General features: G+C 42.2%; 2 protein-coding genes and 1 pseudogene across 6 annotated transcripts; 1 reads left to right on the plus strand and 2 right to left on the minus strand.

The window, feature by feature from the left end:
- The first annotated feature begins 13,190 nt into the window (after nt 1-13,190).
- On the plus strand, nt 13,191-16,393 carry LOC123066107 (U-box domain-containing protein 4-like; annotated as a pseudogene).
- A 9,981-nt stretch (nt 16,394-26,374) lies between these two features.
- On the minus strand, nt 26,375-29,979 carry LOC123071839 (mediator of RNA polymerase II transcription subunit 10b). 5 transcript variants are annotated; one of them, XR_006434546.1, is made up of 7 exons: nt 29,684-29,978; nt 29,484-29,564; nt 29,286-29,388; nt 28,126-28,215; nt 27,432-27,597; nt 27,185-27,250; nt 26,375-26,753 (listed from the first exon to the last, which is right to left on the minus strand). XR_006434546.1 is itself a non-coding variant. In XM_044495421.1 (5 exons), exons 1-5 carry the CDS (start codon nt 29,917-29,919, stop codon nt 27,526-27,528), a joined length of 582 nt encoding a protein of 193 aa, XP_044351356.1. In that variant the 5' UTR covers nt 29,920-29,978; the 3' UTR covers nt 27,334-27,525. The 5 variants fall into 5 exon arrangements, 1 of the variants encoding a protein (XP_044351356.1); XR_006434545.1 differs by having other exon boundaries at nt 27,089-27,250; XR_006434544.1 differs by having other exon boundaries at nt 26,375-27,250.
- A 22,059-nt stretch (nt 29,980-52,038) lies between these two features.
- LOC123066108 (uncharacterized) lies at nt 52,039-54,542 on the minus strand. The gene is made up of 4 exons (XM_044489259.1): nt 53,558-54,542; nt 53,276-53,470; nt 52,922-53,201; nt 52,039-52,165 (listed from the first exon to the last, which is right to left on the minus strand). The coding sequence occupies exons 1-4, from the start codon at nt 54,428-54,430 to the stop codon at nt 52,128-52,130; spliced, it is 1,386 nt and encodes a 461-aa protein (XP_044345194.1). The 5' UTR covers nt 54,431-54,542; the 3' UTR covers nt 52,039-52,127.
- Between the last annotated feature and the right edge of the window lie 17,547 nt (nt 54,543-72,089).

Here is a 72,089-nt window from a genome sequence, read left to right on the forward strand (position 1 = left end):
GGTTGATTTTGATATAAAAATTGTCTTAATCCGACATCGTATACAACCTGTAGAGTCAAAACAAGGTCAGGGGCAGAAGCTGCAGAGTTACTTCAGAAAGACCGAATGGATGTCAGAAAATTTGTCACGAGACACCCGATGCACTCGGTGAGACCGTGTGGAATACAGAAGAGTACACAAGTTTGGTCACGTTCACTCGGTGAGACCGAACCAAACCACTCGGAGGCTCCGAAAAATCTCCAAAGATTTTTGGATAGAATTTTAGTTCTTTTATTGTACGGGAAGTCCAGCCGCCTCATAAATCGATGTGGGCATTGTTCATCTGCACCGGGAAGACATATGCCGGCATTGAAGAAATGTCTCTGTTGCAATGGCAGGAATTGAGACGAAAACTTTCGACGGTGGCGTCATCCACCATAAAAGTAGAGGCAATGGTCACCTCTCATGCTCGTCACCATGCACCCTCGACGTCGGGGGTGATGCACACAAAAATGTCACCGTGTACCCTCGACGCTGGGGTGATGCACCGTAGCTCACGTCGAAGGAGGCCCGGCCGAAAGCGCGGTACACAAACGGTCCTCCAGGTGCAGACAAACAATTTTTCGGATCAAAAATCCTAACTTTAACTCGGACAGGAATCTTTGGTAATTTTTCGGATCCATTCGGAGCCTCCGAGTGGTTTGGTTCGGTCTCACAGAGTGAGCGTGACCAAACTTGCGTACTCTTCTATATTCCACACGGTCTCACCGAGTGCACCATGTGTTCCGTGACAAATTTTCTGACATCCATTCGGTCTGTTCGAAGTAACTCTGTAGCTTCTGTCCCTGACCTTGTTTTGGCTTTATAGGTTGCATACGACCTCGGATTAAGACGATTTTTATATCAAAATCAACCGTTTCGACGAGACGAAGATTTTTCATGTTGATAACTTTTTCATTTGAGGCTATCTTAATTACTTTTTGTGGCTCTGACACTTTTCGGCCAACAGGAAGCCGAAAAGTGCTCTTCGGCCAACGGGAAGCCGAAGATACTATCTTCGGCCCAGCTGGGTAATCTTCAGCCAACGGGAGGCTGAAGAGCCCACTTCGGCCAACGGTAGGCCGAAAAGTCTCTCTTCGGCCAACAGAAGGCCGACGGGGTCATAGTTTCGATTTTTATGCATTAGGCCGTATAGTTTTCGAATTTGCTATAAAAATCATCATAGTTTTCGAAAAAAATCCACCACCCGAGGCGGTATGATAGACTGAACTTGACTAAGGGCATGTATAACGGTATCTAGTCAGCCGTCTGTAACACACGCTACGTGGGAAACAAAATGAGTGGGAGAGAGAGAAAGATAAAAATGGCCCGGGCTGTCCGTAGAAATAAAAACGGTCTATATCCTTGAAAAATTCTGGTTCCAGACGAACTTTTTAGCGTTGTACCAGTGCGTCGCTTATCGTGGGCAGTTAGATCGATCCCGTGCTCCAAAAATTGATTCCCTTTTTCCCGCGAGCCTCAAAACAGATCAGGTCCTACGCAAACACATGTCCACAAGGATATCATCTCAGTTGATTAATAACATAATTTACATGACGTTGAAGAGTTACGGACGGCCAAACAGTCACTCCATTGTAGCGTGCAGTCTACGCTATAATCTATAACTGACATGGACAAATGCTACCGACGGTGTCCGACTGAACCAATGCACATGCCCTAAGGGCATTTCTGACCGACCCTTTATGCGGTCATAGTATAATTTCGTTTTTTGCTCCTCTGTATCACACCTAGCCGATTCCTTATCCTGTTTACTGAAGTAAAAAGTTTAGTCCATCCCTTATCCCACGAGTATATTTGCTCTGGCTCGAGATGGTCGAGTAAAATTTCCTCTTCCTCTCTTCGCCTCCTCTTCTCCCCCTCCCCCGCCGCCGGCCGTCCCCCGCCCTCCCCATCTCCTCCCAATGGCCGGACGCGGTTGCCAAAGGTCCCCGCCGCGGATCCGCAGCGCGGATCCGGTTCGCGTATTTCCCGGAGCTCCCTCCACCACGGCCGCCGACGGGGACGTACCTCGACGTCCGGCGACGCTCATGGGGGACGTAGGTAGCGGAGATCGCCGTCCGGCAACGAGTGTTGTATTGCTGCTCACCGGTGATGCAATACAAATCAGTTGTTGCTAGCTCTAGGAGCGAACCTGGCCCAACTCTGCCAGGTAGGTTTTGTGATGCGTTAACAGTAGCAAAATGGCACTATGCCACATTCTGCAAAATGAAATTTTCTCCAAGGAAGTTCCTTCTTTGTGATTGCGCCAACTGTTTTTTCCAAGAGAAAAGAAGTGACATGTCTCTCTTGTCGATGGTCTATATCATCTCACTCAGGAGACGTACAGACGGATGAATGCAACCATGTGTCGTTGTTCAGAGTGGATGCTAGAGTGATGCACCCAGGAATTCAAGAGAAAATGGTGCTTTAAGTTTCTTGGGGGGAAATGCACAGTTTGCCATCTATGCGGAAACGACAAATTTGGAGCAACGTAATTCATATTAGCACATGTATTTATTTTTTCTGAAAGCACTTGAAAACATGGAAGAGTGTCAGTTAAGAAGATGGATCAACAACTCACTCAAGATGGATAATAATATAGTAAGATATCTCACATGCTTGCGGGATATGTGTTCAAGTCGTGGGTAATGAATGACATGCCAACCCTCCTCGTGCATATATAGATGGCAGCACAAGCGCCATCGTTCATTCACACACACACAACACTCGTCAAACTTTTGACGACATGTAAAATTTTCTAGATTAGCATGAGGTCTGTAGGTCGACACCGAAAACAAAAATGGACGAGAAACACATAGGACTGTGAGGTGTCAGGAAAAAATCATGTAGTTGCAGGAGTTTTCGTGGAGCTAGGAAGCTTGAAATTTTGGGGTGGTCCGTAAGAAGACATACCAGTCGTCATTATCCATCTACAGGAGACCCGAATGAAACAACTTAGCGAGCAAGTTGAGATCGAGGAGCACACTAATTGTGGTCATGTACTTTAAAAGAGATCAGAAGGAAGCTCTAAAGTTACTCTTACTTCATTTTGTTCTGTAGAAACTAGAACTAAAAAGTTTGCTCGATACAACTAATGCTACCTTGCCTATTTCCGTATTAGCTTCTTTCTTAGCATAATAAGTTTTTTTGGAAAAGGAGGATAACCCTCGGCCTCTGCATCAGCATGATGCATACATCCATATTATTAAAAACGAAATAAAGTGCAATCAAGTCTGTAATTCAGTACAACTCGCAAAAGGAGCAAAAAACAGTCTCAAAACTGAAACAAACAGCAAGCCACAACCGGCAAATCATAGGACTCGGTGACTAAACACCTATCCTATTAGTGGACCGTCATCCAAACCGGTTGAAGATATCCCGTGCTACCGTCTCCCGCTGGTTGCACCCAGTAACCAAAAGCTCCCTGCAGTCCGTATGAGTGAGTAACGACCACGTACGGATCCAAGCAGTAGCTCAGAAGATGGCCTGCAAAAAATTATAAAGTTTTTTCTATTAAAGATCGTATCATTTCTGCAGTTCCATATAGGCCAAAAGTAATGTGCATATTCCTATCCGAATACGTGCCGCAGTAATTGGCTCCACACCAGGAAGCCATGTCCCAAACAACATTGCAATGCTAGTAGGAGGGTTAATGTTAAAGGCTATATGAATCGAGTGCCATAGGATCTTGGCTAGGAGACAATCAAGGAAGAGATGTTGTATTGTCTCATTCTGGGCACAAAAATAACATCGAGGACTGCCGACCCATCTTCGCTTCAGAAGATTATCCTTAGTGAGAATCACTTCCTTGTGTACAAACCACATGAAAATCTTGATTCTCGGCGGCAATTTAATTTTCCATATATTGTTTGATCTCGGGATTGAGCCAGAATTAATTAAATCCAAGTACATAGTTTTCACCATAAACGCACCATTCTGAGTTAACTTCCATTGAAATACGTCTGGCTTGTCTGAAAGTTGAACATCCATCAACCTTCGCACCAAATGCAACCGGGAGGTCCAACGTTCCCCCACAAGGGATCTCCTGAATTGAATATTCAGCGGAGACGATTGTAATACTGTAGCAATATAAGCATCCTTACGTTGCACAATATTATATAACGTGGGATACTGAAGAGCTAAAGGCACCTCCCCTAGTCAAGTATCCTCCTAGAATCTGGTAGTTCTACCGTCTCCGACAATGAATTTCACTCTGCCAGGGGAGGCGAGTTGGTGCATTGCCAGGAAACCCGCTACGTTTGCTCGACACCGAAAGACCAATTACGGGACAAAACCTGACAACACAGATAGTTATACGGTAAACAAGCAACCTAACATCAAGGCATACCAACGCACAACAAAGGAGTTCCAGGCTACCAAGACAAAAGCGCACAACTCTCAAATGCGAATGAAACTATCTACCAAAATATTAGACGCGCATAAGCACATTAACAGCCAATCACATCCCAGAAGCACGGTCCAACCCCAGCGCAACAACTGGAGGTCCCAACTGTCGAGCAAGCATTGTAGCCTCCCTCATTAGCACTCGAACACCACCTTGGAACACATCCTTGTACACGCCCTTGAGCAGCCTTGCCCAATACATCATGAAAGAGCAAACGGTGAAGATTGCCTCTATAGGAGAAGACATAGTATGTTGTTCAAAGGTTATTTTGTTTCTCAGAGTCCAGATCCCCCGGAAAACAGCAGCCACAGACATCTTATAATATTTGTGCCCCCCAGGAAGAAAAGCATATAGCCAAGCAAAACTTTGCCACAAGTTTCTTGGACAACTTTCAGTACCTATCCCTCTACCAATAGTACCCCAGATAGATTTAGCAATCCCACAGCCAGAAAACAAGTGTTGAGCATCCTCGACAACATTGCAAAAAGAACACAGATGGTTACACCCAGCCATTTCCTGCTTTTTAGATTACCTCGAGTTAAATAGCATTTCTAAACAATAGCCACATACGGATTTTGATTTTATGAGGGATGGGACTTTTCCAGATCCACCCATATTATGAGCACCAACCAAAGGTTTTTCCAACAACTTGTAAATAGATTTAGTCGTAAACTTGCCCGATTTATTCAGGCTCTAGGACACACTTTTAGAAGAATTGTTCAATGTCAAAGCTCTAGCACGGAGCATGATCCTATTCAACTGATCAGCAAGGTCAAGTGTAAGTCGTCACCTAAAGCTCAGGGAGCAATTATCGCAACAAGCGGGCAACTATACATTCTTGGTTGTTACAAATATAAAAAAGAACATGGTATTCATCCTTCAGGATGCTTGAGCCCAGCCAGGGCTCAAACCAAAGCCTGAACAAATTACCACCGTTAAGGATCAGTTTCTGACCTTACATGTAGATAGGTTTTACCTTCAAGATAAATTTCCAACATGGAGAATCTAATAATCGAGCTTTGACTGTGGCAACAGTGTGATTACGAAAATGTTTAGCATGAGCAGTTTGCTGCCACAACCGGTCCTGGGTGTCCAACTTCCACCACCACTTTCTAAGGAGGCTACTGTTTTTTTATAGCCAAAACACCCAGGTCCCCCTTTAATTTTAGAATGACAAATCACATCCCATTTGACCATATGTATCCTTTTTTAAGCCTTCCAGCTTGCCAAAAGAAACTACGTCTAGGTTTCTCAAGCTTCTTCACGGTAGTTTTATTTAACAAGAACATAGACATGATAAACGAAGGGATACCAGACAAACTAGATTTTACTAGAATAAGCCTATCTCCAGATGAAGCTGCCCCCTTCCAGGCATCCACTCTTTTAAGTTTTAACCATCTTGCTCATAAGAAATTCCCACTCAATAATTTTTAAAGCAGCAAAGCTAACTGGCAGTCCAAGGTATTTTGTAAGAAAAGTGGAAACAACAAAACCAAAATGGTCAGAATAAAAACTAGCTACACCATTATCAGCACTCACCATAAAATTTTCACTTTTCAAGTAATTGATGTGAAGCCCCAACATCAGTTCGAAAAGACAAAGTAGCAACTTAAGATTGACAGCTTTTGCACAATCATGAGACAAACATCACCGTGTCATCAACATGTTGTAATACAATAACCCACTTATCAAACAAATCACGCACCATACCAACCACTAAGCCATTTTTTGTGCTTGCAAAACCATTTTGGTCAAGCATTCAGCAGCCATGTTAAAAAGAAAATGAGATAGGGGGTCCCTTGTCAGACCCCCTTAGCACTTTGGAAATAGGGGCCAACTTGATCATTAATCTTGATCGAAACTGTGCCATTGTAAATAAATTGTTTAATCCACAAATACCAATTATCATTAAAACCGTGAACCTTATGGCAAACAAGTAATAAATCCCAATTGACCTTATCGTAGATTTTTTAAATGTCTAGCTTAAGTACCTCCCCTCCTACTTCTTAACATATGCATGATGGATAATTCTTAGTAAAGGCATTTTTGTGGACTAAAGAACTTAGGGACAAAAGGGTAAATCCTAATATCTAGGTTTTGGTGATCCACTTATACATGCATCTAAGCAAGCAGATAGGCCTACATTGTTGAATGGACTTGGCTTCACAGCATCTGGACATCCAACTTTCCCCAAAAATTTCATCAAAGATATGCATACATCGCTCTTAATAAAATCCCAACAACATTGAAAGAATTCAATGGGAATATTATTTGGTACAGGGGCTCGATTGATATCCATAGAAAAAAGAGAGCATGTTTAATCTCTTCCTCAAAAAGGGCCTAGTAAGACCAGCATTATCATTAAGAGACATTTTTTAAGACTCATCCCACAAATCTGGGTCAATGGAAAACATATTGCCCGGAGCAGGAGCAAACACATCTTTGTAGTAATCAGTAACAAGTTTTATGATATTGTCAGTACCTTCCACTATCATCCCATTATTGTTAAGAGAATAAATGATATTTTCCTCATGTTACCATTGGCAACTCTATGATAAAAGGCAGTTTTATTATCACCTTTTAAAAGCCATCTCTCATTGGAATACTGCAGCCACTGAACCTCTTCCTCAACATATAGGTTCACATCTAAAGAGTCAATTCCTCCAAGCTTTTTAACACTAAAAGATCTTGGAGCTCACACCTCCTCTTCTTATGATGGCCAAAAATGTTACGCCCCCACCCTTTAAAGTATTTTTAAAATCTCTTGAGTTTGATATTCAAAATATCTATAAGATTTGAACTAGCAACTTTCCAACTCCAAATCTTCTAGATAGTACGAAGGAAGTTCTCATGCTTTTAACTAGGAAACATCAAATCTGAAGTCTCTTGGTTTCTTGTTACTAAGCCGAGTCCACAATCCAAAACTAAAGGGTTGTGATCAGAAAGATCTCTAACCAATTTAGTAACATGAACCATATGAAAAAGGTCCTCCTAGGAAGAAGACATAAGAACCCTATCCAACTTCTCTAAAGTGTGATCTTGGTAATTATTGGACCAAGTATACATTCTCCCCGCCACGTGCACCTCCCTAAGGTTGTGGGTATGGATAATATAATTGAATATATCAAAAACATGGGACAGAGCCACAGGCTTATTTTTCATATTACAAATCTAATTATATTAAAATCCCCACCTATCAAATAGGGACAAGACAAGCTACTAAAAAAAGAGTCCAATTCAACCAGGAATTCCATCTTTCACTCTTCATGTGAAGGACCATATACTACAATCAAAGCAATATCTCAATTGAGGATCATGTGGTGAAGATAAACCTTAATAAAACTCTTACCACATTCCACACTAGAAATATTAAAGGTAGAAACCTCTGTCCCACACAAATGTTGATTTTCCAACTGAAGAATCTAGTCCCAATGAAAAATTTACGAACGTACAACTTTCTAAAAAAGGCAGAGGATTATTTGCTTTTCATAGTTTCTTGTAGTCCAAAAAAGGCCAATTCAAGGGAATGAAAGAAAAACAAGAAATACAAGAGGCCATGCCTTTCTTCCCAACCCCTCCATAGTTCCAAATCAGACATTTCATTTTAATGTATCAGGCACTTTTCTCAGCATGCCAGTTCTGCTAGGAGGTAGTGTAGAACTGACATTAGATTTTTGACTTCTAGTCATAGGTCTAGAAACCAAACTCGGAGACAACAAAAATTTATCCCTAGAAGTTATCCTCTTATTTATTTTTCCACAACTATAAATGGATCCACCACTGATTCTTTAGTCCCATCCCAAGTTAAAAATAAATGTATCACCTCTCCATTAGATGCATTCTTTTTTAGTTTCTCACTAATAGAAGTGTAACTCTTTGTTCCTAAATTATTTCTAGAAGCTTCCACCTCTCTAATGATATTAATGGATTCAAAATCTTTATTAGGAATAATCACACCCATAAGAGAAGCTCGAGAATAATATCCTTGCAGAAAGCGCAAAGAAAGAATTAGAAGACTGAGATGGGATAGTCACTTCCAGATTCCTTCTCCTTGAGAGTTCAGAGGCCATTTCTTGAACCCCTCATCATTTTAGCAGCAACATTGTGTCCACCAACGTTACCAGGTTCAGTAACCCAATCAGATTCCCCTGGAGCATCATCAAGAGGAGTACTACTAGAAGGTTCAGCAGTATACACCTTACCTTTGCTCGTAACACCATCAAAAGAACTACAAACTTCAGTAACCGCATGAAGAGTCTGCCATTCAGTGTAGCTTAGATGCACTTTTGGTGGGTCCCAAGTTTAGGTTCACCTCATCAGCAATTCACACAAGAAACCATGCATTTTTAGGGGGGAGGGAACTTTTCTATACAACATTTTCATGCATTTTATGGCATAAATGAGTAGCGGGAGCAGATACATAGGTTCCACATCTGCATTAGCCAGAGATTGTAGCTTGTCTGGCAGCGCAGGGTCCATATGTCTCACAGGAAGAGCGGCACAAATCCCCACCATTATCTTGTCACCAATACCACAACTCCACTGGAATGAAACGCCACATTTGGCAACATTCTCTCTCGACATTTTCTCAATCAGAAGTTCATCCTCTCCACTGGCACAATCTTCAAAAGAAACCTCATCAACTATAGATAGAGGATTAATACATATCTGCATCCCTCTCACATTAACAGATTGAGAGCCCCCAATCATAGAACAATTAGCAGCAAAACTAGCAGGTGGAGTATTAGAATTCTCAGTTCTCATCCTTTTAGCAGAAGAATTCCTCTCTGACCAGTGGATATAGCCACTTTCTCTTTGTTAGGAGGTCCCACCACAATCTTCTCCACATAAAGAAGAAAACATAAAAATTATCACCTAAAAGCCCCTCAGCAGAAGGAGCAATCTTCTCCACATTAACACAACCCAGAAGAATTCAAGCATATTCAAGTTTGAACATTGTGGCATTATCTATTTCCAAGGTGACCCCACTAAAGAACCAACTTATGCAATGTTAGCAGGGCATCTTTTAGCAATTGGTATGTTTCTAACCCTAACCCATGCTTTCTGTAATGGAGCTTTAGCTCCCACGTTAGGAGTCCTGGGAGACAAATTCAGCACAACGCTACCATCCATCATTTCCATGTGTTTTCCATAGTAACTAGACTTCTCAACCTCGGAGTGATGAGCAAATCTAATAATGTACCAAGCAGGACTAATAGCACGAGCAGTACACCTCAGGTAGTATGAAAGAACCCATTGAACTCATCTTTAAGATTTTTAGCAGTAGTTTCCCCCTCCAACACAATAATAACCACATCGCTAGCATGTTCCTTAGACTGATTACCTCCCAACTAGCATGAGGAAAATAAAATAAAAACCTTGACGAGAACAACACGAGGATTGGACAATTTGGTGCCGTTAAGCACCTCGTGGATGTTGAGACGTGTGCAACTCGTATCATTTAATTGGACTTGTGTCAATCCTGTTATGTAATCGGCCTATGTCGAGAAATTTTGATTTCTTGATGATTTTCTCTTCACGTCAATACAAAAAAAACTGCGCCCGCATGGGCGACACGGGAGGTAACTCCGAACCTATTCGTCGGTCCTCTCCTCCCCTCCCCCCTTGTCGTTGCATGGTCGACGACAGCAACGGGTTCCTGCTCGTGGTTGTGTGGTGACCCCCCCCTCCTTTGAACGGGTTGTGTAGTTGTGGCGCTGGTGGCAAGTCCTATTGGTCGTCGGTGGCGCGGGGAGCTTTTGATGGCAGACACAGTCGATGGGGGCAAGGGGCACCCCAAGAATCGGCAGCGGACCTCTTGGACTTGTCATCGTCAAAGTCTGGAGGCCCTAGATCGAGCTCCCTAGTGGCCCAGGTCACCAACGGTGTCACTTGGGCGGGCTATTGGCGCTCTGCCAGTGGCCTGTCCATGCCCCATCCGGGCTCCCCCTTTGCTCATGGGTGGGTGTCGGTGCGGCCCTACCATAGCCCTGCTCCGTCTGTGTTGTAGTGCTCATGTTAGGGGTGGAAGGAGAGGCCTACTGCCCATCCTGATTGATGGTGTCATTCTCTGATGACAGTCTCACTTTATAAATAAAGTCACCCGATCCAACGATACAATGTCATATCAAGGGCTGTCAAATTCCCACAAGCAACTCCCAACACATGCTAAATGTGTGACTGATAGAGGCAAAGGTGTCCCGTCTTTCGATGAGATGATGGATTTCGCTTTGGTGGAAGTCGACTTTGACGATCCGACTACGAACGTGCGAGGATGTCGCGCCTTAGCAATCGCTAAACCAACTCCGAGAGGTTATTGACCACGCCGGAGCACGATCAACCTGACCACGAGGGTCTGTTTCCTGCGAGCAAACGAAGAATAAGCAAGAAACTGAGATTGCAATCTGTATATTGCAAATATAAGATGAAAGCTTTATTGATTAAGGTGGGGTTCTGTGACGCCTTTGTCTGGTCGTTGAACACAAACGAAGTACGCGAAGTTGCAGCTATGGCGAATTTTAATCTAAACAAAACCCAAAGTCTAAACGGTGCCCTAATGGCTGTATATATGGAGGAAGAGAGGGGGAATTTCGTGGCCCTTGGTGGAGGGGTCTGAAATCAACCCTATCTCTTGTTTCCCCACATACGGGAATATCCTATTTGCCGATCGTTGCGTCAAACTGCCGGCGCTTCGCACAGGCGAGCGACCGAGCAGCGACGCAACTGGCCGGCCCGTTTAACCGTTCCTGCACTCCCGGTTTTGGGAACCTTCTAGAGGTTCCCAGCTAGGTTTTTTCCGGTTTTGGGAACCTTCTAGAAGGTTCCTGAACCGGTTTTTTATTTTCCTTTCTTTTTCTATTTCTGTTTATTTTTATTTTTACTTTCTTTTTTTGTTTTTCAAGTTTATGTTTTCTCTCTCAAAATATGTTCATGCTTTTATAAAAATGTTCAAAATTTGAAAAATGTTCGTGTTTTCAAATTTTGTTCATAAACTCAAAAAATGTTCGGAATTTTCAAAAAATATTTCCTGTTAACAAAATTGTTCAGAATGTTTTTGCTCAAAATTTTGACAACTTTTAAAAAAATGTTCGTGATTTCAAAAATGTTTCCGTTTCAAAAATTGTTTGCAACTTTCCAAAAATGTTCATGAATTTCTGAACATATTTGTTTTATATTTTCTTCACGTATTCAACTTTTTTTCACGTATTCAAAAAATGTTCAATTTTCAAATTTGTTTGGAATTTTTAAAATTGTTTTTCGTTTCTAACTTTGGTCTAAAAATGTTCTTGTTTCCTTTTCGGTTTCTTTTTTCGTTTCTTTTTTATTTTTCAATTTTTTTGAAAAAAGTTCATGTTTCAAAAATTGTTCGTAACCTTAAAAAATTGTTCCTACTTTAAAAAACCTTCATTTTTAAAAAAAATGGCCGCATTTTCCAAAATTGTTCATAAATTCAAAGAATGTTCGTATTTTAAACAAAATGTTGTGGGATTTAAAAAATGTTCCCTTTCTAAAAAATGTTCCCTTTTAAAAAATGTTTGTATTTGCCTTTTTTTGGTTTTCTTTTCTATTTGGAATTTTCAATAACTGTGTTCACTAATTTGAAAAGAAATCTTGTTTTTGAAAATTTGTTCGCAAACTCAAAATATGTTCGAGGAATTTGAAAAAATGTTCTCATTTCTAAATTTTGCTTCATAAATTTGAAAATGTTTTGTAATTTCAAAAAAAGTTCCAGCCTTTTCAATTCTGCTCTCATACTCAAGAAATGTTCATGTTTTCTGAATTTTCTGAAAAAAAATGTATTTTGAACAAATTATTCATAATTTCGAAAAAAAATTGTTCATGATTTCAAAAAAATGTCCCTGATTTTTCGAAAATGTCATAGTTTTTCGGAAAATTGTTCCAAATTTGGAAAGTGTTTGTGTTTGCCAGAACATTCCATTTTTTGAAAAAAGAAACTACTTTTGAAATTTCTAAAGTAATTCGGATCTGCAAAGCGTGTCTAGTTCTTTATGTTTGATGCTAAGTTATGAGCACATACGAGTGCGAGGTGAGCTGGTAGGAACACATCATCTAGATCTCTCGATCCTGTGTTCAAATCCCCGTATCACAGTATTTTTTGAGCAATGGTCGTTCATCTTGATCGTCATCTTCATGGGCCGGCCCAGTCGGGGACGCTCCTGTGCGAAGCCGCAGCAACTTGACGCAGAGAGCGTCACATAGGAGTTCCCCCACATACGGACTTTAAAAATAGCCTATACTAATGTATTTCGAAATTACATGGGTCTGGTCCAATAAAAAGGTGACGCAACACCTATAATAGCCTCTGGACGAAATTTATGAAGTGGCATCTTGTATATTTCGTCCAAGGCTTCATGCACTCGTTATGGTGGCTTCAAAGACCTGAAATCATCACTCGTAACTCCGTTCTTGTTCCCCTTGCGCATGCCATCATCTCCATGTTTTTTCTTGCTCCAATGTTCATCCTTCTCCAAGTTAGGCCCTTCATTTGTAAGCAAAACAAATGTATCCAATTTAGGCAGCATCATATTCTCATGAACATTAGAATCATTACTAAGAAACGAAAGTACCTGGTAATTTAGTTGGTGCGTGAGCTCTAGTAATTAGTTCAGTATGTATAGCAGCAGGGGCTGTGTGTAACAATGGTATTGATGTCCTCATCAGTGACGGGGACTGATACTAGTTTACTTCTCAGTTCTTTTCTCTCAACAATTTCCTCCTGTAACTCCCATTCTGTTTCCCTCGAACTGCAAAACCCGCTTGTACACGGCGGGCTCCGGCGAGACGGCGACTGCTGGCCGACGTCGAGCGTGCGCTCCTCTTCGACTGCAAGGCGGCGCAGCTGAACTCAGCTTCCTCGCCGCGAAGGGTCGCAACCCATCTAGCGCGCGTGATGCCTTCTTCCTCCTCGTTCGCATCGGCGAAGGCGGAGGCGAGGAACTGGGCGGAGCTGCCGTTGGACGCGATCTCATCCATCCTCCATAAGCTCGACCACGTCGACATCCTGATGGGGCCCGGCCAAGCGTGCCGCTCCTGGCACGTCGCCGCCCGCGACGAGCCTGAGCTGTGGCGCCGCATCAGCATGCTTGGCCACGCCGATCTCTCCCGCAACCTCAACCTCCACGGGATGGCGCAGGCCGCCGTCCGCCGCAGCGCGGGGAGGTGTGAGGCGTTCTGGTGCGAGCACGCCGGCGGCCACGACTTCCTCCTCCGCCTCGCCGACCAGTGAGACCCCCCTAACCATCAATTTTAGGGGATTTCGTTTTGATTTGTTTCGCTTTCGCATTGGCTACACGTTATGTTTCTGTTCCAATTCCTTGATTTGTTTTGATTTTGTTTATTCACTGCGGAAAAGTTCTGTAGGCTTTTTGTTTGTGGGAATCATGCAATTTTGCTGAGCAATTGGTAGAAAGTACTGAGGAGAACAGCTTACAAAGACCACGAACGCAATCAAACAACAAATACGAAGTGCTGAGTCTAAACTAACAATAGAATTGGTCGTTTTCTTTAAATTTATGTACATTTCAGCAAGGGCAGTGACTGTTCTTAGTTTGATAAAGACAAAGTGCGCTAGAGAAAACTTATCCCTATGCAACGCATGCTCCGTACACTTTGTAAACTTACTACCTTCAGGTTCTCTGCAGCAATAGGAGGGATGACCCCTTTAAATTATGTATGTACCAATGTCCTATGATGCTACACAGTTATCTGAATTTATGAAATGTTCTATTCGGGCTATGCAAGTCTGCCAAAACATACATTCTAGCTACCTATTTTTTATTCAGTGTGCTTATGTCTTTTCTATAATACTTTTGTTGGGTATTAAGATCCAAGTGCTATATTTGCAGAGCACCATCTCTCAAGAGTCTTCGCCTCATTTCATGCTATAAATTTAGTGATGAAGCACTTATGGAGGCGATAGTGAAATTCCCTTTGCTTGAGGAGCTCGAGCTTGCATTGTGTTCAAATGTGGGTGAGAGTGGCGTGTTGGGGGTTGTTGGCAAAGCATGCCCACAACTGAAGAGCTTCAGACTGATTAAGGATGTGTTGTATGATTCTGAAGCTAGTGACTACGACAAGGATGATGAAGCCATGGGGATTGCAACCATGCGTGGGCTACGCTCTTTGCAGCTGTTTGGCAATGGCCTGACAAATAAAGGACTGACAACTATCCTGGATAATTGCTGCCACCTGGAGTTCCTTGACATTCGTCACTGCTTTAACGTCTACATGGACAACACCCTGCGCACAAAGTGTGCTAGGATAAGCACACTTTGGCTTATCCTGCCAAAATTGGGTGATGTCAGCATGAGAGAGCAATTTATTCGCCCACAAGCATCTGATAGGGGATTTCCCAGAATAATATCTTCCTCATCCATGGATTCTCGGGGTGATCTTTCTACCATTGAGAATCAGGTGTGCAAGCTAATCGATGATTTGAGAAGCGATTCCATAGAATGTCAAAGATCAGCGACATCAGAGATTCGCCTTCTAGCTAAGCACAACATGGAGAATAGGATTGTCATTGCAGATTGTGGGGCTATAAACTTGCTGGTTGGTCTTCTTCATTCACCGGATGCCAAGATCCAAGAAAATGCAGTGACATCCCTCCTCAATCTGTCCATGAGTGATAACAATAAGATTGCCATCGTGAATGCATATGCTATTGATCCTCTCATCCATGTCCTGGAAACAGGGAACCCTGAAGCTAAAGAGAATTCAGCAGCTACTTTGTTCAGTCTCTGTATTACTGAAGAAAACAAAGTGAGGGTTGGACAATCCGGTGCCATCAAGTCTCTCATGGACTTGCTGCGAAATGGGACCCCGTGAGGAAAAAGAGATGCAGCCCATGCACTATTTAATTTATCCATACTTGATGAGAACAAGGGTCGCATTGTGCAAGCTGATGCGGTGAAGCACCTAGTTAAGCTTATGGATCCTGCTGCTGGAATGGTCGACAAAGCTGTAGCTGTCTTGGCAAATCTTGCTATGATAGCAGAAGGGAGGACTGCGATTGGGCAGGCGCGTGGTATTCCAGCCCTTGTTGATGTTGTCGAACTGGGTTCGGCGAGGGGGAAGGAAAATGCTGTTGCGGCATTGCTTCAGCTATGCAAAAACAGCAACAAATCTTGCAGCATAGTTCTTCAAGAGGGTGCTTTGCCCCCTTTAGTCACACTGTCACGGTCAGGAACACCGCGAGCAAGAGAGAAGGTTTTCCACTTCCGATAACAAAATTTACAGCTAGAAGAAATGTGGTTGCAGAATCATTTCGCTAAGAATTTGAATTTGCTGCAGGCGCAGGCTCTTCTCAGCTACTTCCACAGCCAGAGACGTGGGAACTCAGGAAGAGGATGATAATGATAGTCTTACGATATGCATCAATCATTTCCCCGGACTTCTCAAATAGCAGGTATTGTTGCTGACTGGCGTTGTGTACTATTTTATAGCCAGATTGAGATTGGGCTCATCATGGCATGCTACTTGTTGGGTGGGGGTGTTTGTTGTCGTCATTGTAGTTGAGACGGTATATTTGTCGATTTTATATATTTTTTACAACTTGCTCATTGATATCTGTTTCGCCAAGATTTTGTGCTGTCAACTGATCCAAACTGTGATGTTTTACCTTCTCTGTTTAGAGATGGATACTAGTTGTGCCTGATCCTGTAGGCTAGCAGTGTTCCATTGGTGCTCACTGATGATAGAACATAAATTGTTGCTAGCTCTAGGAGCGAACCTAGCCCAACTCTACAAGGTGGATTTTGTAATGCGTTCATACTTAGCAAATTGGCACCATGCAGTTCACTAGTTTACCACATTCTGCAAAATCAATTTGCTCCAAGGAAGTTCCTTCTTTGTGATTGCGCCAACTGTTTTTTTTCCTAAGAGTAAAGGAAAATAAGTGATATGTTCTCGTGTCGCTGGTATATATCATCTGATGCTGGAGACAGACCGAACGATGCAACCACGTGTTTGGCTGGCTGCAAGAGTGATGGACCCAGGGAACAATGTGTCATGTGTTGTATATTAAGAGGATTTTGATTCGCAATATCCGGTGGTGCTGTAAGTTTTTTTGGGGAAAATGTACAGTTTACCATCCATGCAAGAACAACAAATTCGGAGCAATATGGTTTATGTTAGCACATGTATTTTCTACAAAGCACTTGGAAAACATTGAAGGAGATCAGGAAGGAAGATAAATCAACAACTCAGTCAGATGGACAAGAAAGTAGTAAAATATCTCACATGGTGCATGATACTATGTGTTAAAGTCACCAGTAATGAATGGCGCACCAACCCTGAGCATGATACTGTATATATATGGCAGCACAAGCGCCATTGTTCATTCAAGACAATACTCGCCAAACTTTGACACCATGTAAATTCTCTAGACTGGCATGAGCGTGTGTAGGTCCGTACCAAAAACAAAAACGAGTGAGAAGCACATAGAACTGTGAGGCGTTGGGAAAAACTCACATGGCTGCAAGTGATTTCGCCGAGCTGAAGCGCCCTGATCTTCGGGAGAGTGCGCAAGAAGATGTATGGCATGTGATTATCTATCCACGCACCGTCCAGATGGGACGGCTTTCCGAGTTAGTTCAGGCAGAGGGAGGACGTATCCTGTGCAACGAGACAACTGGTGCACCCAGTACACCGAGTGATTCTGGGCCACTGGATGGGGAAAAGATGGACCAGATGTTATCATAAGCTGGCCGCTGGTACATTTTACACAATGGACCTTGTCGAGTCACCGAAGTGCACAAAAGTCCTTTCGAAATTCCATATTCTCCTTTTATTTTGCTCTGTCCCGTTCTGTACCTATCTCTCTGAGACCCCCTCTCCGTGCCAGGCGATCTATGACGGCATGAGCTCTCTTCAGCACAACTCCCACCCCGATGGCTGCAATCCATCTTCCCTCTATCTCCACAACCTATCCCTCTCCGCGACGGTGGTGGCTATAGCTCGGCACGACCAACACACACTCCTGGTTTGGCACCGCCGCAGCCGTTGCAGGCTCAGATTCAACGCCGCCGCAAATTCCTGACAACCTGAGTTGCTTTCTTATTCAGATCGTGCATTACATATTTATTCCGTAGGAGCAGCGAAAAAAGAGCTAAGAATATTCTCCTAATTACTCATTACGGTGGATATCATTGAACTTTTGGTATATATGAGCCTTCCCATATTGATGTGTGTGCATTCGCTATGTCCAAAATAGAAATCAGACTATAGTTGGTATTATTGTCTTTGTCATGCTCTTTTCAGATTCTACTTGGGTCTTCTATTGTGAATTTTGTGCTGAATTAAGCAACCAAGAAAATAAGTGTAGTTTCTAACCTTGTGCACCGAAGCCATGACAATTGAATAAACGGTATGCGATAAATATACTGGTGGAAGCATGATTTTGCGTTGGAACAGAGAAGAAAAATCTACACATCATTGGAGAAAACCAGTCTTGAACTTCAATCAGGCAGACCAAAAACTATATTATACATATAAATGGAGAGAACCAGTCTCTATCCAGCTCCTCGGTTTTTCCTGCAGCAGAACATAATTTCCGGAGCTTCACAAACACTAACCTTATTCAACAGTCTTGCAGGTTTAACACTATAACATTGTTACCCAGATCCACTTGAACCATGATAAAATAGAAAATCGTTCTACACATTTGGCATCGCGAACTAACTTCTTACACACATTGCTGACCCTTTTTACTGGAAGCGTCCAAGTGCATAAATGACAACAGAAGTACATTAGACTTGCACAGATTTGTTTCCTTTGTGCACCAGGTTTACACAAAAGGAATCGAAAAATCAACTTAGCAGCGGTGACTAGTGGATATACTTCACGGGGAGAGCATTTCCGGTGATAGAGTACAAATCAATCATCAGTCCAACCTTTTTTCATGGGTGGAGAGCAGGCGTGCGCGCCACCAGCAGTATTGCGCGCCACCAGCAAAAAAACCTTTTTTTGTGGGATAACCAAAAGCCTAATCAGCCACAAAGGAAAAAACACTTGGAAAACATTGAGGAGGATCAGGAAAGAAGATGGACAATAAAATAGTAAGATCTCACATATGTGCAGGATATGTGCTTAAGTAGTCGGTAATGAATGGCACGCCAACCCTCAGCCAATGTTGGGGTCCCTCCTCCTGCATATATATACAGAGTAGAAGGCAGCACAAGCGCCATCATTCATTTGCGACCGGACACCACTCGTCAAACTTTAACGTCATGTGCAACTCTGTACATTGGCATGAGCATATGTAGGTCGATATATACCAAAAACCAAAAAAACTACCGAAAAACACATAGAATTAGGAGGCATCGGGAAAAAATCACATGCCGACGGGTGACTTCACGGAGCTAGACTGCTTGAAACCTTGAGAAAGTTTATCAAAAGATGTATTGCACGCAATTATCCACCCACATGCGGTCTCGGTGGAACGACTTAGCAAGCAATTTAGGTCGAGGGGCACACTAGTCTGTTACGATCCTCCTAGCAACAGGCCGCTACTAATACTATACTCAACCAAGACACTTAGAAACGCACCCCACTACTAACGTAGGACCCAGTCGTCTTTGGAGTACTTCGTGGACGGGGCTGGGGGTCGAGCTGTGACTTGCCGGTACCACCAGCCAGGTCACTAACAGTAGCTTTAGTCTGAATGCTGCTCTGTACTTCTGCTGGTTTAGTTTCGACGATAGTAGCTTCAGTCTGAATATTGTCTTGCAATTGCGTTGGTTCAGTTTCAACAGTTTGCTTCAGCTTACGTTGTTCTGCTTCTGCATGTTTGACCGTGACATGCGCTCGACGCTTCTCCCAACGACGCTGGATTCAGGGCGTGACATAGGCGTTGTCATGCACTCAGCTAGTGGGAAAAATGATTCCAGGGAGAAGCTAAAGGATCTAAGAAGTAATTCCAAGTTGTCGTTACTGGACGATTAAGAAGAACGATTCAATTTGTTGTCATGTACTTGTAAGCTTTGAGGTTGATGTTGCTTCATTTAGTCTGTAGGAATCAGAACTGAGAAGTTTGCTCGATCTACCCTATTTCCTTCTGAGTGAGGGGTGAGTGTATCAAGATTTTCTTAACAAGCCTCCAGCGTACACAAATAAACAAAGACGAAACAAATATTGTACGGGAACTCGCACTCTCCTATTATCAGGTGCCGCTTCCATAGCTAATCAGGCATTCAACACCCGAAGCCAAAAAAAACAAGGTCCTTCAGAAGAGAAGTCTAGGGCACATATCCTGCCTTTCTGATATCCAGCTCTAACCCCCGCCAGTGTCCAAAGACACGATCATGTGCCGTCATCCTCAGTTCTATGGACATCCACCTCAGAGCCACTTGTTTGTCAAGGATGCACACTACCACCTCAAGCTGACCTCTTACTCTTTAGACTGCTAAATGAGCGTGGGTGCATGACCCAAAATGCCAAGAAGCTTCTTTAGGCCTTGTTCGGTTGCTGGGGGTTTGTTCCCCACATGGAACCAACCCCTGCAGGGATTGGGTTAATCCCTACCGTCACCCAACCCCCACCAGCCCCTTCCTCGCCATTCCACTGCGGCTTGAACTCTGTTCGGTTATGCACATGAAAACAGATCAAGCAGGCAAGGACCCGTATGAATTTCCAAGGACCACAGCAAGACGTAGAAATTAAGACAGGGGAGGAGAGGGGAACGGAGACGAGGAAGATCTTACCAGCGACTGGGAGTTCGTGGCGAGGAGGGAACGCCGGAGATGGGGTCCTTGCAGTCACCGCCGAGCTCGCGCTGTCGCTGCAGTTCACCTTCGGGTCGCCGGCGAGCTGCGGTTGGATGCGGTGCTTCACACGGGGAGGCGGAGGGAGAAGAACGCGGCCGTCGTCTCCAATGTCGCCATCGCCGCCGATGTCCCTCCGTCCTCGCCGTCGCCGCCGTCGCACGAGAATAGGTGTCTGGCTATAATGTTTCGCAAGAGAGAGAGACGGGGGTTGGTTCCACGGGGTGGGAGGAGTGGCTTTTATCCCGGTGGAATCCGCGTGGTTTTTGAGAGGTTACACCGGGGAACGATCCCTGCCGTGTTTAACCGAACGCACATAAAAGATCGGTCGGGATCGAACCCCCGTCGGGGCGAAACCACGTGGTTCTGCAGGGATTTGAGCCCAATCCCGGCGCGGTGGGGTCTAACCGAACGAAGCCTTAAGGGTTGTCATGTGGAAGCATCTTTTTCAAGAACATGCAAGAGCATTACATGTCTTTTCCATTAAGAAGAAGGGGGAGATCCCAGTACAAAGATGATTACAGGGTCATATCCGCTGTAAGGGTTGTCAAAAGTTAGATAACAGCACAAGCAACATTAGAGACTGGAACTTAAGAGTTATCCTTCACTTAAATCAAATTTAACAACCCAAATTACAGTTTCATGTAGTCGAATCTAGTATAAGCAGTTACAGTGTAGTGCAAAGTACGGCGAACCAAATGCAACAAGCACTAAGCAGGCATCGTTTGTCTCAAAAGATAAAAACATGGCAAATCTAGCTGAGTAGCTAGTTTCATAGGCACATGTATGATAAATTGATGATGCTTCAAGGGATTATTCACTTTAATAAATGCGTAAGCTGAATATAAGATATTATGATGTAATATACAGAAATACTGATCACTCCTATGAGGGGGCAGCGCATACAAGGTTATATCAGCGGTTGGTTCACAAAGCCTTCCTAAGAAAAACTATAAGAAATGTAAAGAAAGATCTTGCTCTTTGAACTCTGTAAATGCTCAGGTTTCACTTTGACATCTCCATTAGGCAGAGCACTTTGGCACTGAGCCAACCTCTTTGACTCCTGGATAAAAATGAGTCAATAAGAAACTAAAGTCTAAAGCAGCAAAATAAAAATGAATGCTTAAAGAATTATTTTACGCTCATTTAACAGTCTAATCTTAAAGCTTAAAATTAGTAGGACGAGACCGTAGTTGTGTAAATAAATCTACAAAGAATGCATCACCAACAAAAAAAGAAAATTCTGACCTCACCTGAATTAAGTCCTGGCACCAAGATCAGCTTAAGTAGCAGGTTCCAATAGAACATAGATATATACAGGTCTTGCTCTCACAACTTCAGGAAATGGGTGTCGTAAGTTTCATTGGAAAAAATGCACAGTTTGCCATCTACGCGGAAACAACAAACTGGTACCCGCAAACAAACAAAAATTGGAGCAATGTAATTTAGTTTATATTAGCACATATTTTTTGAAAAGCACTTGGAAAACATGGAAGAGGATCAGGAAAGAAGATCAATCAACAAATCCCTCAATATGGAAAATAAAGTAGTAAGATATCTCACATTCGTGCTTGATATGCGTTTAAGTCACCAGTAATTAATGGGACACCAACCCTTAGCTGATGTTGGTAGGGCTCCCTCCTGCATATATATAGATGGCAGCACAAGCACCATCGATCATTCACGCACAAACAACACTCGTCAAACTTTGACGCCATGTACAATTCTCTAGATTGGCATGAGTCATGTGTAGGTCAACACCGAAAACAAAAATGAATGAGAAACACATAGGACTGTGAGGCGTCGGGAAAACAAGCATATCCTTGAAGTTGAGGTCGAGGGGCACACTAATCTGTTATGGTCCTAATAGCAACAGCAACAAGGATCTTTCGAATCTCTCTCACTCAAGTGGTTTGATTCAATTCAACAATCCAAATACAGAGAGAAGAGGGACAGAAGGAGGAGAGAGACGCCCTTATCAGGGTTCTTCGTCCGCACGAAAAATGACCCACTGGATACCTGCCAGCAGTGTACCTCTAACTCTAATGACCGAAGATCAGGGTGGAGACGCGGGAAAGGAGATGGCGCCAGGCACGGGAGTTAAACGAGATGGAGGGCTGAGGAAGGCGACGACGACCCAAACCCAAAGGGAATGCACAAGTGACTGAAGAAAGTACAAGAGGGAGGTAGCATGTTCGGTTAGGCAGTTTTTGAATAGTTCAGACTCAGTATTATCTATGTATCTCTGCCCTTCCCCAAGTCTCTATCTCTCCTCTCGATCCCAATTCTTGAACCCTGTATCCCATGTACCTCAAATTCCATCTGAGAAAGTGATTTGTAATCCCTACCTAGTCCGGGACATCACAATACCAAAGTCATCCTCACTAGCCACTACTAGTACTACACTCAACCAAGACACTTACAAACGCACCCCACTGCTAACGTAGGACCCCAGTCGTTTTTGGAGTACTTCGTGGACGGGGCTGGGGGTCGAGCTGTGACTTGCCAGTACCACCAGCCAGGTCGCTAATAGTAGCTTTAGTCTGAATGTTGCTCTGAACTTGCGCTGGTTCAGCTTCGACAGTAGTATAACTTCAGTCTGAATATTGTCCTGCAGTTGAGCTGGTTCAGCTTTGACAGTTTGCTTCAGCTTACGTTGTTCTGCTTCTGCATGTTTGACCCTCGGCGCTTCTCTCAACGACGCTGGATTCAGGGCATGACATAGTCGTTGTCATGCACTCACCTAGTGGGAGGAACGTTTCCAGGGAGAAGCTAAAGGAGATAAGAGGTAAACCATTCCAAAGTTGTTGTTATTAGAAAAGTTGGCAAGAATTAAATGTGTGGTTAACGAAAATGTACTCGTAAGCTTTGAGATTGATGTTGCTTCATTTAGTCTGTAAGCTGAGGTTGATGTTGCTTCATTTAGTCTGTAGGAATCAGAACTGAGAAGTTTGCTCGATCTATCCTTATATCCTTCTTCTTCTTTTTTTGAAACGAGGCAAAAAATTTGCCATTATCATTGATTAAGGAGAAGAGAATTGCCCGGTTAATTGACGGAAAACCAGGCTAAAACCGATACAACCCAACCCACATGACATGGGCACCACCGGCCATCCTGGCCACCGACATGGGACACAACCCCGACGGCACATGCCACCAGATGGCCACACGCGCAAGCCACCGACAGCTCCGACTTTGACGGCGAGCCTCACAAGGAAGATATGCAGGACTTGCGCCGACCGTGCCCTCCGCAAACGACCACCGAGTGCCTGTCATCGTCACCACCTGGATCCGCTCCACCGCAGCTCCGACTTCAAAGCAACCAAGCAATCCACGGAAGAGCACCTCGGACACGCCGGAAAGAACCGACTACCGAAGTCCAAGCCGCGAACCGAGCTCCTCTCGACGCCATCATCGTTGCCAACCAGAAACCAGCGCCCCGCCTCAGCAAACCACGCGGCGAAGATGCCACCATCCACGGCGAAGATGCCGCAATCCACCAGTCTCTCGGTCGTAGCCGGCTCCGAGACGATGCCCCCAAGGAGGAGAAAGACGCGGAGACGCCTCCATCGTCCGATCCAGCGGATCTGAGGTTTCCCTCCGGAGCCAAAGCCGTGGGGAGGAGCACCTCCACGGCGACGCTTCCAAGAAAGATCACGACACCTGCGGGCGCCGCCGTCGCCGGCTCCGATGAAGACCGGAGCAAGGATTTCTCCCGGAGACCACCACCCCCACCGACCGCCGCCCACCAATCACCACCCCTGCTGAGGCCGACCTCACCCTAGCCGCGGGATCCCACGATCCACCGCGCCCAGGCACGCACCACCCCCTGGCCGTAGCCGCCGTCCACCACCGCAACACCATAGTGACCACCACCACCGCAGCAACCATCACATCGCAAGGAGCAGCAGCAAGATCAGAACCACCAAGGCCAGATCCAGATCGGAGCAGCTCCAGCGAAGCAGCAGGACAGACGAGTAGGCCCTGACTGCAGCACACCTCGAGCTCCAGAGATGCCACGCCCGCCGCGCCCCACCAGCCACCGCGCTTGCCGCGCGCAGTCACCGCCGCGCCCGGCCAAGGATCTGCGCCCCGCGCTCACATCCAGAGCCGAGAGCCGGCCCAACCACGTGCACCGTCCACTCCCAGGTCATGGCCGGAGCCCGGACCGAGGCCGCCGCCCCGGCGCCCCAACCTCTGGCCGCAGCCGACGCCAAGCCGAACGCCGGCCGCCCGTCCATGCCATCCGCCGCCCGCGAGGTCCCAGATCGGGACCGGCCAAGTGCGAATGACCGCGACCGCGCGCCCGCGACCGCGCGCCCACCGCCGCGACCAAACGCCTCGCCGTGCGCCGAAGACCACCTCCGCCGCGCGCCAGGACGCCGCCCCGAAGCCGAGCGCCGGACAGCCGCCTATCGCCCGCGAGATCCCCTTTTCCCGAGCGACAGCAGCCAGAGAACGCGCCCCGCCGCCGCCGGCTCCGCACAGGCTTTGCCTGCCGGAGGCCACCGGCGACGGCGAGGAAGAGAGAGCCGGGGAGAGGGGGAGGCTGCGGGGGACGGGGGGCCGCCGCCCATGTCGCCCCGGGGAAGGAGCGGCGCGGGGGCCGGGGGGGTTCTTTATTTCTTTGTATTTTATGTCTGTTCCTTCTGACTGAGTGGTGGGTGTACCAAGAGTTTCTTAGCATAATTAGATCAGCAAGCTGCAAGCCCCCAGCGTACACAAATAAACAAAGATGCAACCAATGTTGTACCGGAACTCGCACTTGCCTATTGACAGGCGCCACTTCCATAGCTCTTCAGGCATTCGGCACCCGAAGCAAAAAAAAAAAAAACAAGGTCCTTCAAAAGAGAAGGTCAGGGCACATATCCTGTCTTTCTGATGTCCATCTCTACCTTGGCCAGTGTTCAAAGACATGATCATACACCATCACCCTCAGTTCTACAGACATCCTCCTCAGAGCCATGCGCAATACCACCTCAAGCTGACTTCCTAGAGCGATAAATCCTGAAAGCTCGAACTGCTTGAGATGACGGTGGGCACACAGCCGAAAATGCCAGCAAAGCTTCTTGCTCACTAGGAAACCCTACCGACACATGTGGAAGCATCTGAAATGTAAGGGTTTTGTAATGAGTTGACAGTTACCAATTTGGCAATACGCAGTTTAGTAGTTTACCACGTTCTGTAAACTGAAATTTGCTCTAAGAAAGTTTTGTCTTTGTGATTGTGCCAACTATTTTTCCTAAGAGAAAAGAGAGAAGTCTGATGGGCGAAGGATGCAGCCATATGTATCATCAGATTTAGGAGACAGACTGATGGGCGAAGGATGCAGCCATATGTTGTTGTTCAGTTGGCTGCAAGAGTGGTACACGCAGGCATTCTGCTATATTGGGAGGATTTTGTTTGGCAGTATCAAAATGGGTGTTGTAAGTTTCTGTGGAAAAATGCAGAGTTTGTCATCTATGCAGAAACAACAAATTTGGAGCAATGTGGTTTATATTAGCAACATGTATCTTTCGGAAATATACTTGGAAAACATGGAAGAGGATCAGAAAAGAAGATCGATCAATAACTCACTAAAGATGATGGACGATAAAGTAGTAAGATATATCTCACATGTGTGCACAATATGCATTTAAGTTACCTATGATGAATGGCACGCCAACCCTCGGCTGATGCTGGTTGGGTTGCCTCCTCCTGCATATATACAGATGACAGCACAAGCGCCATCGTTCATTCACGCACTGACAACACTCCTCAAACTTTTGACGCCATGTACAATTCTCTAGATTGGCACGAGGTGCGTAGGTAGATGGCGAAAACAAAAATGAACGAGAAACACATAGGACCGTTAGGCGTCAGGAAAAAATCATGTGCATGAAGGTGTCCTCGTGGAGCTAAAAAGCTTCAAATTTCAGGGAAGACTGTAAGAAAACGTATCACACATGATTGTACATCCATTCACTGTCTGGGTGAGCCGACTTTGCGAGCAAGTCAAGGGGTCATGTACTCTAAAGGAGACCTGAAGTAAGCTCTGACGTTGTTGCTTCATTTTGCTCCGATGTTGCTTCATTTTATAATGTAGGAATCAGGACTGAAAATTTTGCTCGATACAACAAATGCTACCTTGCCTATTTTCTTATTAGTTTCTTTGTCAACATATAATAAGTAAATAAATATGATGTTTTTTTCTTAAACAAAGAAGCAACAAATGTTGTATACCGGAACTCGCACTTGCCTATTGACAGGCGCCACCTCCATAGTAGCCCTTCAGGCATACATCACCTTAAACTAAACAAACCCCCAAGGTCCCTCAGAAGATCTCAATCTGCACACCGGGGTAGTCCTGGGGCGAAAAAAACGTCCAAGGCTCATTCCCTGCCTCTTCTTATATCAAGATACAAACTCCGCCCAGTGTCCAAAGACACGATCAAGTGTCCTCACCCTTGGTCCTATGAACATCCGCCTCAGAGCCACCGAGTTGTCAAGGATGCACAATACCACCTCAAGCTGACTTCTTGTAGAACGATAAACCCTTAAACCTGGAACTGCTCAAGATGACGGTGGGCAGCCAAAAATGCCAGCAAGCTTTAGGATCATTAGAAAACCCTATCGACACATGTCAAAGCATCTGAAAATTTAAGGGCTGCCAAAAGATACTCTAGATAACAACACAAGCATCATTGGAGAGTGAAACTAAGTTATCCTTCTATTAAAATTAAATTTAACATTCCAAATTACAGTTCCATGTAGTCCAATCTAGTATAAGCAGTTACAGTGCAGTGCAAACTACGGCGAACCAAATGCAACGAGCACTAAGCAGACATCGTTTGTCCCAAGAAGATAAACATGAGACATGCATCTGAGGAAGAGGGGCAGTTACATTTAGCTCGAGTTTGCAGAAGAGGGGCACCACCTCTAGAAGACTCACTAAATGAAGAATCCCATTTCTGGCTCTTGAGTTACTGAGAATACTTACAGATACGTCCAGTTTTATCAGATGAGTGAACTTCATCAGGCACTTCGAAAATTCTTGATGGTGGTACTACATAGACAAACAAAAACACGACAAATCTAGCTGAGTAACTAGTTCCATAGGCACAGGTATGATAAATTGATGATGCATCATGGCGTAATTCACTTCAATAAATGGGTAAGCTGAACACATAATATTATGACATAATATACATAAATATTGATCACTCATATGAGGGAGCAGCACATACAAGGTTATATCAGTTGTTGGTTCACAAAGCCTTCCTAAGAAAAACTATAGGAAATATAAAGCAAGATCTTGCTCTTTGCACTTGGGTTATTCTGTCAATGCTCAGGTTTCACTTTGGCATCTCCATTAGGCAAAGCACTTTGGGACTGAGCCAACCTCTTTGACTCCTGGATAAAAATAAATGAATGATTAAAGAATTTACACTCATTTAACAGTCCAATCTTAAAACTAAAAATTAGGACGAAACCTTAGTTGTGTAGATCTACTCCCTCCGTCCCAAAATACTTGTCGAGTGATGGATAAAATTGGATGTATCTATAAATAAAATACGTCTAGATTCATCCATTTCTTCAACAAGTATTTCCGGACCGAGGGAGTACAAAGAGCATCACCAATACAAAAGTAAATTCTGACCTCACCCAAATTAAGTCCTAGCGCCAAGATCGGCTTAAATAGCAGGTTCCAATAGAACATAGACATATACAGGTCTTGCTCTCACAACTTCCAGAAGGGGGTGAAAGATGCATTCAGCATTGTGATAACTAAAACATGAAGCTGCATATGATTGCTAAAGTAGTAATTTATACTACACTGTTATTGGTCCACTGGAAGATGAGCATTAAACAAAATTTTCAGTAAAGATACACATGTGAAGGAACAGCCAATCCTAAGAATGCAAGCGTATTTTCACTTACAGCAGCAGAGGTAGCACGTATCTGTCTGTACGCTTCAACGTCATCTGGAAAAGCTTCTTCCAGCTCCTCAAGAAGATGCTTCCTCAGGCTCTGAGAAAAACATATTGACAATATCATTTCATCATTGTAATCGAGAACCAGCTCCTCTTGAAGTTCGTATAAAACACAGACAAAAAAGTATCATAATAGTAGAGGAAACAATTAAACAAGCTTCTTGTGTCAATTTTGATCAAGAGTTCAGGACATATATCAGTGTACAAAGTCATACAAACTTGACACATAGAGTTGGAAGCAAAACATCACAGAAGAAAAATGGCAGGGCAAACTTGGCGAAATGAATGCACAGCTTGAATTATAGTCAGAAGTACAAACGTAGCTATGAGGATACGAGGAGGTGAAATGAAAAGTACCTCTCCTTATCACGGCCAAGATGGTTTTATCACAAACTGAATGCACGGCTATCTGTGCACCAATAAATCATAACGAACGAACACTACAGAATGGTGAGCCTTAGAGTAGGTATACATCCATTCCATAAATGCTATACACGTACTGGATATAAAATCACATCTACCGTTCTTATAAAGCTTGATAATACAGAGACAACAAACACTGGTCCCACAGTTCTAGATTCAGTTAGGGCAGATTACTGGCAGTCAATGGGGGAAACACAGAACACCAGAAATGCTTCGAAAATGAAATGTATCCTTAACAACTGTTTGACAGTAGTTTGTACACCATTACCAAATTAAGGTGGATAGGAAAGGGGTGATTCTGTTCTTCCTGAGAATAAGTTGCTATAGTGCAACTAAATTGCATAAAGGAAACAAATTCATGAAAACAAAGATGGATTCCCATGATTGTAGTTTGGATGTCACTATATGGAATGAGATGGCTATCCTGGTTCCTTTTCACATGGTAAACACAAATTTATCCCCTTCAAACTACACCAATGTCTGACTTATATGAAAAGCAGGCTTTCCTGACAGTAATACCAACTATAATTTTCATCAAAAAGTTCCACTCAAAATAGATTAGCAAGCTTTGTCAGTGTCGTTAATCTTCATCCATTGTGTCCTAAAATGCTACAAACTGTATTGCACGATTGGTTCATAGACAAACTTATCCACATTTTTGACAACGACGCAAGCCATTCGTACCTTGAAAGCATCTGTCTTGCCCTTGGTGATCTGGTTCTTGGCGATGCAGCTGTTGAGCACGTCCCTGGTGAACTCATCGGGGTTCTTCCCGTCATCAATCAAACTAACAACACAAGCAACAATCAGGAACACACAGTTCAGGCGAGAGGGTCAACGGCAAGGGGCGACAGAGCAAGAGACGAGACTAAACGATCTCACTTGACGACCTCCATGGGCACCTGGATGTTGCACCCGTCGGCGAGCTTCTGCATCGCGTCGAGCTCCGCCACGAGCGCGTTCCTGCACCGTACAACACACCAAACCCTAAGGGATCAGCGCACGCGGGAAAAGCCGCGGGACGAAATGGGGGGCGCGGGGGAGGTTTGCCGCGGGGGGTGCGGGGAGGCGAGGGAGCTTACAGGCGCTGGAGGAGGGGGAGCTGGGACGCGGAGCTGAAGGAGGAGACGTTGAGGTTGAGCTGGTGGAGCAGGCCCAGGGTCTTCTGGATCGAGCCCGTGACCTGCGCAAGGTTCTGCTTCGACGGGTCCTCGGGGCGGTCCCCTCCCGCTCCCCCTTGTACGCCGTTGCCGGAAGCGGCCGCGGCCGCGGCGGCGACGGCGGCGGCGGAAGAAGAGTTCGGGGCGGTGCTGTCCATGGCGAAAGTCGGAGGGGGAGATGACGGGGAGCTCTTTTTTCTTTTTTTAGATGAATGACGGGGAGCTCTTTTTATGCGCCGGCTAGGAGTTCTGCGCCCCTGCAGAAATGGGCCGGCCCATTTCACCACTCGCGATGCAGTCCGTCGCCTGGGCGCTTTTGGTTCGTCGCTCAACGGTTGAACGGTCGACGGTTGACGGTTGACCAGTTGACCGTCAGTCATTGACTTCTAAAACTAAGTAAGATTTTTTTTTAAAATCCGAGGAAAATAAAAATTTGGAAATTTGGGGAAAAAAGTTCATCGGTTTTAAAAAGGTCCATCAAACTTGAAAAAAATCATAAATTTGAAAAAAACAATCATCAAATTTGAAGAAAACCAAGATTTGAAAAAATGTTCATCAAATTTGAGAAAGTTAATGCACTTTGAGTTGTGGACCTCCAATTAAGTTGTGGAGCTCGCTTCAATCTTGTGTGAAGGTATCGGTTGCCGTCTCCAAGGGCGTTGCATAGTGGAATCGTGGCACCTTGTATCGTGCGAGGGCGCGAGGAGAATATAATGAGCCATTTGTGGCGTTTGATGAGCAGTGTGCCGCCACATTCCTCCAACAGAGACGTACCTCCCTCAAAGAATGGAACTCTGATGAGTGTTATTTTTATGGTCATCACACCTGAGTTTAAACAAGTTTATTTCATAAAAACCGGGATATCCGCTCAGGGTGTTTATATCCTACTCATGCTCATGGTCAATGTTAAATATTCGCAATGTATCATTATGACCGCTATCGCTCTCTAGTTGGTCAATTCTCAATCTATTTGCTAGCCTTCGTCTGTACTAAGCAGAAATACTGCTTGTGCATCCCAAATCCTGAACTTCAAAGTTATGTCAATGCGTACATAATACCTACCTATATACATCATTACCCCTGTCATTCCAAGTAAATTTGCACGTGACATCTCTAATCATTTAAATATACATCTATTTTGTGTGCCCGTACCGCTCATGAAGCGACAGGGCGGTCAATATCTTCCATGCTAAGCGGGTTATTCTTATGATGGGTATGTATTCACTTGTCATTGTACGAGAGAGGCTGGTAATTGGGATTCCCAGTCCTGTAATCGAAAATAAATAAAAATATAATAAAACACCCCCCTGGAAAGTTGATTGTTTGGAGGGCACCCGTGAATTTGGCTAGCCATGGCTTCTGTTTGTATGGTTGAGGTGGAGTGAACCTTTCATTTCCGCGTGAGAACCACCAATAATGTGTTTAGCATGGAAGATATTGAAATCCTTTGTCGTGATGTTGACAGGAAAAGCACACGCTCAAAATGTATTCATCTCTTTTTTAAAACTTTGAGCTTTGGTACCTCTGTAAATTTCTGCTTCCCTCTGTGAAGAGCATTTCTATTTACTTTCATCATTGAGTCAGCACCTTCTCATTCAAAGCACTAGTTTGGAGAGTGCTATTGTCATTCTTAGTTTAACATTCATTGAGTCTAGTTAATGTTGAATATGAGCATGACTGGATCTCTTCTACCCTGAATTACAATTCATCACTTTGGTACCAGATTCATATCTCGTGCAAATTACCATTACTATTATGAACTCTCAAAAAGATTTAAGTGAAGCACGAGAGCATAAATATTTCTTCAAAATTTATCATATCAACCCTCAAAATAATATAAGTGAAGCATGAGAGTAAATTTCTTTAAAATTTACTAACTCTCAAAATAATATAAATGAAGCATAAGGGCGCATTTCTTCAAAATAAAATCACCACCGTGCTCAAAAAGGATTTATGTGAAGCACTAGAGCAATTGCCTAGCTCCAAAAAATTAAGTGAAGCAAATAGAGCAATTCTAACAAATCATGATAACATATGGCTTTCTCAAATAGGTGTGTCCAGCAAGGACGATTGTGACAAACTAAAAAGAAAAATAAGCAAAGACTCGTATAATACAAGAAGCTCCAAGCAAAGCTCATGATATGTGACGAATAAAAATATAGCTCCAAGTAAAATTACCGATGGTGGTTGGAAGAAAGATGGGTTGTTTTCTGGGGCATCCCCAAGCTTAGTTGCTTGGGAGTCTTTGAATATTACCTTGGGGTGCCACGGGCATCCCCAAGCTTAGGCTCTTGCCACTCCTTATTCCTTCACCCATCGTGATCTCACCCAAAATTTGAAAACTTCAATCACACAAAACTTAACAAAACCTCTGTGAGATCTGTTAGTATAATAAAGCAAATCACCACTTTAAGTATTGTTTCAAACCCATTCATATTTTGTTATTGTATTATAACCATTGTATTCTAACTTTACCGTGGCTTATAACCTCCCCCCTGATACAATCCATAGATTCATCAAAATAAGCATACAATGCAACAAAAACAGAATCTGTCAAAAACAGAAAGTCTGTAGCAATCTGAACATTAACCATACTTATGTAACTCTAAAAATTCTGAAATAATAGGACAACGTGGGCAATTTGTATATCAATTATTTATAAAAAAAATAAGAACAAAATCACATTTCTGTTAATTTACAAAATTCAAGAACTGGGCGCAAAAGTTTCTGTTTTTTAACAGAATGAAGTCAACTATCACCCAAACCATCCTAAAGGCTTTACTTGGCACAAACACTAATTAAAACATAAAAAATGGTAACATTAGCATAAGTGTGTGTTTATTAAAAAACAAAAAAGAAACAAAAATTTAAAGGATAACTATTTGGTTGCATCGCAACAAGCGCTATCTTTATAGCCAGATAGGCTTGAGATTTCAATGATGCTCACATGAAAGATAGTAATTGAAACACGAAGAGAGCATCATGTAGCATGTGAAAAACAAGTTTAATTCTAACAAACTTCCTATGAATAGGCATTTTATAAGCAAACAAATTATGAAGACAAGAAATATCTAACATTTGCATGGAAGAAGATAGAAACAATAGCAATCTAAATATGAAGAGAGGTAACTTAGTAACAAGAAAATTCCTACAACCATATTTTCCTCTCTCATAATAATTACATGTAGGATCATAATAAAATTTAACAATAGAGCTATCATATAAAATTTTCTCTTCATGATCTGTGCATAAAAGTCTTATAATCTTCCAAGATTATGGGATTATCATAATGTAAAATCATAACCTCTCCAACCCCACTTTCATCGAAAAAAATCACGAGATTGATAATTCTTTAAAATAGTGGGATCATTACTACCTAAAGTTGACACTCTTCCAAACCCACTTTCAATACTATTGCAAACATTATTATCAATAGCATAATCATCATGAGGCTTAAATAAATTTTCAAGATCATAAGAAGCATCACCCCAACCATGATCATTACAATGAGTACTAGACATGACAAACTTGCCATCCCCAAGCTTGTAGTGTTGCATATTATTAGCACAATTGACATTAATAGAATTTATAATAACATCATTGTGTTCATGCTTTTCATTCAAGGGACTATCATGAATCACTTTATAAATTTCTTCTTTCAAAACTTCATCACAATTTTCAGATTCATGATTTTCAAGCAAAACTTCATAGAGATAATCAAGTGCACTTAACTCACTAGCAATTGGTTCAACATAATTAGATCTTTTAAAAAGATTAGCAAGTGGATGAGGATCCATATGTCTTTAATTTTCCTATTTATTTTTCTTTTTTTGGGTGTTGACATGAAGGCAATAAATGCAAGCAAACAAGAAAAAGGCAAACAGAAAATATTTTTTTTACTTTTTTATAAAAAAATTAGAAGTGGGGGAGATGAAAACTAGAGGCAAATGACAAATAATGTAAATGCAAGGAGACGAAACTTTATGCGTAGGTACTTGATAGATGTGATGATATCTCCCCCACAATGATGCCAGAAATTCTTCCTGCTACTCGTGAGTTACGTTGGGATTTCCTCAAAGAGGAGAGGATGATGCAGTACAATAGAGATAGGTATTCTCCTCAGTTATGAAACCAAGGTTATCAATCCAATAGGAGAACCAAGCAACACTATGTAAACAACACCTGCACACAAATAACAAATACATGCAACCCAACGTGTAGAGGGGTTGTCAATCCCTCAACAGTTATGAGCAAGATTAAATTGTATAGTTTTTGATATATAGATATGACAAAATTGCAAAAAAAAAATTGTAGCAAGGTATTTTTAGTTTTAATATATGATAAAGATAGACCCGGAGGCCATAGTTTTCACTAGAGGCTTCTCTCGAGAAAATAGCATACGGATAAACAAATTACTATTGGGAAATGATATGTCTCCAACGTATCTATAAATTTTTATTGTTCCATGCTATTATATTATCTGTTTTGGATGTTTTATATGCATTAATATGCTATTTTATATTATTTTGGGGCTAACCTATTAACCTAGAGCCCAACGCCAGTTTCTGTTTGAAAAGGAATACTAAACGGAGTCCAAACGGAATAAAACTTCACGATGATTTTTCTTGGACCAGAAGACACCCAGGAGACTTGGAGTTCAAGTCATAAGAGACACGAGGCGGTGACAAGGGTGGAGGGCGCACTCAGGGGGTCGGGCAGGCCCCCCTACCTTGTGGGCCCCTCGTGACCCCCCTGACCTAGTTATGCCTCCTATATATTTGCAAATATTCCCAAACCCGGGCTTGTATATTCCATTATAGAACTTGGCTTGTATATTCCAACGATGGGCTTCCTCAAATGCCCTAGGTCTTCATGAGCAAGCAAGTTGGATGCACACCCACTTAGTTTCTTTTTTTGAGCTTTCATAAACTTGCATCCGTTGCATGGCAATTCCTACTCACTCACATTGATATCTATTGATGGGCATCTCCATAGCCCGTTGATACGCCTAGTTGATGTGAGACTATCTCCTTCTTTTTTGTCTTCTCCATAACCACCATATTTTATTCCACCTATAGTGCTATGTCCATGGCTCACGCTCATGTATTGCGTGAAAGTTGAAAAGGTTTGAGAACATCAAAAGTATGGAACAATTGCTTGGCTTATCATCGGGGTTGTGCATGATTTGAATATTTTGCACGATGAAGATGGAGCATAGCCAGACTATATGATTTTGTAGAGATAGCTTTGTTTGGCCATGTTATTTTGAAAAGACACGATTGCTTTATTAGTATGCTTGAAGTATTATCATTTTTATGTCAATATTAAACTTTTTTTGAATCTTATGGATCTGAACATTCATGCCATAATAAAGAAAATTACATGGATAAATATGTTAGCTAGCATTCCACATCAAAAATTCTGTTTTTATCATTTACCTACTCGAGGACGAGCAGGAATTAAGCTTGGGGATGCTTGATACGTCTCGAACATATCTATATATTTTGATTGTTCCATGCTATTATATTATCTATTTTGGATGTTTTATATGCATATGATATTTTATATTATTTTGGGACTAACATATTAACCTAGAGCCCAGTGCCTTTTTCTGTTTTTTCCTTGTTTATGAGCTTTGCAGAAAAGGAATACTAAAGGGAGTCCAAACGGAATAAAACTTCATGGTGATTTTTCTTGGACCAAAAGACACCCAGGAGACTTGGAGTTCAAGTCAGAAGAGCCACGAGGCGGTGACAAAGGTGGAGGGGGCGCCCAGGGGATAGGGCGCGCCCCCTACCTTGTGGGCCCCTTGTGACCTCCCTGACCTAGTTCTGCCTACTATATATTTGCAAATATTCCAAAACCATCATAAGCATCCATGAAAACACTTTTCCACCGCCGCAACCTTCTGTTCCTGTGAGATCCCATCCACGAAAATGTATCTACTTTTCCAAGCACTTTTGCTCTTGTTTTGGACTCTAATTTGCATGATTTGAATGAAACTAACCCAGACTGATGTTATTTTTAGCAGAATTGCCATGGTGTTGTTTTTGTGCAGAAATCAAAGTTCTCAGATTGTCCTGAAAATGTATGGAGAATATTTGTGGAATATATAGAAAATATTGGTGAAAAAAATACCATAGGGGGGGCCACCTAGGAGCCACAAGCTCAAGGGGTGCGTCCTGCGAGCTTGTGGGCCCCCTGGACCTCCGGCAACCCTAACTCCTACTCCATATATTTCTATTCGCCAAGAAAAATCAAAGAGAAGGATTCATCGTGTTTTACGATACGGAGCCCCCGCCATGACCTATTCTTTGTCGGGAGGGCTGATCAGGAGTCCTTTCGGGGCTCCGGAGAGGGGGATTCGACGTCGTCGTCATCATCAACCTTCCTCCATCACCAGTTTCATGATGATCACCGCTGGGAGTGAGTAATTCCTTCATGGGCTTGCTGGACGGCGATGGGTTGGATGAGATTTATCATGTAATTGAGTTAGTTTTGTTAGGGCTTGATCCCTAGTATCCACTATGTTCTGAGATTGATGTTGCTATGACTTTGCTATGCTTAATGCTTGTCACTAGGGCCCGAGTGCCATGATTTCAGATCTGAACCTAATATGTTTTCATGAATACATGTGTGTTCTTGATCCTATATTGCAAGTTATATGCACCTATTACGAGTTATGATCCACATACCCCAAGGTGACAATAATTGGGATTCTTTCCGGTGATTACCGTAGTTTGAGGAATTCATGTATTCACCAAGTGCTAATGCTTTGTTTTGGTTCTCTATTAAAAGGAGGCCTTAATATACCTTAATTTCCTTATGGACCCGGCTCGCTAACACGGGAGGGTAGGACAAAAGATTTCATGCAAGTTCTTTTCCATAAGCACGTATGACTATATACGGAATACATGCCTACATTACATTGATGAATTGGAGCTAGTTTTGTGTCACCCTAGGTTATAACTGTTGCATGACGAATGCCATCCAACACAATTATCCATCATTGATTCAATGCCTACGCGCTTTTCATATATTGATCTTTGCTAAGTTACTTTCACCGTTGCTGCTGTTACAATCGCTACAAAATTGCTACTATTACTATTACTACTGTTATCGTCACTATCATACTACTTTGCTACTAATCACTTTGCTGCAAATATTAAGTCTTTCAGGTGTGGTTGAATTGACAACTCAACTACTAATACTTGCGAATATTCTTTGGCTCCCCTTATGTCGAATCAATAAATTTGGGGTTGTATGCTCTATGTTCGAAAACTATTGCGATCCCTTATACATGTGGGTTATCAAGACCTTTTCCTGGCGCCGTTGTTGGGGAGCATAGCTCTATTTGCTGAGTCACTTGGGATTTATATTTGTTGATCACTGTGAAGAACGTTAAGGATGATAGAACCAAGATCGTTCCCTTCTAAGACGAGGGGAGGTAAGGAACTATTATCTAGATCTGCACTTGATTCGCCTTCTGTTTTGAGTAAGCTTGCAACACCACCACCTGCTACTAATCCTGATATGTCGCAAGTAATTGATGATGCTACTTCTGCTATGAATGATGCTACTGATGATGCTAGTACCTTGCTTGATGATACTATGCCACTATGTGAATTTGTTGATGAACAACTTGCTAGAGCTAAAGAAATTGAGAATGTTGAAACTGATGAAATTATTGAGACTAGAAATTTTGAAACACCTATTAGACCTAGCTCCCTAGATATGAATTGTCTAAGATACCTGAGGGTTATGTTATGGATGGAGAGGTAGCTAGGGACTTTCTTGCTTCTAATGTAGAGGTGACCTTAAGACATTATTATGCAAGTGGAAAGAAAAATCTTTGAATGACAGAATGAAATATGATCCTAAGTTCGCTACTTCACCTATAGTTGTCACTGATAAGGATTATGAATTCTCTATCGATCCTGAGTTAATTACTTTGGTTGAATCTGATCCTTTCCATGGTTATGAATCTGAAACTGTTGTGGCACATCTGATTAAACTGAATGATATAACCACCCTATTTGCCCATGAGGAAAAAATTCGCTACTGCTATATTTTTAAGTTGTTTCCTTTCTCATTAAAGGGTGATACTAAGATATGGTTTAATTCTCTTGCTCATGGTTGCGTGCGTAGTCCCCAGGATATGATATATTACTTCTCTGGAAAATATTTTCCTGCCCATAAGAAACAAGCTGCTTTACAAGAAATATTTAACTTTGTGCAAGTTAAAGAAGAGAATCTCCCTCAAGCTTGGGGGAGGCTTCTCCAATTACTTAATAATTTGCGTGATCATCCTCTCAAGAAAAATGAAAAAATAGATATCTTTTCAAATGGAATAACCGATGTGTTTTCAGGGAACAAACTGTTGAACAAGTTGAGGAACTATTGAATAATATATTGAGGAATGATATTGATTGGACTCTTTCTGAACCACCACCTAAACCAACTCTGAAGAAGAGGGGTATTTTATTTCTCAGTCCTGAAGATATGCAAGAGGCAAAGAAATTTATGAAAGAAAAAGGTATTAAAGCTGAAGAAGTCAAGAATTTACCACCTATTGAAGAAATACATGGTCTCGATACCCCAACACAGGTAGTAGAGGTAAATTCTCTCTATAGATTTGATGAAGGTGATATTCCTTATACTAAATCTGGTAGCCAACGTTTGGATGAATTAGATAAATTTACTGTTAAACAAGAAAATTTTAATGCATATGTTAGTAGACAATTGAAACGAAATGCTTATATGATTGAATGTTTGAGTGACTATATGGTTAGAACTATTAATGATATTAGGGGTGTGAGTAAACATGCATCCATGATAAAAACTCACGTAGGTAGAACAAGTCATCAAGTGACAAAATGATTTACTTAGTGAGATGAATAATAAGATGAATGATCATGTCGTTAGAGTTATGACTAGGGGTGGTAAGATGACCCAGGAGCCTTTCTATCCTGAGGGTCATCCTAAAAGAAATGAACAAGGTTCTCAGAGGTTTAATATTAATGCACCTAGTCCACCTAGAAAGAAAAATAAGATGATAGGACTTTGCATGCTCCTAGTGAACCTACTATAGACACGCCTGAGAATCCAAATGATATTTCTATGTGTGATGTTGAAACACAACCTGATGATGAACATGAACCTAGTGACAATGATAATGATGATGTTCATGTTGATGCTCAACCTAACAATGATAATGATGTGGAAATAGAACCTGTTGTTGATCTTGATAACCCACAACCTAAGAATAAAATATGTGATAAGAGAGACTTCATTGCTAGGAAACATGGTAAAGAAAGAGAACCATGGGTTCAGAAACCCATGCGCTTTCCTCCTAAGGCTTCAAAGAATAAAGTTAAAGAAGAATTTGAGCCCTTTATTGGAACGTTTATACCTGTCTTTTTGTGCCTTTGTTTGACTGATATTCTGAAAATGTCTCCTTATGCTAAGTACATGAAAGGTATTGTTACTAATAAAAGAAAGATACCAGGAACTGAAATTTCCACCATGCTTGCTAATTATACATTTAAGGGTGGAATACCAAAGAAACTAGGAGACCCAGTAATACCAACTATACCATGTTCCATTAAAATAAACTATGTTAAAACTGCTTTATGTGATCTAGGAGCCGATGTTAGTGTTATGTCTTTCTCTTTGTATCGAAGACTTGATTTGAATAAGTTAACACCAACTAAAATCTCTTTGCAAATGGCTGATAAATCAACTACTATACCCATCGGTATTTGTGAGGATGTGCATGTCGTAGTTGCAAATTTTACTATCTTGACGGACTTTGTTATTCTTGATATACCCGAGGACGATAGTATGTCGATCATCCTTGGTAGACCCTTTTTGAATACTACAGGGGCTGTTATTGATTGCAATAAAGGCAATGTCACTTTTCATGTTATTGGTAATGAGCATACGATACACGTTCCAAAGGAACAACCTCAAGTGAATAGTATCAACTCTATTGGAAAAATTGCAACAATCACTGTTGGAAGTTTCGAATTCCCTATTCCTACTGTGAACAAGAAATATGAAATTCTTATTGTTAGGGACATGAATATCCCCATTGAGGTAACCTAGTGTTATACTAATATTCTCCTATTTCATGTCATTCTGAAGAAGTTTGTTAATAAGACTTGATCAACCTTATTAATGGATTCCTTTTGATGGGCATGTGGTCGATGAATTTAATAAACACAACTTTCTGTATCCACTTTTTACCTTCTGCTGTTTAAGATTAATAAGGTAGAAATGCTATTATTTTACTGTTTTCTGAATTACCCGTGCAATAAAAAATGACCAGAAAATAGAAGTTCTAATCAATATGATTTTTTCTGCAAAATATGAAAAATAGTGGCATGGAACACACCTCTAGGGGGGTGCACCTGTGAGCCACAAGCTAACAGGGCGCGCCCAACCCCCTGGGTGCGCCCAACAAGCTTGTGGGGCCCACATGGGCCCCCTCACTTATTGCTGCTACCCATGCTCATCCTCTTACTCCAGGAAAAATCAAACTTGATCCATAGCCCGTGTTCTTGCTCTCCTTGCTGTGATTTTTTGATCTCCTTGCTCGTAACTCTGTTTCCAAAACTGTTTTGGGGGAGTACGTATTTCTCACTGACATTACATTCATGCATCGCACATTCATTCCAGTTGTCATGTTCATCCTTTTTCACTGTATAATCCATGTTCGTTTTATTTTGTTTTCTTCTTGTGTGTTTGAATTTTTTTTGAAAATCCAAAAATATTTCTTGTTTCTTTTAAGTTTTATTTCTGTTTTGTGCACTTCGTAGTTTGCACTAAAAGAAAATCCCAAAAGAAATGGTCGTCCACTATGTATGCCAAAACCGGTGTAAAGACAACTGTTGCTACATCTCGCATCGGTGCCCTGCACTGGCGAGCCGATGCAGTGGGAAAAATCAGTGACCCAAACTCCGAAGCACCTAGTTGCTCCGATGCCCAATTCCTCCGTGCCATAAAGATTTAGTATTTTACTATTTGGCTGCTCGGATGTGTGGACAAGTTGGCTGCACAAACTGCTGAAGCGGTGCCAAATAATTTTCTAATGGCACCGCTCATGAGATGGCCACATTTTTAGATACTAGGTACAAACTGTGACACTGTCTTAGGGTGTGTTTGGTTGAAGGTGTGGTATGAATGGGTTGGGACCGTGACAGTGTCTGAATTACATCTAACAAATGACTTGTAACAACGAAAGATGGTCTAACCTTCTCTGCACATGCTAGAAACTTCCTCCCACTGTCCACAGATTCAAGTGCAACTAGCTTCATGCATGGAGATTGATGTTGACAATGAGCAGACAGATCTTCAGCCACCCCGCTCCATTCGTTGGAACTGATGGTCCTAGGGAACTACAAGAGGAAGAAATGACTCAAATCGACCACCGGGTAAAAATCCTTCATTCCAAGTCATAGCCCGAGAGAGAGAGAAGAGAGGCATACCTAGGTGGTGAAGGAGTCATCGTCGGAGGAGGAACCGCCGGAGAGGTCTTTGAAGAAGACCATGGTGACCCCGGCTGTAGGATGTGAGACAACGAGAGCGAAGAAGCAAGCGAGGAAGCGGCTATAGCTTAGGAAGGAAGGAAGGAAGGAGGAAACAGGGGAAATGTGACTTGTGGTCGGGGAGAAAAGGGGGTGGAGAAGGGGGGTAGATATTTCGGCGGTAGGCCAAAAATTTCAAAATGTGGAGGGAAACTTTGAGCGCATTGCTGCCGGACACCATTCACTTTGAACGATTGTGTGCATCGCAAATGATTCTTCTGCTTTACGCGCATGGGATGAGTTTGATAATCCAAATTTTGGTGGAACTTTCCTCGGGTACGTCATTGCATAATTTAACATCGCTTGCTAATTTGGGCATACAAAAGAGCATACAGCACACAGACCACACTTACTGAATCGAGCAATTTTAGTAATTAAATAGAGCCAGTTGACCCAAACATTGCTCTAACAAAAGACCAGCATTAAAAACAAAGCCTAAGTACACATAATTTTAACAAATCTGCCGCCGCGCCGGCCTCTATGCATCGCCGGTGTGAGATGAGACGTCGATGACTTGTTCTGGCGACATGCCGCCGTTGGTGGACTCCGCGTCCCCCTTCTGAAGTCGACTCGTCCTCGTCCTTAGTGCCGCCCTCTAGGTTGTAGTACTTGTAGTAGTAGCTGCGCCAGAGCTCGCGTTGGTACTCCACCGCCAATTCCTCGACGGACAGACTCTTCTCTACCTCGAACTCGGCCACACGCAACTCCTCCTCCCGGTGCTACTCGATCTCCGCCGCCTCATGCATCTCTAGCTCCCGTTTGGCGATCTCAATAGGAAGCCGGTGCTCCATGGTCACTGCCGCCTTTCGGACATGGCTTGCATGCTGGATTCCGAGGTGGCCTGGAATATCTTGGCATGGATGGCCTCGACCCGGGCCAGGGCGACATCGGCAGCATGGACAACAGCTCAAGCACTCTTGGCATTTGCAACTGCCGTCGCAGCAGTAGCTGCAGACGTCTTGGTTGCTGCAACTGCCCCGTCGGCTGTCGTAGACGCCCTCTCGGCAGAAGCGGTCACGCTCAATGCGGATGCGGCGACACTCCCAGCGCAGGCGGCGGTGCTCGGAGAGGACGCAACCATCGTACGGGCCTTCATGAAGCGTTTCCACGATGTCACCTTTGCAAGAAGGGGGTGCGTGAATGGGGATTAGGATTCGTGGATTCGGGTGTTGCCGGTACTGGAGCAGACGAGCCGGCGAAGCTTAAGGAGGAAGACTTAAATAGACCCAAAAATTTTCATCGCAAATGGTCCCTACAAAACAACGGTGTGTGATGTTGTGTATATTTTTATTAGCTGTGAAAGACGAATTTGGAGTAAAGTGGCAATGAATGGTGTTTTAAATGTATGAGAAACTTTATAGTACTAATACAACTGTCATGTCAATTTTTGGAAAATTTCAGGGGTCATTTGACCTTTTAAGACATTTAAGTGATTTTCCAGCCATTTAATGAGCATAATTCCAATTTGAACTACAACTACATGCAACGGCTAACCATAACAGTTTGAAAAATCATATTTGTGTACTTGTGTGAGAGTTAATTCCATGTGCAGTAAATTAAAAGGTATTTTCAAACATATTGGCCTCACGGCATGGACACATGCATGGAGTGCCATGGCATTTTAATTCAAAAAAAAAATAAAAAATGATCAAAAAACATGAAACCTTGCTTGATGTAATGCCATGCCACCAAGATGTTGTGGTAAAAAAGTGGACTGTTTGATGAATGTTTGGACACACACCCCTCACAAACCGGAGCAACTCACTAGAAGGCTCGTGGTTCCGAGAGGGAACAATGCATGTTTGATGACGAACGGGAGATAGCTTCCTCTTACAGCCTGCAATTTTTTTCTACATTTAACATGCACTAATACAACTATCATGTGAAAATTTGGAAAATTTCAGGGGTCATTTGACCTTTTGAAGACATTTAAGTGATTTTCTAGCCATTTAATGACTGTAATTCAAATTTGAACTACATGTACATGCAAGGGCTAACCATAATGGTTCGAAAAATCATATTTGTGTACTTGTGTGTGAGTTAATTCAATGTGCGGTAAATTAGAACGAATTTTCAAACATATTTGTCTCACGGCATGGACACATGCATAGAGTACCATGGCATTTTAATTCCCAAAAATTAAAAAATGATGAGAAAAACATGGAACCTTGCTTGATGTAATGTCATGCCACCAAGATGATGTGGTAAAAAAACTGGCCTATTTGACGAAAGTTTGGCACACACCCCTCACAAACCGGAGCAACTCATTAGAAGGCTCGTGGTTCCGAGAGGGAACAATGCATGTTTGATGACGGACGGGAGATAGCTTTCTCTTACGGCCTTAAAATTTTTTCTACGTTTAACATGCACTAATACAACTATCATGTGAAAAATTGGAAAAATTCAGGGGTCATTGACCATTTAAAGACATTTAAGTGATTTTATAGCCATTTAATGACCATAATTGAAATTTGAACTACGTCTACATGCAACGGCTAACCATAATGGTTTGAAAAATCATATTTTTGTACTTATGTGCGAGTTAATTCCATGTGAAGTAAATTAGAAGGAATTTTCAAACATATTTGTCTCACGACATGGACATATGCATGGAGTGCCATGGCATTTTAATTCCAAAAAATAAAAAATGATCATAAAAACATGAAACCTTGCTTGATGTAATTGGCATGTTTGAAAACAAGATGATTTGGTGAAAAAATTGGCATGTTTGACGAAAGTTTGGACACACACCCCTCACAAACCGGAGCAACTCACTAGAAGACTCGTGGTTCCGAGAGGGAACATTGCATGTTTGATGACGAACATGAGATATATTCCTCTTATGGCCTTCAAATTTGTTTTACGTTTAACGTGCACTAATACAAATATCATGTGAAAAATTGGAAAATTTCAGGGGTCATTTGACCTGTAAAAGACATTTAAGTGATTTTCTAGCCATTTAATGACCGTAATTCAAATTTGAACTACATCTACATGCAACGGCTAACCATAATGGTTTGAAAATTTTTATTTGTGTACTTGTGTGCGAGTTAATTCCATGTGCAGTAAATTAGAAGGAATTTTCAAACATATTGGTCTCACAACATGGACACACATGCATGGTGTGCCATGGCATTTTAATTCCAAAAAATTAAAGAATGATCAGAAAAACTTGAAACCTTGCTTGGTGTAATGTCATGCCACAAAGATGATGTGGTAAAAAAAATTGGCCTATTTGACAAAAGTTTGGACACACACCCCTCACAAACTGGAGCAACTCACTAGAAGGCTCGTGGTTCCGAGAGGGAACAATGCATGTTTGATGACGAATGGGGGATAGCTTCTTCTTATGGGCTAAATTTTTTTCTACGTTTAACATGCACTAATACAACTCTCATGTGAAAATTTGGAAAATTTCAGGGGTCATTTGACCTTTTAAAGACATTTAAGTGATTTTCTAGCCATTTAATGACCGAAATTCAAATTTGAACTACATCTACATGCAACGGCTAACCATAACAATTTGAAAAATCATATTTGTGTACTTGTGTGCGAGTTAAAAAATCATCAGGCAATGTAAATATCTGGTGTTCAAAAAAGAAAATGTAAAATCTGGCAAGACAACCGGCCCCCACACGATTGGCACTCTATTTCGCGCCTCGAGGTTTGGAAGGTGAGCGGCGGGGGTTATTAATCAGACATGGTTCTATAATGGAAACCGTCAGCTATCATGTTCACACACGGGTTTTGCTGCGGGAATTGTGTGTAATTCGAATGACAGTACTCATAAATTCCAGCGACCGGCGTGTGTACTGTTCCCGTCGATCTAGATTCCGGCCGCCAATAAAAACTACCTTGCTCACGTCGTCTTGCCTACATTCTCATCTGCATCCTCCCCTCGCTCGTCCTCTCTCTCTCTCAATCTTTCTCTCTCTCTCTTTCTATCTCTCTCAAATCTCTACCATGGTGCCGCTGGTCTGCCCACGCGCCGACGAGGAGTAGTCGCCCCCCGAGGACGCTCACTCGAAGATCAACGACGAGGACCCCTACGCGCCGTCGGATGAGGTTGCGCCAGACCCCCCAACTTTGGATTGGTTTTGAGGCCAGTACAATCTTTGCCTTTGGAAGTCGCTACCGCCGGCTAAGAAAGCCAGGCAAGTGGCTTTAAAGAAGGAGATGATGGAGGAGGAAGCAAGGTACCAGGTGGCCTGTGAAGCCTGTGATGCCGCCTGTAAAAATGAGGTGGTGGAGCTTTGGGAGCGGGCGTGTCGTCATGTAGAGGAGGTGTACGAAGACGGGTACTTTGCGAGGAATGTCAAGTGCGCTAGGCGCCTCATCACTGCATGGAGGTGGGCCGATAAGCCCTAGCGTGCCACTAACGAGGAGCTCCAGTGGGTGCCCAATGAGATGGCAAGATCGTTCGTGCTCGTCTGCCTGCAAGAGTTAGATCGATACATCAAGCACTGCGAGGCGGAGGAGGCGGAGTACTGCCTCCGTGCTAGGAAGACGCCGCATACCAGGGAGCTGCTGGCGAGCTTGCCGGAATACTGCCCTTAGGAGGGATTATTAGTTTTAGTAGTGTTCATTTTCAATTTTAAGCATTGTACCTAGTAGTTAAGTATCATCACGTGTATGTGATGATATTATATATTTTATGAACTCCATTTTCTATCTGTTTTGTATACTAATTTGAATCTAGCTGTTATCATCCACATATATAGAATGGAAAGCCTATACACACACATTGAAACAGAACATATAAGAACGGAAAACGGAGTACACACATTGAAACAAAGCAATAACACAAAGCAATACTATGATTCCTGAGAATACATAGCTATCCACGTTGAAACGACTAAACAAAATAAAACGCGTACACGAGACCATGACCAAGAGCCCTTGCCTACGGTAGCTCTTGGCTCTGCCTGAACTCGTGCAGGCGTTCATCCAAGCGGTAGACATGCTCGGCGGTACATCTGGAGCGCAATCTCGAGCTCCAACTTGGCTATTTCATCGGAGATCACCACCTCGAGGATGCGATGGCCATGTTTCTCTACTACGCCCAGGTGGACACCTGGGCCAAGGAGGCGGTCGAGCCTACCGACCAGTGCATTGGCATTGAGCAGGCTGCAGACAAGGCGAACGACGCGAACCATGCGAACGACACGGTGGGTGAACGGTGCAAGTACGGCGCGGCCGGCCTCTGGTGCAAGTACGACGCAGAGGGCCTTTGACCACTCCTGGCGAGGAATGGGGGTACTGACAGGACATGTACCCAGCTGCAACGCCCTGTCGACAGCAGGAAAGCACCGATGTATCCTCTCTTGCTGTGCGGCGCGCCATGCCTCTCGCTCTGCGGTGCTCCAACGGTCTTGTCGTGCGGGTGAGCCACAGCCTATCGGCGCGGACGCGCCTAGCTTGCTCTGCGGCGCTCCATCGATCATGTTGTGCGGTGAGCTGCAGCCTCTTGGCACTGACATGCCTATCTTGATCCGCAGGCGCTAAAGCACCATGCGTCAAGGGTCTGCTCAACCCTGTCAATGACACGCATCACGGCATCGTCCATCGCGTTGCCGGGGAGCGCCTCGGCCTCGACGGGCCGTGGCGCCTTCTCGTTTTCCTTGTTGACAAGGTTGATGGCAGAGGGGCGCTTTGGTGGGTTGGCATGCTTGGAAAAGGTGGATGTGCTACAGGTTGTGCTTGTTGCCTCCGTATGTCGCGCGCCGCCTAGGTTTATGCGCAATATCGCTGGGTGGCGAGAAATAGGTGAGGAAATGGAGGAAACGGTGGCATGTTCATAAAACGCCATCAATTAATGGAAACTTAGCATATAAGCAACATCGAGCTAGCACAAGAAGTAGATGATGATGAGATGAACACGGACCACACTAGGGAACCCATCGGTGATGAATTCATCAATCGCAAACTGTTGTATACTAGCAAGCGTTTGCCCACAACACACATGGCTTATTCCATCACAAACATGTCGGATGGATCAACTGTATGCCACGTATCGCACATTTTCAAAAAGTAATGCGGATACCTTCTTTAACATGTGTTAAAAAATTAAAATTAAAATAAAAAACAAGGACCTCGGGGTTAATTTAACTCATGGGTTGGATCATAGGGGTCATTTAATTTGACCTTTATGACCCATCCCATTAGTTAATTTAACACCAAGACAACTTCCCATCCAGTCACCCATCTAATGGCTGCTCCAGCCTGAGCACACACTTAACTTGAGAGTTCTCTTAGATGAGCTATTGGTGGAACAGCTAGTCCTTGCTGATATGCCTCTTCACATCCTTGTGGCCTACCCGGATGACCACCCGTCCCCCGATGGCCAATAGATGTTGTCATAGAGCATCACATATGTCTTATTAGAAGAAATCATCTGTGTCATTATCGGTCTTTGCACACATTTCTAATTACAGACCTGTTTGCCGCATATCACACACATCTTGTTATATTGAACCACTTATATTCTCTTATCTCAACGCAAACAGTTCATCCTCGTGAACAGCATGCCGTATATCGCACACACCTTGATCTGGCTAACCGTTTCTTTTGTGTTGCCTAATCACAGACAGTTCATCCGAGTGAACCATGTGTTGTATATCACATACACCTTCATCTGGCGGCCCGTTTCTTTTGTTCCTCCTCATCGTAAACAGTTAACTAAACTGAACCGTATGCCCTGTATCGCACACGCAACCAAAATCTGAACTGTGTTTGATGCATCCGTCATTGCGAACATTTTACACCTTTTTGACGGGGTTTTACACCATCGTTTGCGATTATTGCATCACACACAGTTTCATCGAAGGGTCTCTGGTCGTAGTGTCGCATTAGCAGCATCCCGCAGTAGTGCATATAGGTTCTTTATCACGCACTGCCTCTCTGGCTTGCTTTTGTTGTCTAATAAATGTACTCTTTTTACCTAACTTGATGTTGATTGATTGTCTTAACTTATTTTTGGAATAAAATTGCCCCTTTATCATGAGCTTCCAAATCAATTGATCAATTGTTCTACTGACTAATTATATCCTTCCTTGCTTTTGATATATCTAATTGCTTTGGCCCTTGGGAGTACTAAGCACTTTGTTTAAATGTTGGGACAATTTGATTAGCCAGGCACCTGCCCGCCAAGGAGCACTTTTGGTTGGTAGGTTTGTTTTCTTACTATATCGTGCTGCTCATGTTGCCATTCCTTGTCTTACATCGATCTTCTGCATATATATTGGTTATGACTATTTGGTTGCTGATGTGCATAGTTATTCCATTCTTATGCTTTTTGAGTCGCCTTCTGCTTTCCTGTGACTCTTTCTATTAATCCATTTATGGCCTCACATTCTTCCAATTCGAGCATTGTGCTCTACAGGGGGTCTCTTATTTGAGGCCAACCTTGCTTTCTTCCTATCCAAGCAAGAAATTGGGATGAACATGGAGGTGAAATAAATGCATTGTGTGTTCATGAAGCAAACAATGCATTCATGCCTTCGTTTTCTATGGGAATTTGCTCGCCGTCTGTTCGATTAAATTGCTAACTAGCTATTTAGTGTTGTGTGCATAGTTTAGTGATTTGCATCTTTGATAAAAAAAACTACTTAATCCATGCATGGTTGGTTGTTCAGCAACCATGCATGACACCAAATTGTTTCTCTAAAGATGATAAGGTTACCCATGGCAAGTTGTGTGCAGAGGTACTTGGACTGAATTGCAACCACGTGCTTTACATGTGACCTTAAACTTTTTTATGACTCCATGCTGCTAATCCAATAATTGTGATAATGATGCAATCAATGCTTGCATAGAAAAGAGTACACAAGGATTGGAACAAGAGAAGAAAAGGCAGGGCCGAACAACAAAGCAAGCACAAAAGAAGAATAGGGATGCTACATACACATACAACAAATGGGAGCCTCTCAACACAACACCCGGGGTCCTTTCGCCTCAGCCAGGATCTCTTCTGCCCTGCACTGCTGTTCTGAAATCATCCATGCCGACACCTGCCACCATGTTACAGTTGCCACAACTTGCAGGTAGCATCTCTATTCTTCTTTGTTCTCTACCTTAGTTTGTGTTTCCTTTGTTCCATTGTCACAACATGCTAACCTATGTTTTGGAAAAGTCTCCAAACTGTATTTGATATATTGGCGATGAAGAATTTATGGTCCACTCCCTCTAAAGCTTCATCAAATAAGTCTAATATTCTCCTCTACCCTTGCTGCCAAAAGAATCTTCTATGTTTAATATATAATCTTTGTCTTGTGTTGTGTACCACTTCTTTTAGAATGTGACCTTATGTATATCCCTTTAGTTTGCATGGATTATTTCTTTGCCTTAGAGATGGTTTAGATATTTCCCTTAAAAAATAGTTTTAGATACTTGATCCATGGGCAGATAAGTTGAAATGTTGAATGTTTCTGACTAAAACATAGAAAGCAAAATTCACGAGTTTTGAGCAGTAAACATGGCCTACAACCATTTTATTTATAAATAACCATAAATGATATTGATATTGGCCTCTCTCTACATAAAAAGTTCTTACAAGCATAGATCTCATGTTCCAACAGGTTCAAAATTCAACCAAGTTTGCTATAAATGGTCTCATGCACCATTATGTACAAAGCTGAAGTGGGTCCACATTAAAAGGTATCGTCCTTTGCAGAATTATCAGTTAAATTACCAATTTTGGCATACTTTATTTAATGTTAATTACACCAAAATGGAATCAACCTACAGAAACTGTATTTGCAAAGGTGGATTGGAAAGGAAGGTGTCGATGCTCAAGTCATGTGATGAAGTGGAGCAAGAAGAGTGACTCGGGAAAAATGAGAACACGTCCATTTTATATGACTTATCCTTACATTGTATTTGTTGTGGCAAATTGACCAATTTCTCTTACCATTGTCAATGTTGGCCATTAATGAATTTAAAGTCTACCCGTCACATAGGAAGAAAGTTGTGGCGTGTCATTAGTTAGTTATCTGACGAACAAATGAGATCACCAATGATTTTTAGACAATATATAACCATTAATTTGAATTTCTCATATATTGAGTCAAGTTGTCAGTGATATATACTAGAAAATCAGTTTTCCTATAAAATATATATGCTAAACTTGCCTTCTTGCTAATGCATCATGTTGCTTGATCTTTACTCGCTTAGCCATGCCGTTTGGACAAGCACCCTCGTGCTAAGGCACATTTCTGATCTAGTTCTAGATAGATAGACGCAAGACCTCGTGGCCGACCTGCACTCGCTGCTGACCCTGAACAAGTGCACGTCCAGGATTTCAATGTTGGTTATTTTATTTAAGATATGGCCCTGAACAAGTACAAATGATCTATTCTTAGGCTTGTGCATTTTGGATTTGTTCTAACGCGACCTCAACATCTTTTCCAGTCATGCGTGTACTCCGGAAAGGCACATGAACTCATGTAATTAAGATTATGGAGATTTGTGTTAAGTTGTTAATTGTGAGAGGAAGACGTACATATAACAGTATATTCTCGAGAATTTAAACAAAATGAGAGTGTGTTTTTACTATATAATAATATAAATGGGATTTGTTGTTGGCTTTTAAGTCACAACCTTCATTGTTTCACATCATTACTTCCATGTCGAATATCTTTTACAACTGATTCAATTTATTTTGTACATAAAGCTATTAGTCCTTAAAGACTCATGAGATTTGTTGATAAGTTATAGAAACTTTCTTTAGTTTTAATTCTTCGGTAGAAACGTTTTTAGCACTCTACATCTTTTATTATGGTTGTACATTTATCCACTTACTTGTTTTTTGTAGAAATGTGTTTATACATATGCAATTATGCCTAACATGTTATCTTCAAGCAATAATGGTTTTACCAAAAGAGGGGGCAAAGAAACATGTTTGTAAATGGATCATAATGTTGTCTCGATCATTTTATCTTTACATGTAAAGATGAGTGGTTGTACCTATAAAATTTTGAGCATGAAGATATCTTATTTTGTGTAATAACATGTGATTCAGATAATTAGATTTCATTCAATGATGCTCTTCGGTCATTAAAATGTCTTATGTCAAAGTTTTCACCAATTATGCTTCATACCCCAAAATTGTCTTTTTTTGGTTATTGGATTTGTTTAGGATTTGTCCTCGCACTGCTCTTATTGGCTACTGTAGCAATGCATGGCCACATACGTTTATGGATAATATAGGATGCAAGCGTCTAGGATTCGCAGGATCCTAGTTGGTTGTAATATACTCCAAGTCTTCTGAGTCCTTCCTTTCATAAGGCCTTTGGGCCAAGACGTCGGACAAAGGTGTAAACTGACCTAAGGTGCCACAGGTCGACTTCCGATATGATGAGGCACCCCTAGGCCGTAACACAGGCATATATCTAGACCAAATATCAACAAGCAAATATATTGTAGCTAAGTAACAGAAGATGCATCTATTGTTGATTGTAGGGTGCAATAGTTAGAAAAGAGAGCAAATGGAAGGCAATTCTTGGTTTTTGACCCTTAGCTTTCACAAAGCTCTTTGGTTCATCTAACCAAAGTTATGAGCATAATTCGGTGGAAACATGTAGTAACTAGCTATAGTGATTGTCTGACATAAGTTGACACATTAACTTAAGTAATTGAATTGCATCACAACCATTCAAGATTTAACTAGAAACATTTGTACAATACACTAGCAAAACAACATGTTGAATGGATTTAATTGACATGGAAAGGACGATCTTATCGATGCACAACGAGAAACCACATATGCAAGAGGATGATAATCATGCTGATGGTTGATTTTGGATGTCTTCTATTAAACCTGCAGCAGATGCAATTTGAAGAACTTTGGTCACTATTGCAACATGCAAATTTGGTTGAATGGATTGTTCTCACCGGCAAATAAAATGCAATACATGCTTAGAGCGGATATAAATAAAAAATGCATGTTGACAAAAAATATTTGGAACTAATAATTTGTGCCAAAACCCAAGGATAGTCAATTTAGGTATGATAGCTTCAAATAAACTACAAATTAAAACCATACAAACTAGGACTAGCCCTTGATGGAACTTTTTGATGAAAAAAAGCATGCACCCAATAGAGGCCGAGCCATTAACATGAGTCAACAAGATGCACAAAATTATAGCCTACTCTAGCTAGACAACTAGTTGATGCCTAGTTCTTTAACCTCGAAACCAAAATACATATGCGAAACACGAGGGCTTGACCATTAGAGAACATTGTAAACAAAAAAGGGAAACAAAGGTAAGGAAACCCGAATATAAATATTAATTTTTTATCATTCACTCCACCATTCAGCTTTCATTCTAACAGAATATGAGGGTGTGGGCACAAAAATGCCGTGGGAATATGGCATTTAGAATTAGCTACTAATGGAAATACATGCACAAGTAAACTCTACAATTGGGATGCCAGTGCGGCATTTCAACCACCATAAACATATAAAGCAATGAAAGCTTGATATTAGGTTTCAAAGAAACTTACAAGAAGTAACACCTATATCTCTACTTCATGTAGGAGGATGCTTATCATAAATGACAAATAAAATACTCACCAGAGCTAAGATAGACAAAGCATTCTGCTGAAGCATAGGTCTCGAAGACATTGTATATTTTAGTGTGTCTAGTGTTACTTGATGAGACCTCCTGTGTGAGCCTCACAATAATTTTTTTAAGCTTTGGTGCGAATACAAGTAGTTGTTTCAGTAAATCAAACTCATGATCCACTCCTTCAAATCCATTGATTTCCACTTCTTCAAGAGCAGTCAAGGAGATAGCTTGGGACCTCCAGTTTGCGGACTCACAGGGACAATCTATTGGGCATTCTTCTTTTACCTATGACCGAAAAGTAAATGTAAGCTACTACACAATCTATTATTGAGATATTGTTAGAGCAGAAAATTAATTACCACTGATCTTAATAGGATGATCTTAAGCTTCTGCAGTGAACTAGAAATTTGATTAATTTGAAGGAGATAAAACACGAGTGCTCCAAAAACATGTCCATCTGTTTTGAGATCTAGCTCCAAAAGAGAGAAGTCAACAACCATATGCTTCTCTATCTCCCGTGCAAAGTTGGGCTCATAGGGGAAAAGTGACGAATCCTGAAAAACAATTTTGCAAGATCTATGTAATTCATAAATTTTAGTCAGTATAATATTCCACTAAATTAAGCAGGAGAGGGGACGTACTACACTTGCACGAATATGCAACAAAGGGAGTTGTCCTTGTCTATCTGCCGCCTGCAACCCCAACATCTCGAGATACCAAATACCAAACACAATAGACTCCTCTGTGTAGCAGCAGTACCACCAGACATTCTCCATAATTGGTGCCAAGACCGAAATGTTAACCTCCAACATCACGGTAAAGAGAATCTCCATTTTCTTAAGCATGGGGGCTACAATGTTAACATGTTCTGTCAAGAATGAGTTCACAACAAGCTCCTGCAGAGATAGTGAATTCACCCTTAGATCACATGTCTCAAATAAAATGCCGCTGAGGAGGAGGGTGCACAACCGCGGGCAGCATGAGAGCAAGGCATTGAGGTTGCCATTGCAGTGCAGTAGGGACAACGTCTCGAGCATAGGGAATTCAATGCCGACTGGCACAGAGCGAATGCATACATTGTCCAACATGATGTAGGTGGTGCGGTGGAAGCAAGGCAAATCAATGATGATGGACCTGCCTAATAGGCCAAAGCTTGAGGGGAAGGAGGCGACGAACTCTTTCGGCTCAAGTTCCACAGTGGCGGACAACAACGAGTTGACTTGTGCGGTGCTGGCCATGTCCTGCTCTGGCGCATGGATTTCCAACAGGGAAACCGCTGGAGGACAAGAGATCTGGCCCAGTACTGGTTCGATTGAGTCGAACATGACCTCACGAAAGATGATTTGGCGGAGATGGGCCCAGAGGCTATGCCATCGCCGTGAGAGGGTGCTTGTGCACGCCGCAAATTTGATGCAGGGGAGCCTGGCGAGGATGAGGAGGAGTAGATCATCGGTAAGGGTGCTGATGCAATCTGGATCTAGGAAACCCAGACGACATGCAGATCTAAACTCCATCGAAGCTTTTGCAAAACACCACCGCCCCCCTCCAAAGAGAGGGGGGTGGAGGGACGGAATAAACCAGAGGTGAGGACGCCGGGGAGAGGTGAGGACGTCGGGGAGAGGTGAGGACGCTGGGGAGAGGGGAGGGAGGGGAATGGGGGTGGCAGTGGTGGTGCTTGGTGGGGTCGAGAGGGTGGGTGGTGGTGGAGATTTAGTGGTGTGTGGTGGTGTTAGTTTATTTGAGGAAAGTTCCTTATTCGATAATGGTAAAATTATGGATTCCTTATTTGACCCTAGAGATTACAAATTTTTTGTTTGAATCTAGATCTAGATTTCATTCTTAATATGAGACTACTGACATGTTTTTTTTGATGGATGAAATTGCCCCTTGTTTTATGTGGTCCAGCCCTGCCACTCGTCCCCTTAATACATGCCTCTCTCCCAACTTTGCCTTATCCATAATCTTCTCATATGGATCATCTCCCCACACCTTGCAAAGTGGTAATAAATAGCTTGGCCTTCAATCAAGCATTGTTAGAATAAATCCAAGGCCATCATCGATCTACCGAGGACCAAGCAATCACACAAGCATGACATCGAGATTTGTTAACGAGGTTACTCGATACGGATACATTCCCGGGGGCCTGACTATGGGGGCTCGTCCCCATGACACCGCTACAATACCGCACCCTGGCCGCCCGAGCTCCGGCACATGTCCCCGACTCCCCTGTGTACCTGTGCTATTATGTTGGCATTGGTTACATCATGTGTCTAGCCTCTCATTAGATAAGAGGCCTAGGATACAAGTGTCCTATTAGGACACAACTCCATATCCTATCTACACACCATACGACTCAGAGTCCAACTATAACCTGCTACTTCTTGAGCTTGCGTTGGTTTTTCCCTTGAAGAGGAAAGGGTGATGCAGCAAAGTAGATATAAGTATTTCCCTCAGTTTGAGAACCAAGGTATCAACCTAGTAGGAGAAGAACACCGTAAATCACAAATACCTGCACAAACAATCAAACACTTGCACCCAACACGATAAAGGGGTTGTCAATCCCTTCACGGTCACTTGCAAAAGTGAGATCTGATAGAGATAGAGAAATAGAACTAAACAAAAGATAAAATATTTTTGGGTGTTTTGGTTTATAGAACTGAAAATAAAAGATTGCAAAATAGTAGATCGGAAACTAATATGATGGAAAATAGACCCAAGGGCCATAGGTTTCACTAGAGGCTTCTCTCATGAAGGCAAATAATACGGTGGGTGAACAAATTACTGTCGAGCAATTGATCGAAAAGCGCAAAGTTATGACAATACCAAGGCAATGATTATGCAATAAAGGCATCACGTCCATATCAAGTAGACCGAAACGATTCTGCATCTACTAATATTACTCCACACATCGACCGACTCCTACCTGCATGTAGAGTATTAAGTTCATAAGAATATAGTAACACATTAAGTAAGATGACATGATGTAGAGGAATTAACTCAAGCAATATGATGAAAACCCCATCTTTTTATCCTCGATGGCAACAATGCAATGCGTGTCTCACTACCCTACTTTGTCATTGGGTGAAATCATGCAAGATTGAACCCAGAGCTAAGCACCTCTCCCATTGCAAGAAATACCAATCTAATTGGCCAAACCAAACCGATAATTCAAAGAGAAATACAAAGATACCAAATCATGCATATAAGAATTCAGAGGAGATTCAATAATATTCATAGATAAGCTGATCATAAATCCACAATTCATCGGATCTCGACAAATACACCGCAAAAGAGTATTACATTGGATAGATCTCGAAGAACATCATGGAGAACATGGTATTGAGAATCAAAGAGAGAGAAGAAGCCATCTAGAACTAACTATGGACCCGTAGGTCTGAGGTGGACTACTCACGCTTCATCGGAAGGGCAATAGAGTTGATTTAGATGCCCTCCGTGATCGAATCCCCCTCCGGCAGGATGCCTGAAAAGGCCCCAAGATGGGATCTCACGGGAATAGAAGGTTGCGGCGGTGGAAAAGTGTTTTCGTGGATGTTTCTAGTGGTTTGGGAATATATGCGAATATATAGGAGGCAGAACTAGGTCAGGCGTGTCACGAGGGGCCCACAAGGTAGGGGGCGCCCTACCCCCCAGGCGCGCCCTCCACCCATGTCGCCGCCTCGTGGCTCTTTTGACTTGAACTCAAGTCTCCTGGGTGTCTTCTGGTCCAAGAAAAATCATCGTGAAGTTTTATTCCGTTTGGACTCCGTTTAGCATTCCTTTTCTATGAAGCTAAAAAACAAGGAAAAAACAGAAACTGGCACTGGGCTCTAGGTTAATAGGTTAGTCCCAAAATAATATAAAGTAGAATATTAATGCATATAAAAATCTAAAACAGATAATATAATAGCATGGAACAATAAAAAATTATAGATACATTGGAGACGTATCAAGCATCCCCAAGCTTAATTCCTGCTCGTCCTCGAGTAGGTAAATGATTAAAACAAAAAAATTTGATGTGGTGCTACCTAACATATTTATCCATTTAATTTTCTTCATCGTGGCATGAATGTTCAGATCCATAAGATTCAAAAGAAAAGTTTAATATTGACAAAAAAATAATACTTCAAGCATACTAATAAAGCAATCATGTCTTCTCAAAATACTATGGCTAAAGGAAGCTATCCCTACAAAATCATATAGTCTGGCTATGCTCCATCTTCATCACACAAAGTATTCAAATCATGCACAACCCCAGTTTCAGCCAAGCAATTGTTTCATACTTTAGTATTCTCAAACCTTTTCAACTTTCACGCAATACATGAGCGTGAGCCATGGACATAGCACTATAGGTGGAATTGAATATGTTGGTTGTGGAGAAGACAAAAAGAAGGAGATAGTCTCACATCAGCTAGGCATATCAACGGGCTATGGAGATGCCCATCAATAGATATCAATGTGAGTGAGTAGGGATTGCCATGCAACAGATGCACTAGAGCTATAAGTTTATGAAAGCTCAAAAAGAAATTAAGTGGGTGTGCATCCAACTTGCTTGCTCATGAAGACCTAGGGCATTTGATAAAGCCCATCGTTGGAATATACAAGCCAAGTTCTATAATGAAAATTTCCCACTAGTATATGAAAGTGACAAAATAGGAGACTCTCTATCATGAAGATCATGGTGCTACTTTGAAGAACAAGTGTGGAAAAAGGATAATAACATTGCCCCTTCTCTATTTTCTGTTTTTTTGAATGGCTTCTTTGGCCTCTCTTTTTATTTGGCTTCTTTGTCCTCTTTTATTTTGATTTCGTCACATGGGACAATGCTCTAATAATGAAGATCATCACACTTTTATTTACTTACAACTCAAAAATTACAACTCGATACTAGAACAAATATGACTATATTAATGCCTCCGGCGGTGTACTGGGATGTGCAATAACTCAAGAGTGACATGTATGAAAGAATTATGAATGGTGGCTTTGCCACAAATACTATGTCAACTACATGATCATGCAAAGCAATATGACAATGATGAAGCGTGTCATAATAAACGGAACGGTGGAAAGTTGCATGGCAATATATCTTGGAATGGCTATGGAAATGCCATAATAGGTAGGTATGGTGTCTGTTTTGAGGAAGGTAAATGGTGGGTGTATGGTACCGGCGAAAGTTGTGCGGTACTAGAGAGGCTAGCAATGGTGGAAGGGTTAGAGTGCGTACAATCCATGGACTCAACATTAGTCATAAAAATCACATACTTATTGTAAAAATCTATTAGTCATCCGAACAAAGTACTACACGCATGCTCCTAGGGTAAGGGTTGGTAGGAGTTAACCATCACGCGATCCCGACCTCCACACAAAGGATGAAAATCAATAAATAAATCATGCTCCGACTTCGTTACATAACGGTTCACCATACGTGCATGCTACGGGAATCACAAACTTTAACACAAGTATTCTTACCAATCCACAATTACTCACTAGCATGACTCTAATACCACCATACTCATATCTCAAAACAATCATAAGGAATCAAACTTCTCTTAGTATTCAATGCACTTTATATGAAAGTTTTTATTATATCCCTCTTGGATGCCTATCATATTAGGACTAAATTCATAACCTGAGCAAATTACCATGCTGTTTAGAGAGACTCTCAAAATAATATAAGTGAAGAATGAGAGTTCAACAATTTCTATAAAATAAAGCCACCGCCGTGCTCTAAAAAGATATAAGTGAAGCACTAGAGGAAAATTGCCTAGCTCAAAAGATATAAGTGAAGCACATAGAGTATTCTAATAAATCACGATTCATGCATGTCCCTCTCAAAAGGTGTGTACAGCAAGGATGATTGTGGCAAACTAAAAAGAAAAGACTCATATCATATAAGACGCTCCAAGCAAAACACATATCATGTGGTGAATAAAAATATAGAATCAAGTAAAGTTACCGATAGACGAAGACAAAAGAGGGGATGCCTTCCGGGGCATCCCCAAGCTTAGGCTCTTGATTGTCCTTGAATATTACCTTGGGGTTCCTTGGGCATCCCCAAGCTTAGGCTCTTGATTGTCCTTGAATATTACCTTGGGGTTCCTTGGGCATCCCCAAGCTTAGGCTCTTTCCACTTCTTATTCCATAGTCCATCAAATCCTTACCCAAAACTTGAAAACTTCACAACACAAAACTAAACAGAAAATGTCATGAGATCCGTTAGTATAAGAAAGCAAATCACCACTTTATGGTACTGTTGTGAATTCATTCTTTATTTATATTGGTGTAATATCTACTGTATTCCAACTTCTCCATAGTTCATACTGAAGGAAATATGCCCTAGAGGCAATAATAAAGTTATTATTTATTTCCTTATAATCATGATAAATGTTTATTATTCATGCTAGAATTGTATTTACCGGAAACATAATACATGTGTGAATACATAGACAAACAGAGTGTCACTAGTATGCCTCTACTTGACTAGCTCGTTAATCAAAGATGGTTATGTTTCCTAACCATGAACAATGAGTTGTTATTTGATTAACGAGGTCACATCATTAGTAGAATGATCTGATTGACATGACCCATTCCATTAGCTTAGCACCCGATCGTTTAGTATGTTGCTATTGCTTTCTTCATGACTTATACATGTTCCTATGACTATGAGATTATGCAACTCCCGTTTACCGGAGGAACACTTTGGGTACTACCAAACGTCACAACGTAACTGGGTGATTATAAAGGAGTACTACAGGTGTCTCCAATGGTCGATGTTGGGTTGGCGTATTTCGAGATTAGGATTTGTCACTCCGATTGTCGGAGAGGTATCTCTGGGCCCTCTCGGTAATACACATCACATAAGCCTTGCAAGCATTACAACTAATATGTTAGTTGTGAGATGATGTATTACGGAACGAGTAAAGAGACTTGCCGGTAACGAGATTGAACTAGGTATTGGATACCGACGATCGAATCTCGGGCAAGTAACATACCGATGACAAAGGGAACAACGTATGTTGTTATGCGGTCTGACTGATAAAGATCTTCGTAGAATATGTAGGAGCCAATATGGGCATCCAGGTCCCGCTATTGGTTATTGACCGGAGACGTGTCTCGGTCATGTCTACATTGTTCTCGAACCCGTAGGGTCCGCACGCTTAAGGTTACGATGACAGTTATATTATGAGTTTATGCATTTTGATGTACCGAAGGTTGTTCGGAGTCCCGGATGTGATCACGGACATGACGAGGAGTCTCGAAATGGTCGAGACATAAAGATTGATATATTGGAAGTCTATGTTTGGACATCGGAAGTGTTCCGGGTGAAATCGGGATTTTACCGGGTTACCGGGAGGTTACCGGAACCCCCCGGGAACCATATGGGCCTTCATGGGCCTTAGTGGAAAGGAGAAAGGGGCAGCCCAAGGGGGCTGCGCGCCTCCCCCCTTCCCCTAGTCCTATTAGGACTAGGAGAGGTGGCCGGCCACCCCTCTCCCTCTTTCCCCCTTGGGAATCCTAGTTGGAATAGGATTGGGGGGGGGGGTGGCCTACTCCCGGTAGGAGTAGGACTCCTCCTGCGCCCTCCTCCTTGGCCGGCGCCCCTCTCCCCCCTTGGCTCCTTTATATACTGAGGTAGAGGCACCCAAAGACACACAAGTTGACACAAGTTGATCCTCGTGATCGATTCCTTAGCCGTGTGCGGTGCCCCCTGCCACCATATTCCTCGATAATACTGTAGCGGAGTTTAGGCGAAGCCCTGCTGCTGTAGTTCATCAAGATCGTCACCACGCCATCGTGCTGACGAAACTCTTCCCCGACACTTTGCTGGATCGGAGTCCGGGGATCGTCATCGAGCTGAACGTGTGCTCGAACTCGGAGGTGCCGTAGTTTCGGTGCTTGATCGGTTGGATCGTGAAGACGTACGACTACTTCCTCTACGTCGTGTCATCGCTTCCGCAGTCGGTCTGCGTTGGGTACGTAGACAACACTCTCCTCTCGTTGCTATGCATCACATGATCCTGTGTGCGCGTAGGAAATTTTTTGAAATTACTACGAAACCCAACAATGGTATCAGAGCCTAGGTTATTGATGTTGATGTTATATGCACGAGTAGAACACAAGTGAGTTGTGGACGATACAAGTCATACTGCCTACCAGCATGTCATATTTTGGTTCGGCGGTATTGTTGGACGAGACGACCCAGACCAACCTTACGCGTACGCTTACGCGAGACCGGTTCCCTCGACGTGCTTTGCACAGAGATGGCTTGCGGGCGACTGTCTCTCCAACTTTAGTTGAACCAAGTATGGCTACGCCCGGTCCTTGCGAAGGTTAAAATGGAGTCTATTTGACAAACTATCGTTGTGGTTTTGATGCGTAGGTGAGATTGGTTCTTACTTAAGCCCGTAGCAGCCACGTAAAACATGCAACAACAAAGTAGAGGACGTCTAACTTGTTTTTGCAGGGCATGTTGTGATGTGATATGGTCAAGGCATGATGCTGAATTTTATTGTATGAGATGATCATGTTTTGTAACCAAGTTATCGGCAACTGGCAGGAGCCATATGGTTGTCGCTTTATTGTATGCAATGCAATCGCGATGTAATGCTTAACTTTATTACTAAACGGTAGTGATAGTCGTGAAAGCATAAGATTGGCGAGACGACAACGATGCTACGATGGAGATCAAGGTGTCGCGCCGGTGACAATGGTGATCATGACGGTGCTTCGGAGATGGAGATCACAAGCACGAGATGATGATGGCCATATCATATCACTTATATTGATTGCATGTGATGTTTATCTTTTTATGCATCTTATCTTGCTTTGATTGACGGTAGCATTATAAGATGATCTCTCATTAAATTATCAAGAAGTGTTCTCCCTGAGTATGCACCGTTGCCAAAGTTCGTCGTGCCCAGACACCACGTGATGATCGGGTGTGATAAGCTCTACGTCCATCTACAACGGGTGCAAGCCAGTTTTTGCACACGCAGAATACTCAGGTTAAACTTGACGAGCCTAGCATATGCAGATATGGCCTCGGAACACGGAGACCGAAAGGTCGAGCGTGAATCATATAGTAGATATGATCAACATAACGATGTTCACCATTGAAAACTACTCCATCTCACGTGATGATCGGTTATGGTTTAGTTGATTTGGATCACGTAATCACTTAGAGGATTAGAGGGATGTCTATCTAAGTGGGAGTTCTTAAATAATATGATTAATTGAACTTAAATATTATCATGAACTTAGTACCTGATAGTATCTTGCTTGTTTATGTTGATTGTAGATAGATGGCTCGTGCTGTTGTTCCGTTGAATTTTAATGCGTTCCTTGAGAAAGCAAAGTTGAAAGATGATGGTAGCAATTACACGGACTGGGTCCGTAACTTGAGGATTATCCTCATTGCTGCACAGAAGAATTACGTCCTGGAAGCACCGCTGGGTGCCAGGCCTGCTGCTGGAGCAACGCCAGATGTTATGAACGTCTGGCAGAGCAAAGCTGATGACTACTCGATAGTTCAGTGTGCCATGCTTTACGGCTTAGAATCGGGACTTCAACGACGTTTTGAACGTCATGGAGCATATGAGATGTTCCAGGAGTTGAAGTTAATATTTCAAGCAAATGCCCGGATTGAGAGATATGAAGTCTCCAATAAGTTCTATAGCTGCAAGATGGAGGAGAACAGTTCTGTCAGTGAGCATATACTCAAAATGTCTGGGTATAATAATCACTTGATTCAATTGGGAGTTAATCTTCCGGATGATTGCGTCATCGACAGAATTCTCCAATCACTGCCACCAAGCTACAAGAGCTTCGTAATGAACTATAATATGCAAGGGATGAACAAAACTATTCCCGAGCTCTTCGCAATGCTGAAAGCTGCGGAGGTAGAAATCAAGAAGGAGCATCAAGTGTTGATGGTTAACAAGACCACTAGTTTCAAGAAAAAGGGTAAAGGGAAGAAAAAGGGGAACTTCAAAAAGAACGGCAAGCAAGTTGCTGCTCAAGAGAAGAAACCCAAGTCTGGACCTAAGCCTGAAACTGAGTGCTTCTACTGCAAGCAGACTGGTCACTGGAAGCGGAACTGCCCCAAGTATTTGGCGGATAAGAAGGATGGCAAGGTGAACAAAGGTATATGTGATATACATGTTATTGATGTGTACCTTACTAGAGCTCGCAGTAGCACCTGGGTATTTGATACTGGTTCTGTTGCTAATATTTGCAACTCGAAACAGGGACTACAGAATAAGCGGGCACTGGCAAAGGACGAGGTGACGATGCGCGTGGGAAACGGTTCCAAAGTCGATGTGATCGCAGTCGGCACGCTACCTCTACATCTACCTTCGGGATTAATATTAGACCTAAGTAATTGTTATTTGGTGCCAGCGTTGAGCATGAACATTATATCTGGATCTTGTTTAATGCGAGACGGTTATTCATTTAAATCAGAGAATAATGGTTGTTCTATTTATATGAGTAATATCTTTTATGGTCATGCACCCTTGAAGAGTGGTCTATTTTTATTGAATCTCGATAGTAGTAATACACATATTCATAATGTTGAAGCCAAAAGATGCAGAGTTGATAATGAAAGTGCAACTTATTTGTGGCACTGTCGTTTAGGTCATATCGGTATAAAGCGCATGAAGAAACTCCATACCGATGGACTTTTGGAACCACTTGATTATGAATCACTTGGTACTTGCGAACCGTGCCTCATGGGCAAGATGACTAAAACACCGTTCTCCGGTACTATGGAGAGAGCAACAGATTTGTTGGAAATCATACATACCGATGTATGTGGCCCGATGAATATTGAGGCTCGTGGCGGGATATCGTTATTTTCTCACCTTCACAGATGATTTAAGCAGATATGGGTATATTTACTTAATGAAACATAAGTCTGAAACATTTGAAAAGTTCAAAGAATTTCAGAGTGAAGTTGAAAATCATCGTAACAAGAAAATAAAGTTTCTACGATCTGATCGTGGAGGAGAATATTTGAGTTACGAGTTTGGTGTACATTTGAAAAACTGTGGAATAGTTTCGCAACTCACGCCACCCGGAACACCACAGCGTAATGGTGTGTCCGAACGTCGTAATCGTACTTTACTAGATATGGTGCGATATATGATGTCTCTTACTGATTTACCGCTATCATTTTGGGGATATGCTTTAGAGACGGCCGCATTCACGTTAAATAGGGCACCATCAAAATCCGTTGAGACGACGACTTATGAACTGTGGTTTGGCAAGAAACCAAAGTTGTCGTTTCTTAAAGTTTGGGGCTGCGATGCTTATGTGAAAAAGCTTCAACACTGATAAGCTCGAACCCAAATCGGAGAAATGTGTCTTCATAGGATACCCAAAGGAAACTGTTAGGTACACCTTCTATCACAGATCCGAAGGCAAAACATTCGTTGCTAAGAATGGATCATTTCTAGAGAAGGAGTTTCTCTCGAAAGAAGTGAGTGGGAGGAAAGTAGAACTTGACGAGGTAACTGTACCTGCTCCCTTACTGGAAAGTAGTTCATCACAGAAAACTGTTTCAGTGACACCTACACCAGTTAGTGAGGAAGCCAATGATAATGATCATGAAACTTCAGATCAAGATACTACTGAACCGCGTAGATCAACCAGAGTAAGATCCGCACCAGAGTGGTACGGTAATCCTGTTCTGGAGGTCATGCTACTAGATCATGATGAACCTACGAACTATGAAGAAGCGATGGTGAGCCCAGATTCCGTAAAGTGGCTTGAAGCCATGAAATCTGAGATGGGATCCATGTATGAGAACAAAGTATGGACTTTGGTTGACTTGCCCGATGATCGGCAAGCAATTGAGAATAAATGGATTTTTAAGAAGAAGACTGACGCTGATGGTAATGTTACTGTCTACAAAGCTCGACTTGTCGCAAAAGGTTTTCGGCAAGTTCAAGGAATTGACTACGATGAGACCTTCTCACCCGTAGCGATGCTTAAGTCCGTCCGAATCATGTTAGCAATTGCCGCATTTTATGATTATGAAATTTGGCAAATGGATGTCAAAACTGCATTCCTGAATGGATTTCTGGAAGAAGAGTTGTATATGATGCAACCAGAAGGTTTTGTCGATCCAAAGGGAGCTAACAAAGTGTGCAAGCTCCAGCGATCCATTTATGGACTGGTGCAAGCCTCTCGGAGTTGGAATAAACGTTTTGATAGTGTGATCAAAGCATTTGGTTTTATACAGACTTTCGGAGAAGCCTGTATTTACAAGAAAGTGAGTGGGAGCTCTGTAGCATTTCTGATATTATATGTGGATGACATATTACTGATTGGAAATGATATAGAATTTCTGGATAGCATAAAGGGATACTTGAATAAAAGTTTTTCAATGAAAGACCTCGGTGAAGCTGCTTACATATTAGGCATTAAGATCTATAGAGATAGATCAAGACGCTTAATTGGACTTTCACAAAGCACATACCTTGACAAAATTTTGAAGAAGTTCAAAATGGATCAAGCGAAGAAAGGGTTCTTGCCTGTGTTACAAGGTGTGAAATTGAGTAAGACTCAATGCCCGACCACTGCAGAAGATAGAGAGAATATGAAAGATGTTCCCTATGCATCAGCCATAGGCTCTATCATGTATGCAATGCTGTGTACCAGACCTGATGTGTGCCTTGCTATAAGTTTAGCAGGGAGGTACCAAAGTAATCCAGGAATGGATCACTGGACAGCGGTCAAGAACATCCTGAAATACCTGAAAAGGACTAAGGATATGTTTCTCGTATATGGAAGTGACAAAGAGCTCATCGTAAAAGGTTACGTTGATGCAAGCTTTGACACTGATCCGGACGATTCTAAATCGCAAACCGGATACGTGTTTACATTAAACGGTGGAGCTGTCAGTTGGTGCAGTTCTAAACAAAGCGTCGTAGCGGGATCTACATGTGAAGCGGAATACATAGCTGCTTCGGAAGCAGCAAATGAAGGAGTCTGGATGAAGGAGTTCATATCCGATCTAGGTGTCATACCTAGTGCATCGGGTCCAATGAAAATCTTTTGTGACAATACTGGTGCAATTGCCTTGGCAAAGGAATCCAGATTTCACAAAAGGACCAAACACATCAAGAGACGCTTCAACTCCATCCGGGATCTAGTCCAGGTGGGAGACATAGAGATTTGCAAGATACATACGGATCTGAATGTTGCAGACCCGTTGACTAAGCCTCTTCCACGAGCAAAACATGATCAGCACCAAAGCTCCATGGGTGTTAGATTCATTACAGTGTAATCTAGATTATTGACTCTAGTGCAAGTGGGAGACTGAAGGAAATATGCCCTAGAGGCAATAATAAAGTTATTATTTATTTCCTTATAATCATGATAAATGTTTATTATTCATGCTAGAATTGTATTTACCGGAAACATAATACATGTGTGAATACATAGACAAACAGAGTGTCACTAGTATGCCTCTACTTGACTAGCTCGTTAATCAAAGATGGTTATGTTTCCTAACCATGAACAATGAGTTGTTATTTGATTAACGAGGTCACATCATTAGTAGAATGATCTGATTGACATGACCCATTCCATTAGCTTAGCACCCGATCGTTTAGTATGTTGCTATTGCTTTCTTCATGACTTATACATGTTCCTATGACTATGAGATTATGCAACTCCCGTTTACCGGAGGAACACTTTGGGTACTACCAAACGTCACAACGTAACTGGGTGATTATAAAGGAGTACTACAGGTGTCTCCAATGGTCGATGTTGGGTTGGCGTATTTCGAGATTAGGATTTGTCACTCCGATTGTCGGAGAGGTATCTCTGGGCCCTCTCGGTAATACACATCACATAAGCCTTGCAAGCATTACAACTAATATGTTAGTTGTGAGATGATGTATTACGGAACGAGTAAAGAGACTTGCCGGTAACGAGATTGAACTAGGTATTGGATACCGACGATCGAATCTCGGGCAAGTAACATACCGATGACAAAGGGAACAACGTATGTTGTTATGCGGTCTGACCGATAAAGATCTTCGTAGAATATGTAGGAGCCAATATGGGCATCCAGGTCCCGCTATTGGTTATTGACCGGAGACGTGTCTCGGTCATGTCTACATTGTTCTCGAACCCGTAGGGTCCGCACGCTTAAGGTTACGATGACAGTTATATTATGAGTTTATGCATTTTGATGTACCGAAGGTTGTTCGGAGTCCCGGATGTGATCACGGACATGACGAGGAGTCTCGAAATGGTCGAGACATAAAGATTGATATATTGGAAGTCTATGTTTGGACATCGGAAGTGTTCCGGGTGAAATCGGGATTTTACCGGGTTACCGGGAGGTTACCGGAACCCCCCGGGAACCATATGGGCCTTCATGGGCCTTAGTGGAAAGGAGAAAGGGGCAGCCCAAGGGGGCTGCGCGCCTCCCCCCTTCCCCTAGTCCTATTAGGACTAGGAGAGGTGGCCGGCCACCCCTCTCCCTCTTTCCCCCTTGGGAATCCTAGTTGGAATAGGATTGGGGGGGGAGTCCTACTCCCGGTAGGAGTAGGACTCCTCCTGCGCCCTCCTCCTTGGCCGGCGCCCCTCTCCCCCCTTGGCTCCTTTATATACTGAGGTAGAGGCACCCAAAGACACACAAGTTGACACAAGTTGATCCTCGTGATCGATTCCTTAGCCGTGTGCGGTGCCCCCTGCCACCATATTCCTCGATAATACTGTAGCGGAGTTTAGGCGAAGCCCTGCTGCTGTAGTTCATCAAGATCGTCACCACGCCGTCGTGCTGGCGAAACTCTTCCCCGACACTTTGCTGGATCGGAGTCCGGGGATCGTCATCGAGCTGAACGTGTGCTCGAACTCGGAGGTGCCGTAGTTTCGGTGCTTGATCGGTTGGATCGTGAAGACGTACGACTACTTCCTCTACGTCGTGTCATCGCTTCCGCAGTCGGTCTGCGTTGGGTACGTAGACAACACTCTCCTCTCGTTGCTATGCATCACATGATCCTGTGTGCGTAGGAAATTTTTTGAAATTACTACGAAACCCAACACATACCCCCCGATACTACCCATAGATTCATCAAAATAAGCAAACAACACAAAGAAAATAGAATATGTCAAAAACAAAACAGTCTGTAGCAATCAGAGAACTTAGAATACTTCTGTAACTCCAAAAATTCTGGAAAATTATGAAAACCTGGGAAATTTGTATATCAATCATTTGTAAAAATTTCAGATCAAAATCACGCTTCTGTGTATTAATAAAATTATTTTGCTGGGTGCAAAAGTTTCTCTTTTTCAGCAAGATCAAATCAACTATCACCGTAAGCCATCCCAAAGGTCTTACTTGGCACAAACACTAACTAAAACACAAAAACACATCTAACTAGAGGCTAGATGGATTATTTATTGAAAAAATAGAACCAAAAAAAGTAAGAACAAAAATAAAATTGGGTTGCCTCCCAACAAACGCTATTGTTTAATGCCCTTAGCTAGGCATAAAACATAGATCTAGGTACTGTCATCTTTGGCATGCAATCCATAAGTAGCTCTCATAATAGATTCATATGGCAACTTAATTTTCTTCCTAGGAAAGTGTTCCATGCCCTTCCTTAATGGAAATTGAAATCTAACGTTTCCTTCTTTCATATCAATAATTGCACCAATCGTTCTAAGGAAAGGTCTACCAAGAATAATAGGACATGTAGGATTGCAATCTATATCAAGAACAATTAAATCTACGGGCACATAATTCCTATTTGCAACAATAAGAACATCATTAATCCTTCCCATAGGTTTCTTAATAGTGGAATCCACAAGATGCAAATTTAAATAACAATCATCAAATTCACGGAAACCTAACACATCACATAAAGTTTTTGGAATTGTGGAAACGCTAGCACCCAAATCACACAAAGCATGGCACTCATAATATTTAATCTTAATCTTAATAGTAGGTTCCCACTCATCATAAAGTTTTCTAGGGATAGAAACTTCCAATTTAAGTGCATCAACAATATGTTTAGTAAAAGCTTTATTTTGATTATAAGCATGAGGAGAATTCAACATGGATTGCAACAAGGAAATACAATCTATCAAAGAACAATTATCATAATTAAAATCCTTGAAATCCAAAAGAGTGGGTTCATTTCTACATAAAGTTTTGACCTCTCCAATCCCACTTTTATCAATTTTTGCATCAAGATCTATAAACTTCGAATCATTGGGACACCTTCTAACTAAAGTTGACTCATATCCAGTCCCATCTTTATCAAGATTTACATTGTAAAAAAAAAGATTCAATAGGAGTCACACCAATCACTTTAAGATCTTCATCATTATTTTCACAAAAACTAGAAGAACACGCTTTTACAAACCAATCTTGTTTAGCGCGTATCTTAGCAGTTCTTTGTTTACATTCATCAATGGAAATTTTCCTAGCATTTAGAGACTCATTAATATCATGCTTAGGTGGAATAGATCTAATTTTCAAACAATCAATCTCAAGAGAAATTCCATCCACGTTCCTAGCCAAATCATCAATCTTAAGCAATTTTTCTTCAACCAAAGCATTGAAACTCTTTTGTGAAATCATAAATTCTTTAACACTATTCTCAAAACCAGGGGACATCTTATTATAATTTCCATAATAATTGTTGTAGTAATTACCTAATTATTAGAGGAATTACTAGGAAACGGCCTAGGATTAAAATTGCCTTTATACGCATTATTACCAAAATTGTTCCTACCAACAAAATTCACATCCATAGATTAGTTATTATTCTCAATCAAAGTAGACAAGGGCATATCATTAGGATCAATAGGAGCACCCTTACTAGCAAATAATTTCATAAGCTCATCCATCTTCCACTCAAAACATTAATTTCTTCAATCGCATGCACTTTTTTACTAGTAGAAGATCTTTCGGTGTGCCATTGAGAATAATTAACCATAATATTATATAGGAGTTTAGTAGCTTCTCCTAAAGTAATTTCCATAAAAGTATCTCCCGCGGCCGAATCTAGAAGATTTGTAGAAGCAAAATTCAATCTGGCATAAATTTTTTGTATGATCATCCACAAATTTAAACCATGAGTGGGGCAATTTCGTATCATGAATTTCATGCTCTCCCAAGATTGCACAACATGTTCATGATCAAGTTGCTTAAAATTCATAATATCGTTCCTAAGGGAGATGATCTTAGCGTGAGGAAAATACTTGGAAATAAAAGCATATTTACACTTATTCCAAGAATCGATACTATTTTTAGGCAAAGATGAAAACCAAGTTTTAGCACGATCTCCAAGTGAAAATGGAAATAGCTTCAATTTAACAATATCATTATCCACATCTTTCTTCTTTTGCATATCACACAACTCAGTGAAACTATTTAGATGGGTTGCGGCATCTTCACTAGGAAGGCTGGAAAATTGATCTTTCATAACAAGATTCAGCAATGCGGCATTAATTTCATAAGATTCCGCACTAGTGGCGGGAGCAATAGGAGTACTAATAAAATCATTATTAGTAGTATTGGAAAAGTCACACAATATGGTATTCTCTTGAGTCATCGTGACAAAGCAAGCAATCTAACACACGAGCAAAAAAACGAGAAGATGAACGAAAGAAGGGAGAAAGAAAAAGGCAAATCTTTCGAAAATCATTTTAGAAGTGGGGGAGAGGAAAACAAGAGGCGAATGGCGAATAATGTAATGCAAGATATGAGAGTTTTATGATGAGTACTTGGTATGTCTTGACTTGGCGTAGATCTCCCCAGCAACGGCGCCAGAAATTAGCAAGTTGACGGCAGACTAGTCTTGACTTGGCGTAGATCTCCCCGGCAATGACGCCAGAAATTCTTCCTGCTACTTGTTGAGCTTGCGTTGTTTTTTTCCTTGAAGAGGAAAAGGTGATGCATCAAAGTAGAGATAAGTATTTCCCTCATTTTGAGAACCAAGGTATCAATCCAGTAGGAGAAGAACGCACAAATCACCAATACCTGCACAAACAATCAAACACTTGCACCCAATGCGATAAAGGGGTTTTCAATCCCTTCAAGGTCACTTGCAGAAGTGAGATCTGATAGAGATAGATAAATAGAACTAAACAAAAGATAAAATATTTTTGGATTTTTTAGGTTTATAGATCTGAAAATAAAAGATTGCAAAATAGTAGATTGGAAACTAAGATGATGGAAAATAGACCAGGGGGCCATAGGTTTCACTAGAGACTTCTCTCATGAAGGAAAATAATATGGTGGGTGAACAAATTACTGTCGAGCAATTGATAGAAAAGCGCAAAGTTATGACAATATCCAAGGCAATGATTATGCAATATAGGCATCACGTCCGTGTCAAGTAGACTGAAACGGTTCTGCACCTACTACTATTACTCCACACATCGACCGACTCCTGCCTGCATCTAAAGTATTAAGTTCATAAGAATAGAGTAACACATTAAGTAAGATGACATGATGTAGAGGAATTAACTCAAGCAATATGATGAAAACCCCATCTTTGTATCCTTGATGGCAACAACTCAACACGTGTCTTGCTACCCCTACTTTGTCACTGGGTGAAATCACGCAAGATTGAACCCAAAGCTAAGCACCTCTCCCATTGCAAGAAATACCAATGTAGTTGGACAAACCAAACCTATAATTCGAAGAGAAATACAAAGATACCAAATCATGCATATAAGAATTTAGAGAAGATTCAAATAATATTCATAGATAAGCTTATCATAAATCCACAATTCATCGAATCTCGACAAACACACCGCAAAAGAGTATTACATCGGATAGATCTCCAAGAACATCAAGGGGAACATGGTATTGAGAATCAAAGAGAGAGAAGAATCCATCTAGCTACTAGCTATGGACCTGTAGGTCTGAGGTGGACTACTTATGCTTCATCGAAAGGGCAATAGAGTTGATGTAGACGACCTCCGTGATCGAATCCCCCTCAGGCAGGATGCCGGAAAAGGCCCTAAGATGGGATCCGTCGGGGAAACGACACCTATGGGATCAAGAGGATCCCTTATACGGTTGGCGAGGAGAGGATTGCACAAAGAGCAGGTCTGATGATCAGCATGAGGGATTTTTACCCAGGTTCGGGCCGCTGAGGGCGTAAAACCCTAGTGCTGCTTTGAGCGTATATTTGGTGT

Source organism: Triticum aestivum, chromosome 3B (genome assembly GCF_018294505.1).
Source record: "Triticum aestivum cultivar Chinese Spring chromosome 3B, IWGSC CS RefSeq v2.1, whole genome shotgun sequence".
NCBI classification, from domain to species: domain Eukaryota; kingdom Viridiplantae; phylum Streptophyta; class Magnoliopsida; order Poales; family Poaceae; genus Triticum; species Triticum aestivum.

What these genes read in the sequence shown, in the direction of transcription:
- LOC123071839 (XM_044495421.1), bottom strand. Translation starts at nt 29,919, where the DNA reads ATGGACAGCACCGCCCCGAACTCTTCTTCCGCCGCCGCCGTCGCCGCC. An exon ending in CTCCCCCTCCTCCAGCGCCT is followed by an intron (nt 29,565 to 29,683) that starts GTAAGCTCCCTC and finishes TGTACGGTGCAG; the next exon opens with GAACGCGCTCGTGGCGGAGC. An exon ending in GTGCCCATGGAGGTCGTCAA is followed by an intron (nt 29,389 to 29,483) that starts GTGAGATCGTTT and finishes TTGTGTTGTTAG; the next exon opens with TTTGATTGATGACGGGAAGA.
- LOC123066108 (XM_044489259.1), bottom strand. Translation starts at nt 54,430, where the DNA reads ATGGAGTTTAGATCTGCATGTCGTCTGGGTTTCCTAGATCCAGATTGC. An exon ending in TGCATATTCGTGCAAGTGTA is followed by an intron (nt 53,471 to 53,557) that starts GTACGTCCCCTC and finishes ATTGTTTTTCAG; the next exon opens with GATTCGTCACTTTTCCCCTA. An exon ending in TCATCCTATTAAGATCAGTG is followed by an intron (nt 53,202 to 53,275) that starts GTAATTAATTTT and finishes TTTCGGTCATAG; the next exon opens with GTAAAAGAAGAATGCCCAAT.